Raw genomic sequence first — 69,364 nt, forward strand, 5'->3', positions numbered from 1 at the left:
CAAAAACAAAAACATTTCTTGCTGTTAGTTGAGTTAGTGCTGTGCTGGTCCATGAGGCCAACTGTGAATATGGTGAGCAGTGAGAACCACTGCTCGTTGCCACCATGGACATACCAGTTCCAATCCTCCTGCTTCCCCTTTCCCACCTCTTGGCTGTTGCATGTGGCAAGCCAGTATTTCCACGTGAAACCTGAATCCTTTTCATTTTCCTCAAGTCACCATTTTCCAGTCTAAACACTGCTGTAGAGTCCATGTGTGCACTCCGAACCCTGGCCTCAGCTGAGGGCTTGGAAATGAATCCTGCTGACCTCAGGCTTCAGTTGGCCCCTCTGGCAAGTTGAGAACACCTGTAAAAGGAAAACTTTTCCATCAAGCATTTGGTGGAAGTTAGCATTCCCTCTATTTGTTCTGGCATGCCAGGTAAAGGGAGGGGCCCCAAAATAGTTATGCCCAAGGGATTGTTCATCTTGCTTGCAATTGTCCCAGATTTGATCTCTAGCATCCCATATAACCCCAAGAGAGATCTGTGAGTGCAGAGATAGGAGTAAGCCATGAGCACTACTGGGAATGACTCAAAAACAAAACAAAAGAACTCAAAAAACCAGCAACAAAAATACAAACCCAAGATGGAGAGATAGCACAGTGGTAGGGCGTTTGCCTTGCACACAGCCAACTCAGGACGGACATTAATTTGAATCCTGGCATCCCATATAGTCCCCCATGCCTGCCAGGAGCGATTTCTGAGCACATAGTCAGGAGTAATCCCTGAGCACTGCCGGGTGTGACCCAAAAAACAAACAACAAAAAATACAAACCCACAGTTATGCCCACACGGTCACCCCAGAAATCCAGGTACTTGACTTCTGAGCAGTAAGGCTAATCCAGCCTCTGCTCACAACCCCTAACTGCTCCTGGTATGCCCCAGCTTGTGAACTCTGGTTCTAACCTGGCCTCATTGTGGTCCATCCCTCCCCTGAGCTCTTCCTGCTTCTCCTGCCTCAGGGTTCTCTCAGCTTCTTAGATCCTGTGGCATCTCCCTTCCTTCCCAATCAGGTTGCCCCTTCCTGGACCACTGCACACCCCATCAGTCCCTAGAAACGACACCATGGACTCCTCATTAGGTGTAGCCAATAAAGCTTCCATGTCTAGACTGGGTTCCAGGAGAAAAATTGGGTCTACCTTCCTTAATACCACCCCCACAGCAGGGAGGTTTGACTGAAAGAGTAAAAGAAAGGCTAGTGTCCCCCTCCTGCACCACAGGAACACTAGATACTAGGTTGCTTTGGTAGCTCCAAGTAGGTAAAATAATTCACCAGAACCAGAACTTCTGAACAAGAGGAAAGTTTGAGAACTTTCCAAAGTTTTTTTGAGATCCAAAGTCACACTAGAAGCATTTGGGGACTAATCTCAAAGATACACCAAAACACTGAATCATCCCTGGTAGATAAGTCTCCACGTTGAGAACTCTGAGGTCTTCTTAGGATGGGAATGGACAGCCTCTCCTCATTACCCAGTTGGTTCTGCTGGAAACCCAGCAGGCTCACCCACTCCTGATATCCCCCAACATAGAAATAAATAGCCCTGATCCACAGCCTCACTACTAATCCTGAAGAGACACTAAGTCGATGAATTTTCCTAGTTCTACAGCAGCCATGTGATACCTCCAAATCTCACAATACTGATGGCCTAGTAGATTAGAGAATTAAATGGGAAAGTTGCATAGAAGCTCACTATTGAGTAAATACAATAACAGAAGACTCAACTAGCATCAAAAAGCTAAGTAAATCTTCAGATAATGATTTTAGTAACACCACTGTGAGATTTAAAAAAAAATAGTTCCTGGGGCCAGATAGATAGCATAATGATAGGGCATTTGCCTTGAACACGCTGACCCAGAATGGACCTGGGTTCAATTCCCAGCATCATTTATGTTCCCCCAAGCCTGCCAGGATTGATTTCTGAGCATAGAGCCAGGCATAAACCCTGAGCCCTGCCGAGTATGGCCCAACCCCCCCCTGAAAAAGTTCCTTAAAAGAAAATTTGTGAAGATTGTTATATCTCATTTTGTTGTATCAAGCAATAAAATGATCTTGTGTCTGCTCAGGAGGCAGACTTGAAGGGTGAGTGGGAAACTGGGAACACTGGTGAAAGGAAGGCCACACTGATGATGGGATACAGTTGGAATATTGAATGCTTAAAACAACTCTAGATGAAAAATTTGTAAGTTAAGGGTTTTTGATTGTTTGCTTTGGGGCCACAGCCAGAGGTGCTCAGGGGTTACTCCTGGCTCAGCTCCCAGAAATCGCTCCTGGCAGACTTGGGGAACCATAAGGGACGCCGGGGATTGAACCTGGCAAAGCAAATGCCCTACCTGCTGTGCTATCACAACCCTCCATCCCAAGGTGTTTAAATAGTTTTAAACATTAAGAAAAGAGGGGCCGGGCGGTGGCGCTAAAGGTAAGGTGCCTGCCTTACCTGCGCTAGCCTAGGATGGACCGCGGTTCGATCCCCCAGCGTCCCATATGGTCCCCCAAGCCAGGAGCGACTTCTGAGCACATAGCCAGGAGTAACCCCTGAGCGTCACCAGGTGTGGCCCAAAAACCAAAAAAAAAAAAAAAAAAAAAAACATTAAGAAAAGAATAGAAGCCTTGGAGTTGTGCAGCGTTTGAGGATGTTCCTTCATTCGTGGAGATAGTGAGCACTTCCCTCAGCATCTGCCACAGTCAAGTACTGACTGGGGAGGGGCCAAGTCCTCACTTTTGGTAAATTTGGACTACAGGGCAGCAGACATGGACAAGGTGACCCCATCTGCAGGACAAGTGTGATGGTCAGAACAGGAGGGAGGAAGAGCTTCGATGGTGGTCCCAGTACAGTAATCAAGTGCTTGACTTCAAGTCTCACAATAATGCACTACACATTCAATTTCACTTTCCATTATAATGGAATTTTGCAAGGTTTATTGTATTGTATTCTGCATATTCACTGAAGCAGATAGTCCAATATTTCATGAGCTTCTCTTAAAAATTAAATTAATGGGTTGGAGTGAGAGCACAGTGGTAGGGTGTTTGCCTTGTATGCTGCTGACCCAGGACAGACTCTGGTTTGATCCCCAGCATCCCATATGGTCCCCCGAGCTTGCTAGGAGTGATTTCTGCGTGCAGAGCCAGGAGTAACCCCTGAGCGCCACCAAGTATGGCCCAAAAACAAACAAAAATATTAAATTCTGATTCGGTCCTGGACAGGGGGGCACAAGGCTAAGAGTTGCCCCAACTTCTGCTGATTCATTCTCTCCTCCCCACCCAGGTCCCTGATAAATGTAGGTGGGCCATGGCACCACAGGTGCTTGTGGCGACCTCCAGGTGATTCTTGAGTACAGCATGACTACTAGCCAGAGATGAGTCCCAGCGATCAATACTAACCTGGTGGTGGAAGTTTGGGATCTGCTCCCTGAGGAATGCCTTTGAGATGGCAAATGCATAGGTGACAGTTCATGAAATTGTCCAGCAGCTTTTGACATGTGAAGAGACCTCCCTGATGATGGATTTTGCTAATGTAAAGGAAGATGACCTTTGTGCCTGGAAATGTGGGTAATGGAACAATACCACTCAAATAGCTGTAAATTGTTTTCAAACAGGTAATTAAATCCAAGACTCGAATAAAATACTTTGAGAGAAAAAAAACAAAAATATTAAATTAATGGGGCTAGAGAGATAATACAGTAGGTAGGGCATTTGCTTTGAAAGCAGCTGACCCAGGTTCCTTCCCCAGCATCCCATATGGTCTCCCGAGTCCACCAACAGTGACTTCTAACCTCAGAGCCAGAAGTAACCCCTGAGCACCACTGGGTGTGGCACCAAAACAAATTTTATTTTGGTTTTTGTGCCACACCCGGTGACATTCAGGGGTTACTTCTGGCTATGTGCTCAGAAATTGCTCCTGGCTTGGGGGACTATATGGGACGCTGGGGGAATGGAATCACGGTCCGTCCAAGGTTTGCTCACACAAGGCACCCTGTGCCATCATTCCGGCCTCAAAAACAAAAAAATTAATTTAAATTTACTTAAAAGATGAGGTCTCCTGAGATATAGCATGGAGGTAAGGCATTAACCTTGCATGCAGAAGGATGGTGGTTTAAATCCTGGCGTCCCATCTGGTCACCCAAGCCTGCCGGGGGCAATTTCTGAGCTTAGAGCCATGAGTTACCCCTGAGTGCTGCCTGGTGTGACGCCCCTCCCAAAAAAAAAAAGAAAAGATGAGGTCTCCTGCGAGTCCATTTTTGGGCTATTCCAATCTCACCAGGGTTGTGGGCTCTTAGCAGTGAGTGACACAGCCTTGAGGGTTGTGCTGCTGGCTGGGCCCAAACCAATAAGTCTTTGTTTTCTGGATCCCAGATACTCATGGCTCTGTGTCTATGGCTGTGTCTTACTAACTTGCAAGTGGTGTCAGATCCTGGTGCGTGCATCATCGGTAGTGGCCAGTGAACTGTACAAAGCCCTGAGAACAGTCCAGGAATGCATGGATACTGGGCAGAAAGAGATAGGGCAGGGGCTGAGATGATGGGAGGCTGAGGGCATGGAGGCAGAGACTCTGCTCTCTGAGTTAGCAATGCCACCCTTCCTGCACAACAAGTGGAATGAATAAACTGAGGTGGGGTGGCCCAGGACAACAATGAATGCCAGAGTCCTGTTCCAGGTGAAAGGGTCTGAAGCACAGTCCTGTGAGGATCAAGAAAACAAGACAGACACTAGAGAGAAAGCATGAGGGTCAGGAGACTAACTGCCTAGTGGGCAGAGAGCCCCAACTGTCCTCTCCATTGGATATTTATTGTTCAGCAATCATTGGGCATTAAAGGAAGAGTAGATAACATATTTTTTGTACTTATTAAATCTGAGGAGGGTTAAAACTTCAATAAAGAAATTGAGGAATGAAGAGGTTTTAGGTAATAATTTCTGGGGATTGCCTTCCTCCGGGGAAGGTTAACAGATAGGAGACTATATACAAGGACTCCCCTACCCTAGGACATTCCCCGAATGGTGTTAGCATTCTCATAACTTGTGTTGAGTCCTTCAATTTATTATCTGTACCTCTTCTAGGAATCCTTGACCTCTAAAGGTTTGAAGTTTTTTCACTACTTATATTTCTAACATGTAGCTTCCTACTACAGATGAGGTCAAGCCAGTGCAGCCTTGAGACGTTGTTTAACGAAGAGAGTGGGAATCTGCGAGGCATTTCTCAACATCCTGCCTGGTTGTGAAACTGTGTGGGCACCTCTCTCTGGTGCCTCGTGAGAAGTTAGAGGAAGTTTATTTCTGGGGTCCAGACTTGGGAGGATGACTCCACTGACTGTCCTTGCTGTCACCCCAGGAGCAGAGAGGAGGCTGCGGCTATGGGAGATGGGGGACATAGCTGTGCTAGACGCTGTCCCTGGGCCCACAGGAGCTGCTGGCATGAGAGATGAAGGAAGTAACCCACCCATGGGTGGCCGTGCAGAGAAGTCACTGGCTCCATTCCTGAACCTTCTGCCCATAGCCTGCTGAGAAGCAACCAGTCCTATGTCTATGGCCAAAGAGAGACAGAACAGAGTCACATTATTCTTAAATTCAGAGAGATAAGTGGTCAGCAGATTTATAAGGGGTGCACAGTTTCCAGGGGTTCAGGCACAGAGAGAAGGATCCAAAGGCTCTCTCTCTCAAGGTGAACCAGTCTGGAGGAAAGCAGGAGTGGTCATGCTCATTCCTGGGAATTTTACTGCAGCCTACAAAGACCCTTCCCCAATAAGTATGTCTATACATAGCCCTCCAGACTGCAAGGCTTTCTTTTGGGGGGGCTGGGGAGAAAAGGCAGCATGTAGTATAGTAAGTGGTGCTAGCCTTATACACCTGGCTGACTCAACTTTGATCCCCAATACTACGTATAGACCACCCTCCCCAAGCACCACCAGGAGTGAGCCCTGCACATCACCAGAAGTGGCCTTCCCTTTAAAAAAAAAAAAAAAAAAAGATTGGGCCCGGAGAGATAGCACAGCGGCGTTTGCCTTGCAAGCAGCCGATCCAGGACCAAAGGTGGTTGGTTCAAATCCCGGTGTCCCATATGGTCCCCCGTGCCTACCAGGAGCTATTTCTGAGCAGACAGCCAGGAGTAATCCCTGAGCACCGCCGGGTGTGACCCAAAAAAAAAAAAAGATTTTCATTTTTATTATTAGACTTTATTTGAGGTAACATGGTTCCAATAATGGTGATGCATTAGGGTACAAAGTTACTACTGTACCTTACCTTCATCACCAGCAAAGAGTCAGAGACCCTCCACCACTGTCCTTATTTTCTTTCCCAGAGTTCAAGGGTTCCTTATCCATAGGTCCCCCCCACTTTTTTTATTTTTGGCGTTTTAGGTCACACCCAGCAGAGCTCAGGGGTTACTCCTGGCTCTTCGCTCAGAAATTGCTCCTGGCAGGCTCGGGGGACCATATGGGATGCCAGGATTGGAACCACCATCCTCCTGCATGCAAGACAAATGCCTTACCTCCATGCTATCTCTCCAGCCCCCATAGGTCCCTTTCTCTCCCTTGCTGATTCTTTCCACATCACATGTAGGTGACAGCACCTTGCTTTATCCTCCTCCCTCTGAGGTGTTTTGTTTTCATATAGGTCCACCCATGTCATAGCCAAAGGCATGGTTCCACCTTTCCTTAGAGCTGCCTAGTTCCCTGCTAAGTACTGCAGTTACATCTGCCATGGGATGTTTGGGCTGTTTCTGGATATGGATCCTGGCTTCTATTCTCAGCACTGCAGCACACCCAGGTGCAAATGCGGCTTCCTCTGCACCACACCAGTCTTGCCAATATTGTTGTTTCTAGCCTTGTCATAATACCATTCCCATGAATGTGAGATGCTGTCCCATTGTCACTTTGAGTTGCATTTCCTTAACAGTCAGAGACAATGAGCTCATTCTTCTAAGTGAAGCCTTCTATCTTCCTCTATGCAGTGTTTGCTTTGCAACTCTGAATTTTTTCACGGGGCGTTTTAGTTTAGTTGTGGAATTTTGTCTCACTCACTCTAACTGGCCTTCCAAGAAGGAAGCAGAGTGCCAGCCAAGCCAGGGGAATTCCCTACTCCCATATCTTGATTTTTTCCCCTGGAGAATCAATCAGCTGGGATTGTATAGGGACTTCTCCTGGCTCTTAGAGGAAATAATAAGAAGGAAGGTGTCTGAGATCAGAGTGGAGGGCTACCGACTTGAGGAGAAGATACCAACCATATTTGGGGCTTTGCTTTAGCTGTGTTCCCTTTCAACCTGGCCAAGGGCCTGGAGGAAGGTAGAAGCTGCCAGAAGCACTGCGAAACCATTGTCAAGAGAAGCCAGTGGCTACAGAAAGCAAATGGGGAATGTGTGGTGGAAAGAGGCTGGGCCTCTCTGCCCGGAAGGCCCCAGACCAGGTCCTAATGGGCTTTCTGCTGCCAAGTGCTGCCTGAAGTCCTGGACCTACTTTCAAAACTCTCCAGAATTTCTCAATGTGCCTCTGCACCACCCACCCCCACCCCACTTCTCCCTGACACACCCCAGTCAACTGGTTCCTTCACTGGCACACAGTTCCTCAAACAGGCGGGCTCTTTGGATCAGAGAAGTATAAAGATGAGTAGCTTGGGTGGGTCCTGCTAAGGCCTGAGCACCGGAGTTCAGGCACGGAGAGAACAGGCAGGATGGTGCTGAAGATGGGTCTCACAGGTCATTGGGTGGCCATGGAGGGCAGAGGGGCCAGGCTGGGAGCCCTAGTCAACTGAACTTTGATATGAGGGCCCCAGAGCCCCTACCTGCTAGAGGGCATCATAGGGGCTGGGAAAGTCAAGTCAGGAAGGGAGGAGGGAGACTGGACTCCCCTGGTTTGCCTGGACCCCTTGGGAGGAAGCAGGGAGTCCCCCCACCTCACCCTGGCTTTTTCCACAGGCTTTGCCATCCTAGTGCTGCTCCAGAGCTGTAAGTAACCCCAAATCAGGGTTTGAGAAGGCCGGGGCAGGGGGCCCTGGACCCTGGAAAGCCCAGAAAAATTTCCTCTGTTTTCAAATATGTGTAGATTCAGGACTCTTCTCCCTGCTTTTCTGTCTTCAAGATTTTTTTTTTTTTTTTTAGTTTTTGGGTTACACCCGGCAGTGCTCAGGGGTTACTCCTGGCTCTATGCTCAGAAATCGCTCCAGGCAGTCTTGGGGGACCATATGGGATGCCGGGATTCGAACCACCGACCTGCATGCAAGGCAAATGCCTTACCTTCATGCTATCTCTCCAGCCCCTGTCTTCAAGTTTTTTTGTTTTGTTTTGTTTTGTTCTTTGGTCTTCAAGTTTTTAAAATAAAAAATCCTCAGGTTCAATGATGCTTCAGGGCTTTAGGGGCCCCTGGAGGGACTGGAACAGATCAGTGAGACCTGGTGGGGCAGGACCCATTCTCTCAGCAGCAGTGAGAGGATCTGGGGGTTGGGTGGCTGAGCCTGCAGAGAAACAGTTTAGTGACATGGGCAAGAGATGCAAGTTTGGGACTCTCCCATCAGAGTGATAGGTCTGAGCCTCTCAGATAGATTCTCCACCACTCTCCAATCAGGTCAAGTTCTATTGACCCTGGTTCCCTCAGACCAGGTCCTTCCCCTCAAAGCCACTACCTCCAGGTAGCCCTCTTTACTTGTAACAAGTCCCGTTCACCGGTTCCCCCACCCCACTGCAGTGCTCTGTTCTTGATCTGCAGTGATTGGTCACTGCATTTGGTCTCTGTTAAGCATTTCCCAGTCCCTTTCCTTCCCTACGAGCTCTGTAGAATTTGGATTTTGGGGGGCCGGGCGGTGGCGCTGGAGGTAAGGTGCCTGCCTTGCCTGCGCTAGCCTAGGACGGACCGCGGTTCGATCCCCCGGCGTCCCATATGGTCCCCCAAGAAGCCAGGAGCAACTTCTGAGCGCATAGCCAGGAGTAACCCCTGAGCGTCACAGGGTGTGGCCCAAAAACCAAAAAAAAAAAAAAAAAAAAAAAAGAATTTGGATTTTGGTTCTGGGGATCGAACTCAGGGCCAAGAACATGCAAAGCATGATTCAGACATTGACCCCAAGCCTGGCCCCTGATTGCCCTGGTGCTTTTTGAATATTGATGGGGTTGGAGAGTGGGGAGCACACTTGCCAGGCTGTGCTGGCTTGCTGGAGGTGCTGCTTCTTTTCAGCTAGGTGCTTGCTTGTCAGATCCCTGACAACAGGACTGGAGGGTCTCATCCAGCACATGTAAGGTAGCACCTGGGATTGAACTCATAACCTCATGCTTGCAAGGTGCCATGTGAGCTACTGAACCATCTGGCCCAGCTGTCTGTTTCCATAAGATGGAACTCCAGAACAGATGAGCTAAAGGCAGGCTTTCAAGGGTTTCTACCTCTGCTCTTTATGCCCTGCCCCATGATGCATAGTTTAGGGCTCAGCCAGAGGGTGGCTGGCCCAGTTTTGGCCTAGGCCCAATCCCAACTTCTCCCTCAGGCTCTGCATACAAATTGGTCTGCTACTACACCAGCTGGTCCCAGTACCGGCCAGGAGAGGGCAGCTGCCTCCCAAACGCCATCGAACCCTCGCTCTGCACTCATGTCATCTATAGCTTTGCCAACGTCTCCAATAATAAGATCGACATTTGGGAGTGGAATGATGAGATGATGTATGAGCATCTCAACGGGCTCAAGAAAAGGTGAAGGGCAGGAGGAGGGCAGCGGAAAGGGGCACTCACTTGGGACAGAACACAAGGGGCTGAGGAGGGCCATGCTAGCAGAATGTTGGTTGACAGCAGAATCCACTATGGAAGGTATAGCTGTGCTCCCCAGGAAAGGAAAGTGGGGACCACACCATCCCCCAAAGGGTATCTTGGAGCAAGGAAGATGCCCCTGCCTCCAATGTCACCCCTCCACCTCAGGGAGCCCACAGGGAGATGCCTCAAAGGAATCCAGAACTGACACAGACCCCAGAATCAACGGAGACCCAGAACCAACACAGACCTAGAACCGACACAGACCCTAGAACAGTCTCAGAATCAATAATTTCTTAGAGTTGAAGCTCTCAGGTTCCAAAGGATCCAATCCACCCCTCCCTCCCCTAACAACTGGGGCTGTCATAGCATCATGTTGGGCAACCCAGCATTACAGCCTCACTCCAACTCTGCCCTCCTGCCTCCTGTACCCCATAGGAACCCCAACCTGAAGACCCTCCTATCTGTTGGCGGATGGAGCTTTTCATATCAAAGGTAGGACCTGACTTCCAGGGGTCTACAGAGGGTGATGGGTAAAAGGCTCTGTCTCCCCTTCCTCTATGTAGGTTTCAGGGATGCTGGGTTGGAGTGAGGAGGCACTGTCTTACCCCTGCTGTATGGGAGAGCTGGGGGCACAAGGTCTAGGCTGTATCAGGGATCACTCTTGCACGCCCTGAGACTCAGAGTCATATAGCAGGTACTCTAAGATGCCTGTGGGGGCTGTGCCCACCAGCACCCCAAATCTCCAGCGCTAAATGGGGTCAGGCTTCCTGTTCCACCACCCAGTGTACCTGAGCTGAGGATCCTGGGGTGAGTGTGTGTGTGTGAGAGTTGTATGTCTATGCGTGTATGTAAGTTTGAGGGTATGTGTGTGTAAAGCACTAATATGTGCTGTGTGTATATGGTATATATGGTGGAGAGTGTGTGTGTTGTGTTGCTACATGTGTGTATACATGTGTGGAGTTTGTTGTATGCTAATGTATATTGCCTGTGTGTTGTCTGTGTGGATTGTGTGTATATGTGGGGGATGTGTAATTTTTTTGTTTGTTTGGTTTTGTGGTCACACCCGGCAGTACTCAGGGGTAAGTTACTCGTGGCTCTGTGTTCAGAAATCGCTCTTGGCTTGGGGGACCATTGGAATGCCAGAGATCTAACCCCATCTGTCCTGGGTCAGCTGCATGCAAGGCAAACACCCTACCACTGTACTACCACTCCGGCCCTGGGGATGTGTGCTGTATATGTATATAAATATGGAGTGTGTGTTGTGTGTGGAGTATATATTTTATAAGTGTGGAGTGTGGGTGTGTACAGGAATATTATGTGTGTATGAGTGAGGAATGTGTACATGTATGGAATATGTGTATATGAGTGGAGCGTGCATATGCGTGTATGAAATGTGTGTGTATGTGTGAAGTGCCTATGGGTTCAGACCCAGAGCCTCACACCTGCAGGCCTTGCCCTACCTCTGGCCCCTCCCCCAGATTCTTCGAACTTGCCTCGAACCCAGAGAACCGCCAGACATTTGTCCGTTCAGTGCCACCCTTCCTGCGCCTCCATGGCTTTGATGGGCTGGATATCTCCTGGGTTCGGCCACAGCGGAGAGACAAGCAGCCACTCACCACCCTGATCAAGGTATGGGGGTATCCTGCTAAGGAGTGTGTGTGTGGGGGGGGAGAGAGGCTACAGGTAGTGCAGAAGGAAAAGGTCCTGAAAGCAGGAGGTCACGAAGCAGAGACCTCTTCGTGGAGCTTCACTGACACTGTCTGGTGCCCAAGAGACACCCAATATGACTTCCCTCATTTACCCTGGCCTCAGCCCATTTCCAGATCAAGATAATTCAATTTCATAGCTTCCTGCACCAGCTAAAAAACACAGCCCAAAAGGGTCAGCTGAGAGCAGGAATTGAGTGGGGGTGTGTGGGCACGAACAGGGTTCCCGAAGACAGGGCACAGTGACTACAGATGGGAAGGTGTGGGGTACCCAGACCTTGCTCATCCCTCTCCCTGCTTAGGAGATGAAGGAGGAGTTTTCCAGAGAAGCTGGCTCTGAGCCAAACCAGCAGCAGCTCCTGCTGAGTGCTGCCCTGTCGGCGGGGAAGGTGGCCATCACCAGCGGCTATGACATCCCCCAGATAGCCCCGTGAGTGCCCTGCCTGACCCACACTGCACTTTCCCTCTCCCTTCCCAGACCATCGTGCCTCGGTTTACCCATCTGTGGGAGTCATAATCCCTCTCCACTCAGAGGCTTTGTTGGCTCATGCAAAGTGGCTCTTCCTGAGTCTACAGAAGAGGGGTAGGACAGTGACACCAGCCAAGCAGGGTTTCCTGCGGGGCAGTTCCCTGAGGGCATTGCTTTCCTTTCTGGAGTGTGGGGAAGTAGAAGTGGAAGCCTCCAGGTGCTTCCATACACTGAACCTCCTACCAATGGACCCTATAAGCCTGATGTCTCAGGGAGACACATCTACTTTGGGCTACCCTCACCTGGGGACACAGCAATTTCACTGTGGCTCTAGAACTCTCTGCAGTATTCTATTTCTGCTGTAAACTGGCCTTGGGGTGCCACTTCATGTGGAGTGTGGCACATCCCTCGTGGGTCTGCTCTGCTCCCCACCATAGTGTGACGCTACTCTCTACCCCAAACCCGTCTTTCCAGACACCTGGACTTCATTAGCCTTCTCACCTATGACTTCCACGGGTCTTGGGATTCGGTCACAGGCCACCACAGCCCTATATCCCGGGTCCAGAAGGACCCACGCTCTGACCGGTTCAGCAATGCTGTGAGTGTACTTGCCCCTGGCACCCACCTCCTGGGGGTCCTACAGACAGGCTTTGGGGCAAGGGAGCAGAACCCCACCATCTGCTTCCACATGGTCGGGAAGTGGGGGAGACCCCTTGAGGGTCCAGACACCAGTGAAAGCCATGTGAGAGGACGTGAGAAGATAGGACGGACAGGTGCCGGTGGGAGAGGAGTAACCCTGGGGCTCACCGATACCTCCTCCCCTCAGGAATAAAACTCCCAGACTAACTTGGGGGTTCCCTGAAGGAAAATCTAGAGGGGCCTCCCTGATCTTTGTCTCCCCTGCCAGGACTATGCCCTGAGTTATGTGCTGAGGCTGGGAGCACCCGCCCACAAGCTGCTCATGGGGATCCCCATCTATGGGAAGTCCTTCACTCTGTCCTCCTCCAACTCGGATGTGGGTGCCCCAGTTTCTGGGTCCGGAGAGGCAGGCCCCTTCACCAAAGAGCCAGGGATGTTGGCCTACTATGAGGTATGCACTGTGGGAAGGTGGGTTGGTAGGGACCCTCCAAGTCCACCCAGGGCCCAGGCCCCACAATCTGCTCCTTTGGGAATGAAAAGCTGACCTGGTGCCCAGTGAGACTGGTTCCAGGACAGTAGCACCCAGCTGCCAGGGGCCCCACTCGCCACCAACTGGGTTCCTTTCTGGGATAACACAATGGCCCGTGGGAAAGTCTGAGTCAGGCTCGTTGTAGCCTCATGCCACTCATCCTCACAGTCCAGGTGTCCCTCACATCCCCAGGGAAGGCACTGCAGAGCGGTGAACTGGGCATTGGTGCATCTCATGCACTGCAACATTCTGCCCACTCCAGGGGCCCAATGTCCAGGAAGCCAGTAGGGGGAGAGTGGGGCAGTGGCACCGCCCATCTAAGCACCGAGTCCCTCTCCCCAGATCTGCGGCTTTCTCCGAGGGGCCACTGTCCACAGAATTGACCAGCAGGTGCCCTATGCCACCAAGGGCAACCAGTGGGTGGGCTACGATGACCAAGAAAGCGTCCAGAAGAAGGTAGGACATCCCCAGGCCTGGCAAAAGGGAGAATGAAGGCCTGTGCCCAGTTGGGGACGACAGGGTTGTTGGTAGGGCACAGAAGTCACAGGTGGCCTGGGAGGGGAGGTGGTTGGAAGGGGAGGTGGCCGGGAACTCAACCCTGCCTCCCACCCCCAGGTGCAGTACCTGAAAGCTAAGCAGCTGGGGGGCGCCTCCGTATGGGCGCTGGACTTGGATGACTTCAGGGGACAATTCTGCGGCAAGGGGAACTTTCCCCTCATTGGCACCATTAAAGATGCACTGGCTGCCTCGTAGCTCAGCCTCCGGACCAGCCACTCGGCCTCGCTGCCCTGTAATGCTTGCAGGACTGCTAGCTTTCTCAAGTCCCCCGCTGAGTCTTAGTGCTCCTCCCAGATTTAGTCCCAAGAAGACTCCAAGGCTGGGTGGGACCGTGGGGACAGGGAGAAGCTGGAACCAGCACGAGTTCGAGAGTCAAGACACACCTACAGTCACACACCGAGAGTCAAGACACACCTATGCAGTGACCAGGTCTGCACATAAGGGGTTTCTGCAGCCCCTCCCCCCACAGACCCCACCCAGCTGCCCCACTGACCACAGGTCAGTGCAGAGCTACTTCTTGTAGAGCATAGGAGGTTTCCACCCAGCCCAGATGTTCAATAAAGTGCCACTTGCTTTAGTCTGACTCAGATCACCATCCTCGTCTGCTCTAGGTCCTTCTCATCAGATGTGAGGGCCTGACCTATGAAACAGAGCCCACCATCTGTTGGGGCCCCAATAGCATCCTGGGGAGGCCAGCACCCTCCGTCCTCTCTTCGGTGGATAGACCTGGCCCAGGTCTGGTGGACCCTGTCTGGATCCTATCCTCCCCAAACTTTCAGCTGCTAGAAGCCCTTTTCCCACTATTTGTCACCTTGCCTGTGGTGCAGGCTAAAGATGCTGTCTCTGTCACTGTGTGACACTTCAGCCTTCGTCACCTTAGTCAGGTGTTTGTATGGTTTTGGGGAAATACCCCACAATGCGCAGGGCTTACTCCTGGCTTGGAGCTCAGAAATAACTCCTGGCAGTGCTTGGGGGGAACAAAAGGAATGTTGGAATCAAATCTGGTTGTCTGCATGCAAGGCAAGTGCCCTACACACTGTGCCAACTCTACAACTCCATCCCAGTTAGTTTGGGGAACTACCGAGATTAGAATCTGACCATGAACTCTGAGGGGAAGGAATATTGATGTCCAGGACACCCCGAAGGCACAGGGACTGACCCTCAATTTGTCTGTCCCTCAGGGCACTCCTCTGGCACAGAAAAAAGCACCTTCAAGTTCGACCTGCTAGGCTCACCCCCTGGGGCCACTGTTCTGGGCTAACCTCCTGGGGCCACTCCCTGGGGTCAACCCCTGGGGTCACTCACTATTCACCCAGGCACAGATGGAGGTGCCTCTACCTATGCCCAGGCTGTCTAGGGCTCAGAACCTCAGAGAGCTGGGAGGTGGAGACCCCTACTCTGAATCACAGGGCCACGCCTGTGGGCAGCCTCCCCGTCCACAGGTAATTCATTTTGTGAACTCCTCTGAATGTGACCTGTGACCTGGTGGTGTCAACTCTGGTCAGAGGTGTAGAGAGGAAACTGGCTACCCAGAAATCTGAGCTAGAGCAGGTGCAATTGATCCCAAGGTCAAGGCCTGCTGAAGGCAAGGTCGGTGCTTGGCCCTGAGCTCCAGGTACAGGGCACATTCCACTCTTCCACACCTCCTCTCTGTACCTTAGGAGCTGTTATAGAGTCTGAAACAAGAAGCACCTGGACCCCGCACCCCTCCCCCCAGCCCAGGGCAGTTCTCAGGCTGAGTCAAGGCCTGGGGTTAGTCATATTCAGTAATAGCTGCAGGCTCAGAGGGACGAACTGGGGCTCTGGACCAGGTGTCTGAGTCACAGGGCTCAAAGCACAGGCCCCGCTGGCCCTGAGGCTCCTCAATATGAAAGCTGGGGTGAGGGGCCCTGGACCTACCAGTGCTAAATGCTCCGGTGACAGCACAGCTCCAAGCACCTTGTAGCACCACGGTCACCTCCATCCCTGTCCCTCCACCCACAGGCCCCTGTCTTGGCACTGGTGGCACTCTGCCACCCTTTGGGCTCTTGCCATCCCGAGCTGGCTTACCGTCAGGAAGAAGCTCTGGGCTGTGTGGGGGCCTGAGGGTCCTGAATGAGACATCTCACCCACACACATTTCTGCCTCTCTCTGTATGAGATAACCAGCACCCTTCCTGACTGGGCTTTGATCTCTTTCCTGAGTGTCTCTTGGTGAGAGTTTTTAGGGCTGTTTCCTTGGGTCCCAGATCATATGCCGTTTCACCCCAGTGAGATTTAGCCTCATGTCTATCAGAACGATGGCTCAAATATTCCTGTGCCCCCAGCAGCAAGCTTCTGGGGCCCCCTCTTCCCTGACATGTGGGGGTCTCAAGCCTAGTGCGCCATTACCAACCTTCAAGGCTTAGAGAACAGATGAAGAAATGTCTAGAAATGTACTTGCAGCAATTTTGTCCCCACAACTTTCCATATCCATCACACCCTTATAAGCATCTAGAAGAGACTAGAAGAGTCTAGAAGAACTTAAGAGTCTAGGGTACTGACTTTCTCTAGGCTTGAAAAGTTCAAGACCAGACTGACCAGTTTACCCCACCCCCAGTGCTAGGACCACCAACCTAGCACTATCTATATTAGATGCAGAAACTGAGGCTTAAGCGAAGGAATGGGTCCTGGCCCATCTCCCAAACACAGACAATGACTTGGGGTCACATTCCTGAGGGTGCTCCTCCTCCCTCCATGGCCACCCCAGTTCTCCCCTTTCCAGCCTCTCACAGCCACAAGGGGTGCCCAGGAATTTGGGGCCCAGGGGCATATGGTTCCCAAGCTTGCATTTCTGGCACCTGGGCCTCAGCACTGAGGCTGAGAAGAAGCTTCACAGCTTCAGAGCCAGCTTTTGCTCACCATGGCAGTGCTCCTGCCATCGACCTGCCCCCTGGCACAGGCTGCTGGCACCAGCCCGTCTCGCCCATCTGTGCCCTTGCCCCATCCAGACAGCAGCACCCAGGCTGTTGGGATCCAATCAGGTGGTGGACAAGGTAGTGTTCTTCTTGGGACCCTGAGGTCCCTCCCCTAGAGCTATTCCTGGACTGGGCGCCTCCCCGCCCCTGGTCCCCCAGCCTGGCCTGACCTCACAGCTGGGAGCTGGGGGTGGGGCGGCCACACTATATAAGCCTGGTCCCAGGTGCCGCTGGCACCCCACAGCGCGGACACTGTGCACTCCAGCCCAGCGATGACAGGGGAAACCACTCCAGAGGGTCCCGTCCCTGGGCAAGAGGAGACTCCAGCGGAGGCTGCCATGAAGCCCAGCCTAGAGCCCTCTGGAGAAGGGGCAGCCTCGGAGGCCAGCCAGGAAGAGCAGGCTCCCAAGCCAGAGGAACCAGAGGTGCCAGAGGACCCAGCCCCGCAGGCACCTGTTGCAGAGGCCCCCGAAGCCCCTACGGCCCCCAAGGCTCCAGCAGCCTCTCAGCCGGCACCTCAGAATGAAGGTGACAGTGGGCAGGTGAGGGCAGGTCTGCAGAGTAGTGCTGGGCTGAGCCATCCCTGACCCTCAGCCTTGCCTGCCCTCAGATATCCCTAGTGCCCCGCTGCTGCTGGCCGTGGAGGATGTGAGTGACAGCTCTGTGACCGTGAGCTGGGAGCCTCCCGAGACGCTTGGGAGACTGGGGATCCGGGGCTACGTCCTGGAGCTCTGCCAAGTGGGAGGTGAGCCAACTGAAAGTGCAGGGGTGGCAGGAGTCTCAGGGACCCCAAGACCCTGCAGCTGAGAGAATCCCCCAACCCACTCCCACCCCTTTTTGCTTGGTCTGGGAAGCTCAGAAGACTGGGTTATCCCCATGAGGAGGCCCCGTGGCATGGGTGGAGCAGATAGGAAGGGAAGAAGCACTATCTGGAGTGGATGGGAAGGGAAGGAGCACTGTCCAGTGAAGGACTACTGTTCAGGGAAGGAGCACTATCTGGGAAGAGAGCACTGTCTGGAGCTGATGGGAAGAAAAGGAGCACTGTTCAGGGAAAAAGCACTGTCGGGGGAAGGAGCATTTCTGGGGAAGGAGCAATGTCTGGGCAGATAGGTGAATGAGCAGGATAGCAGTTCTCGATAAGCCTTGCTGTGGCCCTGTGACCTCCCCCAGGGCAGCCAGGTTTAGCCTGGACCTTTCACCCCCTTGGCTGTGTGAGTTGGCAAAGGTGTGTTCCCTTCTCTGGGCATCAGCAGTCCCATCTATGGCTGCCTCTGCAGGCCTGATGTCCCAGTATAGATGGCATGAAGGCCACATAGGCAGGGGCTATGGGAATGGAAAATCCCATCCTGGGAGGACGGGGAGTCCCTGGGTGTCAACTTATGCACGCATGGGTTGCAGAGAGGACATCTTACCAGAGCCCACTTGGCATCCTCTCCATACCCCTAGCCTCTGAGTGGGTCCCTGTGAATGCACGGCCCATGATGGTGACCCAACAGACGCTGCGGAACCTAGCATTGGGTGATGCCTTCTTCCTGCGTGTGAGTGCTGTGAGCTCCGCAGGTGCTGGCCCGCCTGCCACACTGGACCAACCCATCCGCATCCAGGCCACCATCGGTAAGAACTGCCATCTTTCCTGCCCCTTGTGCCCCAGGGCCAGGTATATGAGAGGAGAAAATAGCACCTCGCCTCCCCCACTCTCACCTGCCCTCACCATCCCGCCACAGCAAAGACCTCTAGAGGTCAAAGAGCCATTTCTCTGAGCTGCCCAGACTCCCATTTGTGGCCTCCAGAGATGATAGCCCCAGCTCCCAGCTCTGCCTTGGGGTTCCCATGCTGAAGATCTCATCCTACCCCCACCTGAATAAGGAGATGGGGCAAGGTTTTGTAGCCTTTCTTCCACCAGGGTCCCTGTGGGGGCCATATGGGGGCAGGGCTTCTCTGTCTCAGGCCCGCACTGTGCTGGGGTCCTGGGCCCAGCTGCTGTCCTCTTGCTAATATTTCTATTTGCAGGGTGCAGCCGGCTTCTGCCCCGATCCTGGTGCTGATCAGGTTTCAGTCTGTTAATGGCACTGAGTCATTTAGTCTGATCTGAGGTCTCTAGGGACAGCCCAGGGCCCCAGGGTGAAGAGAGACACAGGCCGGCAGGTGGCCATGCCACCCTTCCCAGGGACAGAGGCTGGAGCAGAACCCCAGCCTTCAGAGAGCGGCCTGCTAGGCTTCAAGGAAATGCAGCTCAACTCCAAGGCGTGAGAGACAGGGAGCCAGAGGGCTTAGAGCTACGGATTGGGGAATGGTGTACAGGCGCAGCAGGCAGGGCACTCACCTTGCACGTGGCCAACCCAGATTTAATCACACAGGATCCCATATGGTCCCCTGAGCCCACCAGGAGTGATTTGTGAGTGCAGAACCAAGAGTAAACCCTGAGAATCGCTGAGTGTGAACACCCTCCACGCCAAAAAGTAATTATAGTCATCACTGGTCCCTCCCAGCCAAGACACACCCAGGGTCCAGGGTGACCGCTCAACCCCCAGACTGCTCTCACCCAGACTCTGTGCCCATCGAGGACAGGGACCTTTCTCGTGGCTTTCAATATCCCGAGCTTAGCCTAAATCTGGAGTCTGGGAGAGAGAGAGGTGTCACACTAACGCCAATCTGGATGTTGGATCTTCTGATCTGTAGTCAGACACATTATCCATTGCACCACTGGCCCCTTAAGACTGGATGTTGGAAGGCTCCTTGTCCTGCCCAGAGCCCCAGGTTGCCCAATGCTGGGACATGGCGGAGACCCTTGGCTTTTGGCATAGAGGACAATGGCTACGGGTCCCACGAAACCCCCTCCAGGAGAGGGCATTTCCTGGAGAGAAGAGGGGGAGGCAGCCGTGAACAAGTGGGGAACAGGGCTGGGTGGGGACTGGCTTCTCAGCTGTCCCTCCGTGGCCACCTGGAGCTGCCAAGCATTCCTGGCCCCTGCAGCTGGCTGGGGAGCCAAGTGCCTGTGTGGCTAATCCTCGGAGACACCGTGTTCCTTCTCCAGCCCTCCCTCTCCCCTGCGTGCCCCTGACCAACTGCGGCCACCTGTTTGCTGCGGAGGCATCTCTCCCCGTTCCACCGTTCTACCGGACTGCAATGCAGGGATCGCCAGTCTCCGTGGAATGCCCAGGCTTGGGGGTGGCACCAGGCGAGGTGTGGCCAAGAATGTGGCCTGGAATGCCACAGAGGGAGCTCAAGTCGGAGTGCAGGAGGCCTGATCCCTGGAAGAAAAGGGATGGGGTAGATGGAGGAAGGGTCATTTGCAGCACCTCATTTGGAAGGGGCAACTAATTATCTGTTCTGGGGACAGAACAGCAGGTCCAGGGCTATTGGGGGGACAGACTCTAGAGCTGAGGGAGGCGACTGCGGAGGCTGCACATGTTCCCCACCAGGGAGCGCCAGAGAGCCGGCAGGGGCCCATCTGGAGGCCGGGAATGCCTGGACCGAGGGCAAATCCCAGCCTGGCAGGGCCTGGGAGCCAAGGAAGTGCCCGAGATGCTTACCAGTTCACGCCATGGGAGTCCTGCCTCCCTGAGTCGCTGGCGCTCAGATCCCCAAGGATTGCATGGACCTCAGGCCCTGGGAGTCTGGAGAGCGGACTCAGCTCTAGACTTCACCCAGGAGCACCTCACCCCGTCTACTCCCCACCGCCGGGGGACCCCAGGAAGCGGTCCCACCTCACGCTGAACCCCAACTCTCACCTTGACGCAGAGCCCCCCAAGATCCGTGTCCCCCGACACCTTCGTCAGACCTACATCCGCCGCGTGGGAGAGTCAGTCAACTTGCAAATCCCCTTCCAGGTGGGTGGCAACGGGGGTCCCCTCCAACCCAGGAATCGCCCCCTGTTTGGGGGTCTGGCGAAGTCCCCTAAGCCTCCCTTGCCCCCCTAAGTTTCCATGTGCAGAGCCAGGGAGCCAGGCTGCCCCTCAGGAAAAGCCTGACTGTCTTGTCCAGGCTCTAGGGCCCTGCAGTGGGGTCCTTGCTCCTTCTGCACCCACCCTGATTGCTCCTTCCTCCAGGGGAACCCCAAGCCTCAGGCCTCATGGACCCACAATGGCCATGCCCTGGACAGCCAGCGGGTGAGCGTACGCTCTGGGGACCAGGACTCCATCCTCTTCATCCGCTCGGCCCAGCGAGCAGACTCCGGCTGTTACGAGCTCACTGTGCGACTGGAGGGCCTGGAGGCCAAAGCCGCCATCCACATCCTGGTGATCGGTAAGGAGAGCTGCCCTGCAGGGGCCAGGGCCCCTGGGGAGTGTGAAGGAGGGAGGGGGCAAAAAAGCCCCGCCCTCACAGGTGACCCCCCCCTTACAATGCAGAGAACCCTGGGCCCCCCAGCAGCATCAAACTACTGGACGTCTGGGGTTGCAATGCTGCCCTGGAGTGGTCACCACCCCAGGACACAGGCAACACAGAGCTTCTGGGCTACACTGTGCAGAAGGCGGACAAGAAGACAGGGGTGAGATGGGGCAGGGCAGACAGGGGTGAGGTGGGGTGGGAAGCATTGCAGAAGAGGTGAGACAGGGCAGGGAGAGGAAGGGGAGAGGAAGAAGAGGTGAGTTAGGGCAGGGAAGAGGAGGGAATAGTGAGGGAAGGAAGGGGTAAAGTGGAAAGAGTGGGAGGCTAGGGTTGAGGTAGAAGAGCAGGGTCACACAGGAGAAAGGTGAGGTGGGACAAAGAGGGAAGGGTGAAGTGGAGCAATAGGAAGGCAGGCAGAGCAGAGCAAGTGAGGCAGGGCAGGAAGTGATCAGGATGGCTGGCAGGTGTGAGGCCCCTAGGAGCCCAGGACTGAATTCTAGACTGTTGACCACCAAGCGACTCTCTTGTGGCCTCAGCTTCTTCAAGATGTAAGGGGGTAGGGATAGGGCTGGAAGGCTCTGGGAGGCCTTTAGAGCTGTGCTTCGGGGAATGTCTTGCACACTTCTCTCAGGAGAGCGTGCTAGGAGGCAGGCATGCTCCCCACTAGATGGTTACCCAGACCTTGGCCAAGCTGGAATTACTTCTGAGGAGCTCCAGGCACATTGGCTTTGCAGTCCAAACACTGAGATAGCAAGGCTCTTGTTTCTCAGAGGCCACCCAAAGAAGCCCCTTCCCCATGGCTTATACCCAGAGCTGTCACATGAGTTTCTCAAGGCTAGGGGCATGAAAGGACCAGGGCCAGTGAGGCAGAAGGAACTCACAGCTCCCACTTGCAGCAATGGTTCACGGTGCTGGAACGTTATCACCCCACCACCTGCACCATCTCCAACCTCATCGTGGGCAACTCCTACTCCTTCCGGGTCTTCTCCGAGAACCTGTGTGGGCTCAGCGCCTCAGCCGCGGCCACCAAGGAGCTCGCCCACATCCAGAAGGCAGGTGCGTGTGGGCAACACCAAATGGCACCCTGACCCTCCTTTCCTATCTCTGCCCCTGTCCCCTAGACACATGAAAATGTATCTAGCTCCCCCACCCAGCCTTCACAGGCCCAGAAGACAAGGACACCCCAAGGTGCAGTGCAGGCATCCTGGGTTCACAGGAGGTGTTGGCAGTCTCCACACTATGAGCCACCTGACCCTCTGGCATCCCATGTGAAATTCCAGCCTGCCCCACCCACCATTCCTGGCCCTGGCCCAGGCAGGAACATGTGGGTCCAAAGGCGCATGTGAACACCAGCTGGAACGGCCGGATTTCAGGAGGTTTTTTAAGACAGAGCTGGCAGCCAAGCCTGTGGTGTCTTGTTTTGTTCCTCACTCTGGTTTTCAGGCCCCTCTTGTCCTTCCTAGGCCTGACCTCTGCTTCCTCTGGGAGATTGTTCCCATGAGAACGTGCCTGGGGTCCTGTAACGAGGGATCAGCAGGAAGCAAATGGCACCCACCTGGTGACCCCAGCCCTGTGCAGTCTGGGGGTGGTCCCTGTGCCTGCAGGTCCACCTGCAGAGGGAGCCTCAGAAGACAGAGCCTCATTACACCTCACTCTCCTCTGGTGCAGATATTGTCGCCAAACCCAAAGGGTTTGTTGAGCGAGACTTCTTAGAGCCCCCCAAGTTCACACAGCCCCTGGCCGACCACACCTCCACTCCCGGCTACAGCACACAGCTCTTCTGCAGCGTCCGAGCGTCCCCCAAGGTGAGGGACCCCATGTCCTGGGCTAGCGCCGGGCCCACCCGAAAGGCTCCTCCCCATGAGGGTCCCCACCAAGCTTTTGTTCTCATTCTCAAACTAGCCCAAGATCATCTGGATGAAAAATAAGATGGATCTGCAGGGCGACCCCAAATATCGTGCAGTTTCTGAGCAGGGTGTCTGCACCCTGGAGATTCGGAAGCCCAGTCCCTTTGACTCTGGGGTCTACACCTGCAAGGCTGTCAACATGCTGGGGGAGGCATCGGTGGACTGCCGGCTGGAGGTCAAAGGTGAGGCAAAGAATCGGGCCATGAGCTTGGCCACAGAGCGATGGTGCCCAGTGGTAGACACCCTTTCTGTCCCTTGCCCCTGGGTGATCTCTGACCCTCAGCATCTCTTCCAGCCTCAGCCACACACTGAAACAGTAGGAAGACAACAGAGACAGAGTAAGGTAAGGGCTGTACTCTGTAGTGCCCTGTAGGAGATGGGGGGTTGGGACTGCACATGGGGGCCTGGAACCACACAGAGCACATGGCCTCAGTCCAGCTTTGGTGCCCAGGGCTTCCCTTTGGCCCTTGCCTCACTTTCAGCCACACCCATCTGCCCCCCTCAGGACTAAAGCTCTGGGAAAGTGACAAACCCTGCTTCCCTCTTCTGCTGACTTCCAGAAGCTCATAGGCTATTTTCATCCAGGTGCTGGGGTCCCAGGAATTTGCCTGGCACTGCAGCCTGACTCCAATGCTCCTGGTGGCAGTGAGGGTTTGTCCCTGGTCCCTAACCCCATCCAGACTGGAGTTGGAAGCCAAGCAGGCCCGGGTTCAGCTTGCTGACCACAATACCCCCACCCCCGGTGCCAAGGGGAGTGCACTGCAGCTCAGATTGTGCTCAAATAAAGGTGTATGGTGTGACCAGCAAGGGGCTCTGGAGTGTGTGGAATGGGCAGGGAGGGGCCCCTGGGGACAGTAGGTAAGGGATCCTGAATAGATTTCCTAGTTCAAATTTGCAGAAAGTTCCCCAGTAGCCCTTAGGTCCCACCCAGCCGCACACACCCCCTCCCTGTGGCGTGGACAGTTCTCAGTGTCCAGATGTTCAGTCTTTTATTCATCACCGCCCTTCTGGGAGCAAGATCCCTCCACAAAGGGAAGGACTCAGAATAGAGCTGGAGTTGCTCATGGCCCTGGGACCCCATCCCACCTCACCCTACCCTCCCAGCTGGAGCTCCGGACTTGGCAGGGGTCAGGTGCTTTGATGCCAGACTCTACCCCAAAACGCCAGGATCCCTGGAAAGTGCTACATGCAGGGGAAGTGGGGCATCTCCCAGCCAGGGGAGCCGTGTCCTTCCTCCTGTTCCCCAAAATGGCCCCCATCAGTTCCCTTCCCTGGCAAACGGAATGTGCTTCAGAGCAGAGGGCACTGGGAGGGTCCAGCTCAGACATTGATGTAGCTGCAGGAGGATCTGGACACAAAGGGCCAGTCTGCGCTCGTCACTGCCCCCTGGCGGCCACCTGCAGCCCGGCCCTACCTCTTCACTAAGGCCTTCAGGGGCTGGTGGACAATAAAGCGATGCTGGAAATGACTCTGGACCTAGTCTTTCTGCTTCTCCCCAGTGTAATCCCTGCTTTCCAGTTGGCACCACAGCACCCAGCATGACTGGAGCACAGGGGGTTGGCAAATCCGGGGGAGCAGCACAGGGGCATGACTGGTAACCCCTGATTCCTGTGCCTCAACTGCTCTGGCCACTCTTTCCTACACCCAGGGGAGAAAGAAGTGTTAGGATATCTCCATTCTCACCTCCCGCTTGGAGGGACCCTCTCCTCCTGCTGTATCTCCACCTCGGGCAGTCACCACCCTGCCAGGGTAGGCCCCGAGCTCAATCGGCCAGCCTCATCCTGCTGTGGACACGAGGTGCTCAGGCAGCTGGAGGGGGCGCTGGGTTCCTTCCCCACAGGTGACCCTCCCACACCTCTGCCAGGACGCACAGGTGCAGGCGTCTGCAGAACACAGCCTAGACAGGGAGGGTTCCGGTGGGGGTCGGAGGGACCAGTTGGACAGAGGAACATGTGGATGGGCTGAAAGCCCGGGTGTGGGCAACTGGGGTGGGGAATGGGATCTAGTCATCAGGCCTCTCCTCAGGGTCCTCATCCACGGGCGGTGTGGGCCGGCAGCGGAAATGGTCATTCCAGATCTTGAGGAAGGTGACCTGGAACTTCTGGATACGGAAAGCATAGACGATGGGGTTCATGGCGGAGTTGCCATGCGTGAGGAAGATGGCGATGTAGATAAGGATGCTGGGCTTGTGACAGGAAGGGCAGAAGAGGGTAATGCAGTTCAGGATATGCAGGGGCAGCCAGCTCAGGGCAAAAAGGAAGAGGATGAGGGCCAGAGACTTGGCGATCTTCAGCTCCTTGCCGTAGTACTTCTGCGGGTCCCCCGAGGAGGCGCCCACCTTCTTGCTCAGCTGCTTGCGGATCAGGTAGAAGACCTCCAGGTAGATGAGGACCATGAGAAGCAGTGGGGGCAGCACCCAGACGAAGAAGTTGAAGTAGACCATGTACTCCATGCTGATGACCTTCTCAAACTCACACTTGATCACTGGCTCGCCCGTGCTGCCATTGGCCTTCCAGGTCCTCTCCACCTCCTGCAAGTTGTTCCAGCCAAACATGGGTGTCAGCCCCACCACAAAGGAGAGGATCCAGCAAATGGCAATGGCCACCGCAGCCCGTCGGGGCGTCACCACCGTCTTGTACCTGCGCAGGGAAGAGGGCAGAGTGAGGGCCCCTTCCTGGCTCATCCAGACCAGGGGCACCCCAAGTGGTGGGAAGGAGGCAGGGATAAAAACTGCAGGGCATAGGTCTCCTGAGGGGGTAACAGGCCAGGGTAAGAAAGAACAGTGAGGGTTCTGGAGTGTTAGAAACCCACAGAGCTAAGGGAAGAGAAAGTGAAACGGTCATATACACATGCTAACACAAGCATACACATATGCACTGGCACACACATGCACACATGTATACACAAGCATACATACAGTTGCTGCTTCCATCATCATCTGGTTTCAAGATAGCTGCTTGGGAAGGGGGCAGGAAGATGCTGGCAGAATGAGGGCCCATGGGACAGATGAGGACAGAGACTCACAGCGGCCATGTGGCCTGCTCCTGGTCACATGTGCTTCCTGATATGTCCACACTGATGATACAGCTTGTCACTTAAGTAATTAACAAGCCAGCAGACACACCCCAAACAGCATTTTCATCTCCTGCTCAGTCCCAAACTCGCCCACTGGGGCCAACTCCAACCTTCACTTTCCTTGCTTTCCCTTTTTTTGTTTTTGTTTTTGTTTTGGGGGGATCACACCCGGCAGAGCTCAGGGGTTACTCCTGGCTCTACGCTCAGAAATCGCTCCTGGCAGGCTCAGTGGACCATATGGGATGCCCGGGATTCGAACCAATGACCCTCTGCATGAAAGACAAGCGCCTTACCTCCCTGCTATCTCTTTGGCCCTCCCCTTGCTTTCTACCCAAGGCCTTGGTCCCAAGCACCTGTTCTACCAGCAGCCCATACAAATGGGGAATCCTTCTCAGGAGAGAAAGCTACTGTCCCCTGAACAGTACAAAAAAGGACTGTGTGTTGCATATGTTCACAAATCTATTCATACATGTTGTATATGTCCACTCATGTGTGTTGCATATGTTCATACATCATCCTCTCCACCCCAGGCCCTCAGCAGCTAAGATAAAGGAGTGCCCGCTTCTCTGCAGCTTGTATTTGGGGTGAAGGAAGTACAGAAAGAAGAGATGGCATGCAGAGCCATTCTGGAGACAGGGCCAGAGCTTCCAGGCTACAGCAGAGAAGAACATGTGGGTGACAGTCCGCTTTGCTCACAGAGGCTGTGGCTGCCAGTTCTCCAGGCCCGTACTCAGCCTGCAGCGTGCCTGTCCACACGCCAGGCCCCAGACGGCCCGGCTCCTTGCCCAGGCTGGCGCAGCACAGCCGCCTGCCCAGTTGTGATTTTCCAATGCAGCGTTTGAGCCGAGAGCACAGTTCTCCGCACTGCCAGCATCATCTATCCAGCCCGTGGGGTGCAGGGGGTGCCTCGCTCTGCTTGCTGCAGCCTCTGGCTTTCTCCCTTATTCGATGACATTTAAGGCCCCACAGTGCCCATTTTCCAGCCACCAAAGCCCACTTCTCTCCATAAAGCAGGGAGGGTGAAAGTCAGTGGAGAGGGAAGCAAGCACAGGAAGGAACCTTAATTCTCTTAATTCCAATGGGGGAGTGCGTGGGGCTCCTACATACCCCAAATCATTAAGGGCTATAAAGTACCCCAGTGCCCACCCTGGGTTCTCTCTATGACCCTATGTCTCGATGTTCATTTTCCTTTCTGCCTCCCCAGCAGGCCAGCCAGGCAGATGCACACCCTGCAAGCTAAGCCCACAATCTGCTAGATTTAGTCTGTAAGAGGGGACCCCCATGCCTCAGGCAAGAGGCGAAGGTTGCAGCACCCTATCACCTGCCTTCATCCCTTCTCCTGCATAGCCCCACACCCAGGTTCTCAACATTTGACACCAAGCAATGGTCTGCACATGGGCTCAGAGCCAGTTCCTCAGAGACCTGCCCCAGTGAGAGCAAGGACTGAGTCTTGGGGGCTTTGAGGGTGGTGAGGGAATGAAAGGTGAAGGGGAGGCTGAAGGGCTCAGAGCCCCCACTCTTACTGCCCCCTCCCTGTACAGCATAAATCGGTGTTCTCTGGTTCATGTCCACAGACATTCACTCTAATCAAGTATCGGCCAAACAGCCCCAGATGTCTCACTAGCTGAAAATTGCCGTTTTATAACACTGGGTTTAACAAATAAAGAGCTAAAGCACCATCCACATTAGCTATGGTTTCTGCCTCAGCGTCTGGCGTCCAGCGGGTTCACGAATCCTTCTCCCACCCCTGCTCCAATCCTTCTTCCCAACCCCTGAGGCTGGTGTAAATCACATTTACACTGTGATACTCTGGGATAGTGATAGGGCAGAGGGACCCCTCTCCTCAATTAGGAATTCCAGAATTGGGTCACTTGCCCTGCTCTGTGGGGGTGGGAGGTGAGGCAAGGATCTACCTCCTCATAGCTGTTAATGGAAAACAAAGTGGGCGGGGGGCACTCAGAGGGTGGACCTCGATGCTGTCAACTTGAGCACCAGTTGGAGACACCCCACATCCAAACTGGACAACAAAGGGACTCAGGGGAGAGGGAGGAAGCAGCCTGGAGCCAGAGGGGCGCCAAGCCTGCCCCCATCATGTGCTGAGAGCCGAGGGCTGTAGCTTTTCAGGGGCCCTGCAGGTCAGTCCCAGCAGCCCAGTGCCGAGGTTATCAGTCCTGTCTGTTGTTCTTGCTATTTTCTCTGGATGGGAAAGGGCTGGATGAAGGACCCTGGGGGTGGGGTGGGGGAGCCAGGTTCTCACAGACTGGATGTCCCCTGGGTCCAGGGAGCCACCCACCTCTCTCTGCACGTGGGAAAAAGAGCCAGAACACATATGGGGGTACATACGGAAGGGAGCATGTTGACTGTGTCACCAGTGCTTGAGGATGTCTCTCCTAAATCAGAGTTCAAGACTCCCCACTCGGGGCCAGAAAGATAGCATAGCGGTAGGGTGTTTGCCTTGCATGTGGTTGACCTGGAATGGACCCTTGGTTCGATTCCCAGCATCCCATATGGTCCCCCCTGAGCCTGCCAGGAGTGATTTCTCTTTTGTTTGTTTGTTTTTGTTTTGGGGTCATATCTGACAGTGCTCAGGGGTTACTCCTGGCTCTATGCTCAGAAATCGCTCCTGGCAGGCTCAGGGGACCATATGGGATGCCGGGATTCGAACCACCAACATTCTGAATGCAAGGCAAAAGCCTTACCTCCATGCTATCTCTCTGGCCACATGCCAGGAGTGATTTCTAAGTGCAGAGTCAGGAGTAACTCGAGCACCACCGCCAGGTGTAGCCTAAAAACAAACAAACAAACAAACAAAGGCACCCCCCTTAGGGGCTGAGAGATAACACAGCAGGTAGGACATTTACCTTGCACACAGCCAATCTGGGACCATTCCCCATCATTCTATATGGTCCAGAGCACTTCTAGGAGTGATTTCTGAATGCAGAGCCAGGAATAAGCCCTGAGCATTGCCAAGTGTGGCCAAATCAAAAATAAAAAGGCATCCTAGCCCCAGAACTATGCCGGAAATACCTGGGCTGTTTCTGGAGTGGGGCTTAGCAGAGTAGAGGCGTCGTGTGGGATCCTGAGCCATGTGGGGTATAGCAGGGCAGGAAACTCCACTGAGCCCTCACTATCATGGACATGCCCTCTAGGGGCCAACTACACTGGTGCCTGACATTTCCCAGATTCGTGGGGTGCAGGCACTGTGTGGGGTGGAGAGAGGAGCAGTTTGGGACATGGGGTGGGGCAAAGTGCCAGCTGTGGTCTGAGACTGACCAGCTGCATGAACAGGAGTCACTCACAGAGCAGGAAGGGACAGTGTCCATATAGTGATACCCAGCAGCCTGGTAGGGCTTCTGGAGAGCAGGGAGGAAGCCTGCTCACCCATTAAACCATCACTCACCAAAGTCTGCAGTGAGAGCTAAACACTGGGTCCAGCCCAGGAGATCGCTCAGAGACTGCATATTGGATTCCTCAGGGTCCCCCAAACACTGCCAGGAATGGTCCCCAAATAACAATGATGAGGACAAAAACGAGCTGCTAGGCTGATGCTGTGTGGATGCACTGGACACATTCACCTCTGGGCCTGGCATTTCGATGGCCGCTGGAGAAGATTCTTACAAAACCTTCCTCAGAGACCACCCTTGGCAGAATTGCCGATTCTCCCAATAGGCACCTACATTTCATGCCACCACTGGATGTGGCCTATGTCCTGTGGGGCGCCCCTCTGCTACCCTGGACTTAGGTTAGAGCTTACTAGTGAGGTGTTAATGGGATAAATAAATCCACAAGGGATCTATGAGTCCCTCCACCCTGAAGTCAATCATGGATGATTTACTTGGTGATAAATAAAATGATTCCATAAAAAATAAAAATGATTTATCAGTCATTTAGGATTGATTGAGTCCAACACCAGAGCAGAGAAGCAACGAGCTGGCTAAAGGGAAAGTGCTCCATTAGAGACCATTAGTGGCAGACAGCTGGAGAAATCAGGACAAGGCCTGGGTGAGAAGTCAGCTGGGTCAGCTGGGGCACTGGGGGCTGTAGGCTTACTGCTGACTCGCATCATCTCAGTGCCCATGCCATGGCCATGGTGCCTCCCACAGTCACCTCTAGGGAGATAGGAGCAAGCCACCAGGTTATCACTGACCTCTAACACACTGAGCATGACCCAAGCCTGTGAGACCAGCAGAGGCTCTCGAGCCAGCCCCCAGAACCTGCAGCCTAGAGACACCAGGTCTCCCATAGTCTTGGATTGGAGGGGGTGATTTTTGATGTTTGGGGGCCATACCTAGCAGTGCTCAGGGGTTACTTACTCCTGGCTCTGCACTCAGGAATTATTCCTTGCAGTACTCAGTAGACAACATAAAATGCTGAGGATAGAACCAGTTTGGTCATATGCAAGGCAAAAGCCCTTCCCACTGTGCCCAGGCCCCACCAGCCGGGGTGTCATGCCCAGGAACATCATCTGCCTGCCAGCCTGTGGCTCCTCTGCTTCATGAATAGGCCTTTTTCAGGGCTGAGATCACTGCTCTAAGGCCCTGTGCCCAGAGGGGGCCTCTGCTTGCTGCCAGCCCAAGGAGGGGGGCACCCTGGCTGTGCTCATTTTCTCAGCTGACTAAGAACAATAAGTGGCTGAACAGAAGGAGCTAAGAGTGCCAGCGGGGGATGCAGAGACCAAGGAGAGAGGTGGAGAAAAGAGAAGGAAAAGGCCTGGAGGAGCCAGACCAGGCAGCTGCAGCCTGCGGGCTGAGTTGTGGCCTGGCCTCCCCTCTGCAGAGGCCTGCTCAACACCACCAGGTGGCAGCTGTGATGGATCCTCTGGGCTCTCCCTCCTGCCTCAGAGTACAGTCAGCACTAGACCAGTAGACCAGGACTGTGACACCCACCCACTGCCTCCTCCTGCAGCTCGGTGTCATTGCTCCACCAGAGCCGCCCTCCTGGCCAGCTAGCTTCCCACATGGCCCCTCCCTTGGATGGCCCTCACTCACACAGCATTAAAGGGCCTCTTGTCTGCAGCACTTGAATGAGTCCTGACTTCCCCATCTAGAGGCTCAGCAAAGCCTTGGTGTGAGGTCCCTGGGCCCTGCCAGAGAAATGATTAGAGGCTTCATAAAAATGAAATGTGGGGCCAGGCAGTACAGTGGGGAGTACGCTTGCCTCGCACACAGCTGACCTGGGTTCGATCTCCAGCATACTATACGGTTCTCTAGAGCCCACCAGAAATGATCCCTGACACAGAAACAGGAGTAAGCCCTGAGCAACACCAAGTGTGTCTCTCCAATGCCCCCCAAAATTAAGGATGGTCTCAGGTAGACACATCTGGTCAGCTGTGCAGTCCCCAGGGGACCACAAACAGGTGTGCATGTGAGATCCCTAGTGACTACAGCAAGAATAATAAAGGGAAGGAAAAATAAAGACAAATAACTAAATAGTGGGAAAGCATATTGACACAGAAGATGAGAACCTATAAGGGGCTGCAAAGGTGAAAGATAATGTTCACATGATGGTGTGTGTGTGTGTGTGTGTGTGTGTGTGTGTGTGTGTGTGTGTGTGTGTGTGTGTGTGTGTGTGGTGATCCTCTTGATGGTGTGTCTGAGTATATAATCCTGTTTGTATATAGAGAATGTGTGACCGTGTTGATGGTGGAATAGGGTGGATCTGAGACCTGACATACCTTTCAGCTATTGTCCTGTGCTGCTGCCTCCTTGCATGTGGACAGGGTCCCCACTCCTTGCCGGGGCTTCGGGGAAGAAGCCTGTCTCAGACCTCTAGCCCCCTCCTTTCTGCCTCTCCTCTTATCAATCATCTCAACCACTTGTAACTGGAAACTTGGATTTCAGGGCCAGGGAAGTGAGGCTTTCAGACTATTAAACTGCTTCCTGTAGAGAAATTCTTCCTCCCAGAGGAGAACAGGAAACCAGATAGCATCAGAGGTGCTGGGCACACTCCAGGGGGTAAAGATCTCACAAGAAGGTGCCCAGGGGAGTCTGAATGGGACTAGGGGGCTCCATGTCTGCACTCCATCATCCTCCCTCCAGTCCTGCTGTTTCAGCCCTGTAGCACCCCTTCCCCCTGGAGACCAGGACCACCGTCACACTGGGTCCCAGGTACAGGCCTGCAGGGCCACCACCAGCTGCTCCTAACTGACCTATCCTGGGTGTCCTGGCTGGCAAACAGTGGCCACTGCTGCTGCTGAGGAATCCACACCCAGGAGGTGATCTGGGGTCCACATGAGTTTCGGGGGGCCCTGTCTAGGACAGCAACAGTCCCTACTATTTGTCCCTTCCTAGGATCTTCGAAGAGCAGCTAAAGCAGAGTCCCCCCACCTGAGAAGATGACCCCAAGTGAGTGTCACCCCTGAACAAAGGGACCTCACTGAAATGTGCAAGCTCTGAACCACACCAGGCCTGGATTCGTGAGCTCTGTTGGCACTGAGCCCCTCTGAGTGCCTCAGTCAGCCTGACAACACCAGGCTTTGTCTGTCTAGATGCTCAGCTTCAAAGGGGCTCGAAGCATAGTATAAAAGGTCGAACCTTTAGTGCATGTCCTAGTCCCATTGTCCCCACATGCCCTGGTGCCCACTGAGATTTCAGGCATTGCAGCCTCTTCCACCCCCAAAGGGGCACCAGAGCCAGGCACAGTTCCCCTATGGCAGAGTGGGACACCACAGAAGGACTTGAGAAGGAAACCTTGGAGCTCAGCATTTCTTCCCAACTGGGCCAAGGCTTCTCTCCTGCTATCGGAAAGACCCCACCTGCTCAGGTGAGGCAACAAAACTACCAAGCCGCCACCCAGGTGCCTGAGAGGCTAATGGCCCGTGACGGCAGCACCGAGAGACCTCACTTGGGCTGTGACACAGCACAGAAGGTCACATTCCTCATCCGACCAAGCAGAAAGTCCTGACATTGGGGGTAAGGAGGCCTCACAGATGGGGGCAGAAGGCCAGACAGCCTGGCTCGGACACAGAGGGTAGCACGGGGCACTGACTGGAATGTCAGAGGGCACAGAGGGGTGCCAAAAAGGCAATGACATCAACACCCCCAGAGAGGGGCCCTCTTGGGCTGAGAAAGGCCGTCCTGAGGATTGTCCTGATGCCCTGAGGGCCATCTTCTTTGCTACCCAGCACAGAGAAGGCAAGGCAGGGCGAAAGAGCACCAGTGAAATTAAAAGCAAATGAATGAACATCTACAGTGGGCTCAGATGTTGGTTCCAGTGTAGAAACCAAGAGATCTACAGGGGTATGGTACTTGCTTTGCATATGATTGACCTTGGTTCTATCACCAGGTCTGACCCACTCCATGTAGTCTTCTGAGCCCCACCAGGAGGAACCCTTGAGGACAGAGCTGAGAGTAACCATTGGGCACTGCTGAATGAGACTCAATCCTTCTTCAACCTAAAAAAAAAAAAAAAAAAAAAACAAAAAAAAAAACCACTTTCAAACAGTGGCTCTAGGTAGCAGCTTGTGGCCTTGAGCAGGCAACAGTTGCCAGAGTCTGGCTTAGGTCCCAGAAGGCTCCTGTGACCAGAGGGGCAGCCAGGAGCTAATCTTGGCTCCCGTGAGCTCAGCCCACAGGGCCATTGTTATCACACTGAGGAGTAGCCGGGTCAGCTTGAAAAGACTGTAGTCCTCCAGGAGAGACAGCAACGTGATGGGGCCATCCAGAAACAAGAAGCTGCCTGGCAGGAAAGACACCTCATTGGAGATTCGCTTTCTAGGCTGCAGCCTGCATCCCACCTCGCTCCTTCTGGGCACTGAGGCTGGGTGCCTGCATTTGAGAATGTGGCTGTGTCTGGCCAGCACTGACCCTGCATGGAGTATGCCGCCCTACTGGGCTGTCCTCAGAGGTGCCAGTGTAGAATGAGGCTAGGAGTGAGACACGAGCATCCATCTGTCTTTATTCGGGCTGTATTCCAACCCAAGGGGCTCCTGGGTAAGCAGGGAACTAAGGAAGCAGATCTGATCCACAGCATCATGAGAACCTCCCAGATTTTCTGGGAGACCAGACTGTGAGCCCAGAGGAGTCCAGTGCCCCCCACCCGAGCCTCTCCATCTTCAGCCGGGTGTTCCTTCCCATTCATGGGCTCAAGGTTTCTGCTCTTTTGTTGTTTGTTTGTTATGTTTGTTTGTTTTGTTTTGTTTTTTGGGCCACACCCGGCTGCACTCAAGGGTTACTCCTGGCTCTGTGCTCAGAAATCGTCCCTGGCAGGCATGGGGACCATACGGGATGCCGAAGATCAAACCTGGGTCCATCCTGGGTGCAAGGCAAATGCCCTACTATTGTGCTGATTCGGCCCCTAGGTCTCTGCTCTAGAGAAACTCCATGGTGGCACAGAGGAGGCCACAAGCCCCTCTCTGCTTGGACTACATCCCCACATTGACTCTCATGCTGGAAGATCCCCCCTAGGGTGTCCATCCAGACAGCGGGGTTTGGAGCCTGAAGAACAGAGTTAGAAAATAGCCATTTCCTCTGCTGTGGGGGTTCTGGCCCTGCTTCCTCGGCTGTGGGCCCTCACATGCATCATTATTGAGCCAGGCACAGCAGAGGTGAACAGGTACCAGGAGTCCTGCCCCCACATACTCCAATGCTTGCCCTAATCCTCTGCTCTTACCCTCCCCCCAAGCCCAGGGATCTGGGAGATGCTCTGGGAGGTGGAGGTGTCCCCAGGCTGACTCACGAGGGTACAGTGGTAGGGGCATGGGGATAGGAGGGATGTTTATTTCCTCCCATATTCCTGAACTGCAAATTCCCCAGGGACAGTGGGGGCAGGGTTAGTGCTGGGGGCCTCCCTGGCATAGCACCCAGCACCCTCTCTCCAAGCGCCCAGTTCCAAGTAAGGAAAGAAGATGAATTCACAGAAAATGCAAGAGCAGGAGAAAGCAGAGGAGGGCAGGCACAGGCGGCCTGTCCTGGGTTGGCTGTGATGGCAGCGCCATCATTAAGTCCTCTGATGAGGTGGGGAGAAGGGGGACAGAAAGCCAGCGAAGGCCTCCAACTTATTCCCTGCAGCATCCCTTCAGCAGACCCTCTGCCAGCCACAATGGCAGAGCTTCCGTGGGCTGCCAAGCCAAGCTTGGACCCAGCCTGTCACCAGCCCGGCTTGAAGCTTCTGCAAGCCACTTAATTAGCTGCTTCAAGCATGAGGCTCACCACACCTGCTTCTACTGCCAGGCCAGCCCAGCTCTTCATGGCAGCCTGCGTGGAGGTGAGGAACAGACTTCTCCACCGTGGGTGCTGGCGGCGCCTGCTCCTCTCCCTGGCACCCAGAGGAGGCTCTGGCAGCATCCAGAGCAGAACCTGGCACATCCTCTCCAGGCCGACCCATCACCTCCTTCCCAGCCACTTCTCCCACATGATGCTGGCTGGGGACGGGGGAAAAAGAGGGTTGCCTAGATCCAAACATTCCCCCACCCAGTCAGCACCACCATATTGGGAAACTTCAAAGTGCTCAGAGTTGTAGACAGATGTTGGCTGCTGGTGCCTTGATGCCCTACCATCACCTGCAGTACAGGAAGGGTGAGAGAGCCCTCCCCCAGGTGTGGTCTTCCTGCTCCATCAGACAGATGAGCTGCCATGGACTCTGAAGAGCCCAGTCAAGTGTTCACATCCCCTCATTCCCATCCTTTCTTTTCTGCTTTGTTTTTGGGCCACACCTGACAGTGCTCAGAGCTTACTCCTGGCTCCATGCTCAGGAATCATTCCTGGCAGTACTCAGAGTAACTTACAGGATACCAGGGATCAATCCAAGGTCAGTCATTTGAAAAGCAAGAGTCCTACCCACTGTACCATCTCCTTGGCCTTCCCTCCACTTTCAAGGTTCATGATGGCTGAACTAGCCTCATTTTTCCCTCTGTCCCCCAGAGCCAATGCCTGCTGTCTCCAATAGGGACTCGCTAGTTGGCAGGGGAAAAAAGAGGCTCAGGGCAACTGAACATTGGCAGGCATGGGAGGGCTGGGCTTGAAGCAGACCGGAACCTGCCTCGCTGGCAAATCCCAGCATCGCTTGGATTCTTTCTTCCTAGGCTAGGCCTGACACTTACATTCTCCCAACACTTCCGCCTCTCCTTGGGGCACTGAATTGCACTTCCTCCTGACCTGGCCCCTTTCACCAGCACCCCAGGAGAAAGAGGGTGGCAGCCTGAGGTCAAGCTATTCTTGGCTGAACTTGCACTGAAGAACTACAGCTTAGGTGGACCACAATGAAAATCCAGAAGAGGGCGGGGAGCAGTCCCACTGCACCCACTCCATGCCCAATTCCTCAGACTATCATGGGCACAAAGGGCAAGGCCCACGGGCACTTGGATCACACCTAGTCTTGTGAATCTCCACCTTGTTTGTGGAGGCAGCTGACGGAGGAGCCCGGAGGACAGGATGGTCATTGTCTGAGATGCCGCAGACAACAGGAGCCTAAGTCCCCAGCAGAGCAGCCGGAAATCCACTCAGAGGGACCTATTTCTCCTGACAGTCACAGCCACAGGCCAGGATCTAGCCTGGGGGGTGGGGGGCAAGGCAAGAGCACCACCTCTCACGCCCTGTTAACTGTGATGAAGACAGGTTCCTGCACCAGTCACTGAGTCCTGCCCAGGGCTGGGCGGCTCTGGCCTTTGTGCAGATATATATCAGGCCCAGGGTACAAGGCAGACTGCAGCCTACCAGTGGGTGATCCCTGGGCTCTCAAGGTGCCTAGGCCTGGACCCGGTCCTGCCCCCAGGTTGCCTCCACAGCCCAGCCCCTTTGTGGCCTCTGTGGTATTGCATCTGCTGCCTGTGTAGTGCCAGTAACACCTCCTAATTTAGCCTCCCTGCCCCCGGGCTTTGGGAGCAAAGAGCACTAACCGGCCCTGGAGCCCAAGTGAAGCAGGCAGGGCCTAAAGGACATGGGAGTGTGGGGGAATAGGGGGTAGGAGGAGGCAAGGCCTACCTAGTGGACACCACACCATGCGGGCAGGTCAGGCAGGGCTCACCAACCGAACAGAAGTTTTGGCGTGAGTTCAGCCTCGGTTATCATCAAAACTTTGTGTTCTGGACTGAAGCGATAGTATATAGCTGGTCAGGCACTTATCTTGCATATAGTCTAGTTGGGTTCAATTCCTAACATCCCATATAGTCCCCTGGGCATTGCCAGGTATAGGTCCAAAACTAAAAAACAAAACAAAATTAAAAACAAGCTGGGGAGATAGCACAGCGGAAGGGCATTTGCCTTGCAAGCAGCCGTTCCAGGATGGACCTGGATTCGATTCCTGGCATCCCATATGGGCCTGTCAGGAGCGATTTCTGAGCACAGAGCCAAGAGTAACCCCTGAGCAATGCTGGATGTGACCCAAAAACAAACAAACAAAAAAAACACAAAACAAAACAAAAAAAAACTTAAAAACAAACTTAGTGTTTTATCTGCCTGGCCCAGAAGCCCCCCAGGAATGGGGGCAGTGATTACTTCAAGTTGAAGGATCAGGGGCTCCTAAAACAGTAGGAAGCCTCATGGAGGTTGGCAGGCACCAGCTCCAACCTATTTGATACTTTTCAGCTGAGCCTTTGCTTTTCAGTTAATTGCCAACTCTTTGGTTCTTGGTTCTTTATTTGATTTTTGGCTTGGTTTTGGTTTCGGGGTCACCCAGTGGTATTTAGGAGTTACTCCCGGCTCTGTGCTCAAAGGTCACTCCTCGTGGGGTTTGGGGGACAATATGGGATGCTGCAGATCAAACTGTGCAAAGTCAGTACCCTTCCCATCTCTCTCTCTCTCTCTCTCTCTCTCTCTCTCTCTCTCTCTCTCTCTCTCTCTCTCTCTCTCTCTCACACACACACACACACACACACACACACAACACTCTTACATGGAGACCCTTTGGTTCCCAGCAGCCATCTAGGCCAGGAAGGAACTTGTATCAGGTACGTGACACATGGAAGGTCAAGAACAGCCCTGCTGTGCAGAGAACTTCCTTTGCCCCCCCTACCCCCCCTCTGGACTCATCTGCTTCCCCAAAGCCAAGGTCACCAACCCAAGGCTTAGACATGTGAATGAGCCACACTGGAAGCAATTGCATGCACCCCACTATGGAGGCTGCCGGTTGCGTGCATGCCACCCCTTGTCATCTCTGTGCATCGGCAATGAGAAACAAGCCTGGGGACCCAATGCTGTGGGATTCACCTTCATGCACAATCCTCCACAAACCTGTTTCCTGAAGAAGCCTCAGTTTTCCCTACATGCTGCTATGAGCAGTCCCATTAAAAAATAATTTGGGGGGCCGGGTGGTGGCGCTGGAGGTAAGGTGTCTGCCTTGCCTGAGCTAGCCTAGGACGGACCGCGGTTCGATCCCCCGGCGTCCCATATGGTCCCCCAAGAAGCCAGGAGCAACTTCTGAGTGCATAGCCAGGAGTAACCCCTGAGCGTCACAGGGTGTGGCCCAAAAACCAAAAAAAAAAAAATAATAATTTGGGGGGGGGGGCAGAGAGGTAGCACCACGGTAAAGCGTTTGCCTTGTATGCGACAGACCCAGGACGGACCTGGGTTCAATCCCTTGCATCATATATGGTCCCCAGGCCTGCCAGGAGTGATCTGAGGGCAGAGTCAGGAGTAACCCCTGAGCACTGCCAGCTGTGGTCCCCCTCAAAAATAATAATTTTTTTTTGGTCTTTGGCCACCCCTGGAGATACCCATGGGTTATTCTTGGCTCTGTACTCAGGAATTACTCCTGGCAAATTCAGGGGACTATAAGGGATGCCAGGGATTGGACCCTGGTTGGTCACATGCAAGACAAATACCCTCCTCTGGCTGCAGCTGTCTGATGTTGGACTACCCCCTTTTTAGTATACCTGCAAATTCCTGGGCTCTTTCCCATGAAAGGGAAGTAAATAATTCCCCAAGATCATGGATTCTACTCCAGGGACTAAAAGATGATGAATTATACCTAAGGCCAAAGGCCATCAGATACCAAAACACACATTCTTGTCTCTAGATAAGTAGCACAAAGACCCATTTTCCTCTAAAAGACCCACAAAATGAACCATAATTAATTTAATCCAATATTGAGTTCCTCCCTGCTGGAGGTTTGTTTCCTTTCCTTAAAAACAAAAACCAACTTTATTGATTGATTGGTTTTTGGGTTACACCTGGTGGCACTCAGGGGTTCCTCCTGGCTCTGCACTCAGAAATCACCCCTGGCAGGCTGGGGGACCATATGGCATGCTGGGAATCAAACTGGGTTTCTCCAGGGTTGTAGCATGCAAGGCAAACACAGTACAGCTCTATGTGCTATCTCTCCAGTCCTCTTTTCTTTTCCTTTCTATGTTTCAATAAATCTATCTTTGTTATTGAGTATTTTAATAATTTTATTTATTTATTTTGGTTTTGGGGCCACACCCAGTGGTGCTCAGAGGCTACTCCTGGCTCTGCATTCAGAAATCGCCCTTGGCAGGCTCGTGGGAATCAGGAGATACTCGAGAATGAACCGGGTCCATCTCAGGTTGGCTGCATGCAAGGCAAATGCCCTTCTGCTAACACTCTGGCCCAGTATTTTCATTCTTGAAGTGACAGAAGAACTTGGGACCTGCGGGCCAATAAAGACCTGCTGTCACAGCTCCTGCAGTCACTCCACTGTGAAGAGGGATTAAGCTCTACTTGACAGATGGAGACTGGGACAGAGATGGGCCAAGGCCTCAGAAGCAAGGCCAACACAAACCCCCAGAGCACCTCAGTGTGACCCCTCCAAGGCCCCGTCCTTTGTGTACTGGGGACCCATCACACCCCCTAATCCCCAGTGGACCCAAGCTCAGCTCTGAGAAGGCAGGTGGGGTCTGAGGTCCTTCAACCAGGCTGGAAGTCCAGTTTCCTGATTCACTGCTCCTCACTGATTTGCTCTCTCGCTGCTTTTGCAGTGCCCGGGAATGGCTATTGTTCATGGTCTTGGGCCACATTCTGAGGGGCCAATGGGGTCCCCTCATGTCCTCAAGGTGTGGCGACTAAGGGCTAACTAAGGGAGACATAATGAAGGTCTGGAGAGACAATGGGGGGGGGCTTTGCTTTGCAAATGGCCAACCCAAGTTTGATCCCCAGCACCCCATATGGTCCCCTGAGCCCCTCCTGGAGGGATTTCTGTATGCAGAGCCAAGACTAAGCACTGCAGGGTGTGGCATTACAAAAAATTGAGGGGGCTGGAGTGATAGCAAAGCAATAGGGTGTTTGCTTTGCACACTGCCAACCCGGGATGAACCCAGGTTCTATCCCCGGCACTCATATGGTCCCCCAAGTTTGCCAAGAGTGAATTCTAAGAGCAGAGCCAGGAGTAACCCCTGAGCACTGCCGGGTGTGGCCCAAAAAAACAAAAGAGAGAATGGGCAGAAAACAGGAATCTTGGTGCTAATATAGTAAATCACTGACGCAAGGCTATAATGCTGACCTGTTTTTCCTCAAAAAATGATCTCTTTAGACAAGCCCACAACAAAGATGTTTGTCCCAATACATAAGTCCCTCTGCTATGTAAATAGTTTTATCTCTGGGAGATTGAGGTAATCAAGCTCATAATCCAAGAATGTTCTCCTCCCCCTAATGATTCTTAAATCAAATAGTGAATGTGAAGGAGAGGAGTCAGGCTCTCAGCTCACCATGCTCTTAGCCCCACCCACCCCCTCTTATTTGTCTTTTTTTTTTGGGGGGGTCACACCCGGCAGCGCTCAGGGGTTACTGTCTCATTTTTTTAACTCTCTGCAGCCCCACCGCTTTGACCCTGATTACCAGGGCTGGTCCCCTTCATATGAGAATCCTCCTGAGTAGGCCCTGTGGTCCAGAGCCATGTAAAACCCAGCACCCAACTGCAATCACTGAAGTGGATGGGGTAGGGGGTGAGGATGAAACCCGGGGGGACCCAGACAGGGGCAGCCCCCCTGGTGCTGGCTCCAATATGACCACCACACCAAGAGCCTAGAAAGCAGGAGGTGACATCACTGGCCTTGGGTACTCCACCAGGACAAAGGCTGCCGGCAGCAGCAGCAACTAGAGGAAATGCAGCCGCAGCAGTAGCTGCAGACACAACCACAGGCCCTGTCATATCTGCCACAGTGTGGGGGGGATCTCAGATCTCCCCAAGTCACACTCCATAGCCCTTATCAGCTATGTCTGCCATGTCCAGACCACTCAGGTGAGCCGCTAGAACAGAGGGTCACTGATGAGACCAGAAGGCTCTCTCCTTCTTCCCCTCACACCTCCACAGCCAGAGAGGAAGCCATGTTCATTCCTGTTCTATCACTGTCTCAACAGCTCTGAAGCAGGGAATGGGCACGCCCATTTTACATGTGTTGAAACTGAGCTCCTAGGAGAGCACCCAACAGGGAGCGTGGAAAGGTCCAAATGCACACTTCAGTCATCCTAGTGCCTGTTCACTCCCAAATTCTGATTACATAGAGAGGCAAACAACTGTCCTTGAGTTATTTAGGCCCCCAGAGCGTCACCTTTCTCAGATGTGTGGGAGAGAAGCCCAAAGAGAAGGGAAATAGAAACTGCAGCAGGAGTTGGAGAGGACGTCAGGGAAGGTGCTTGCCTTGCACCTAGCGCAATCTCAGCACTGCACATGGTCCCCTGAGCATTACCAGGAATGAGCATGTGTCAAGAGTAAGCCCAGAGCATAGCCATGTGCAGCCCAAGTTTTACCCCAGCCCATAAAAAAGGGGAAACACCATTCTGCTTTGTGAGATGCAGTCTAAATACCAAATGCCAGTTTATTTATCTTCAGCCTCTCGGGAAGGTGAGGAAGTGACTGGGGGTGTGGTGGGGGTGGGGTGAGTTTATATCTCAGGGGATCAGCAGTGTGGGGCTATTCTTCTGACCTGGGGTGGCTCCATGTAGCCAGGCCTGCTCAGGTGCCCCCTGTGAGGCTGTGCGCCCGAGGCCAGGACTTGGCCGGAAAAACAGCGGATTAGAAGGGCACCAGCCTTTCACACAGCAGGCCCAGGTTCCATCCCCAGCATTCCATTATGGTCCCTAAACACCACCAAGAGCTATTCCTGAGTTCCTGACTGCAAAGTCAGGAGTCGGCCCTAAGCACCACCCAGTGTGGCTTAAAAGCAAAGTGAAAAAACAATAAAAATACTTGCTGACAAGAGCAGGACCACTGTGCTCCTGGGGGTGGGGATGGGGACACGGGAGGACAGGAAAGGTTTGGAGTGTGTGGGCCTCTCGTCTGGGGTATGGGAGGTTCTGAAGGCCAAGTCATGGGGCGAGGCTGAGTATGAGGCAGAACTGAATGAAAAGCTGAAAAGCTGGGGTGTTAGTTCTGACTTGTTAAACAAAAAGCAAAAGCTCTAACTGCCCACACATTAGCACACATGTCAACATGTAACAACCCTTCCCCCCTGGTGCTCTAGGGAATACCTTCCCTGTTTTCTCTGATTCCTGCAGTGTTTGTATTTCTCCTGTCCTTGGGCCTCTCTCCCACACATCTGAGGAAGCTGACACTCTGGGGGCCTCCCTTTGGGAGTGAAGGTGCTGGGGGAACATTTTCCTTCACACCTGGGCACCCTGGGCATCAGCCTATGGCTGTGGATTCCTAGCCTGCTGGGCCTGACCACCAGGCAGCTCGGGCCAATATTTACCCTGCACAGAGCCGGCACACTTGGTCCCCAGACACAAACACTCTCCTCCCCAAAGAGGATTCATGGGCCCCTGGGGAGCCCTTGCTGCATTCCTCAATCCAGGAACTAGGCCCAAGAAGGTGCCTGAGGAAGAGGGAACGCTTGGGTGAAGCGTTTCCCCCATTCTGACCTCTCCAGAACATACCCTCGAAACAGCCTTCAGTCTCAGACCTGCCTCTGCCCTAGGTAGCAAATCTGTTCATTCAAGGCACCACCAATGGTCCTTCCTCCTTCTAGACCTCCCCTGTAATCCCTCACGGCCAACAAAGTGCCAGCCACCAGAATGGGTCCTGGAATGCTCAGCCCAGCACAGCCTCTGTCCACCCTGAAGGGCCTGTAACTCAGGCTGACCCAGACCTGTATTCCTTGGAGTTTGTCCCATGCAGGGACAGGACAGTCCCAGCTTGTCATGGCCCCATGGGACCCCCATGCTCTGCCTCCCCACCCCTGGCAGCATGCTTTTTGAAGCTGGTTTTGCAGAAGGGGAAGTGGGAACTCAGAAAGGGTCAGAACTACCTCAGAATGCACAGCCTTGGTGCCTGTACTGGGAAGTGCCTGCCCAGAGGAGTGGGCAGTCGAGATGACAGAGACCTTGGCATGGCTTCAATCACACCTATCCTGCCCAGTTTTGCGCATCACAACCTGCCACCAGGTGGATCCTCGAAGCCTCCCACTGACTGAACAATCTCTGATTCATTTCCTGAAAGGCTGGAAGAGGACCCCTGGTGGGGGATCTAGGACAGGATACCATGCAGGACAGGATACCACCAGGGTGCCATTAGAGTGAGGGGCATGTGAGGCTGTGTAAGTAGGAATAGAACTTGCCCCAGGGTGGCTGAGGATAGATGAGACCAATGCTCTTGGCTCTGCCAGAGGCCACTATGTCCTGTTCTGCAGGAAGGCAAGACCGACCTTGCCTCTGTCCCCTCCAGGAGCCGAAGCCACTGTTCTTGCTGGACTTGCAGAGACGGAGCAGCCACTGCAGCTTGGCCCTTCTCTGGAGGCAGGAAGAGACATAGGCTGGGGACAGAGACAGGATCTGAGTGGTCTGCGTTCACCACTGACTCTTTAGAACCCCCAATCTCTCCTCATCCCTTCCTCCTCCACTCCCTTGCCACAGCATCACAGGACTCCCCTGAATTTCTTTTCCCACCTCACACATCCAGTTCACACCTAGGAGGTGCAAATGTGAGCATACACACCTGAAACTTTACAATTCTTCCCTCTCCCACGCAAGCAGCCCAGCCCAGCCACCACCCCCTACCCACTCCTCCCAGGGGCCTCACACCAATGATGGAGTTGATCTTCTAACAAAAAAAGAAAAAAAGAAAAAGAAAGAAAAAAAAAAAAACACCCTGGACCATGAAAGCCAATTTGTTGTGCACTCTCATTCTTTTTGTTAGCGCTGAATTGGATGACACTGCATTTACTTAAGACTTTCGACCCTTTAAAAAGGTAATTTGTATTTTGCCCTACATAAAGAAGACAGGCTGCATAGCACATTTCGAATAAAATCTGACTCTTCTCTTTTTGAGGGAGGGTGATCTTGGACCACACCCAGCAGCAGAGCTCAGGATTTACTCCTAGTTTGTGATTCTCATGGGTTTCCTGGATCTGCTTCCAGCAATCATTCCTGACAGTACTCTGAAGACTTCATGGGATGCTATGTGTAGAGCAAGAGCCCTACCCGCTGTACTATCTCTCCAGCCCCCTCGAAGGCATCTGGAACCACTAATCTCTCCTTCTCACCTACAGTCTCTCTATCTCTGTCTCTCTCTCTCTGTCTCTCTCTGTCTCTCTCTGTCTCTCTCTCTCTCTCTCTCTCTCTCTCTCTCTCTTTGGATATCTCTCCCTTTCTCTCTGGATATCTCTCTCTCCCCATCTCTCTCTCCACCTCTCTCTCTCTCTCTGGATATCTCTCTCCCCATCTCTCTCTCTCTCTCTCTCTCTCTCTCTCTCTCTCTCTCTCTCTTTCTCTCTCCTCCAGGGTTTCTGGCTATCCCTGACCCTCTGAGAATATTCTCAGTCTTGTTGACTGGGGCCTGATCTCTTGCTCAGATGCTGGTTGATGACTCTGTCTCTCAGTCTCTCGATCCAGTCTTCCTTAAATGCCTCCTGTTTGTCAATGGTGCTTGGCAGCTCCAGCCCCACTTACTCTTTTGCAGTCTTCTGGGAATCTAACGGCCTGCTCCACACACCAAAGAGGTTCTTGATAAACACCACACACTCAACAGAACCAAATCTGAACTCCTTTGACTGCCCCCAAACACACAGCTCCTCAAGAAACTCAACTCCATCCTTCCAGTTACAACAGGAAATCTAGCCATATTTGCCCCTTCTTTCTCTCACAACTATACCCAGTCTATAAGCAAATCCTTGGCTCTTCCTTCAAAATCCATCCAGAATGAAACAAGTCATGATAAATGTCTAATAGCAAGGAAGGAAAGAAAGCAATCAAGCCCTAAGCCCTACTGGTTCACTCAATACTGACACTTGGAGTGACACTTGGAGTACCTACCTGTTAAGTTTTAGAAACCAAGTACCAACTCATCGTGGAAAACTCTAGAACAGGGGCCATACAGAGAGTACATCCCATATGATTCCAGTCAGCCTGTCAAGTGTGAAGCCTGAGTATAGAGTTAGGAGTTATCCCTGAGCACCACTGGATATGGCTCAAAAAGGGGGGGGGCACTTGCCTAGCAAATAGCCGACCCCAACACGGGATATGGTCCCTCCTGAGCAGAGCCAGGAGTACGCCTTGAGCACTGCTTTGTGTGGCTCAAACTGCAGTACTCTAACTGATGCCTTCAAGTAGCAAGGCAGACCTTAAACCGTAAATCAAGCCATATTGCTCTTTTTCCTAAACCAGGGGTCCAAACCCCAGGTCCATGGGTATAAACAGATGGAAAACCATGCCCCTCGCTGCAATGATGGCCCCCATTCCCCTCAGTGTACAGGCTGTGTTCCCAAAACACTACAGGCGAGATAGCTCTATACTTCTTTTTTTTTTCCTTGGTTTTTGGGTCACACCCGGCAGTGCTCAGGAGTTACTCTTTCCTGGTTCTATGCTCAGAAATCACTCCTGGCACGCTCGGGGGATCATAAGGAATGCAGGGATGCGAACCACTGTCCTTCTGCATGCAAGGCAAATACCTTACCTCCATGCTATCTCTCTGGCCCCAGCTCTGTACTCCTGGTACATTGTTGATCCTCTCCTCCAGTGGCCCACCCCAATACACAGATGTCCTATGTGCCATATACTTGCTGGGACAGCCTGCCTAGGTGCTCATTATTTCTCCTGCAGGGAATGTTCTTCAAACACCTGCAGAGCTCACATGACCCTGTGTCCAGGAAGCCACACTCATCTGGGAGAGCTGACCAGATTTAATCCCTGGCACCAGAACAGCCAGGAATGATCCCTGAACACAGAGCCAGAAACCCCCAAACCCCCAAAAAATTAATTAACAAAAGTGAACCCTTGGGGGGCCCAGCGAGGTGGCGCTAGAGGTAAGGTGCCTGCCTTGCAAGCACTAGCCAAGGAAAGATCTCGACCGTGGTTCCATCCCCCGGCGTCCCATATGGTCCCCCCAGCCAGGGGTAATTTCTGAGCGCTTAGCCAGGAGTAACCCCTGAGCATCAAATGGGTGTGGCCTAAAAACAAAAAAAAAGGGCCCGGAGAGATAGCACAGCGGCATTTGCCTTGCAAGCAGCCGATCCAGGACCAAAGGTGGTTGGTTCAAATCCCAGTGTCCCATATGGTCCCCCGTGCCTGCCAGGAGCTATTTCTGAGCAGACAGCCAGGAGTAACCCCTGAGTACTGCCGGGTGTGGCCCAAAAACTAAAAAAAAAAAAAATAAAAAGAACCCTTGGGAGCCAAACAGCTCAAGTGGTAGAGCACATCCAAGTCCATGAGAGGTTCTAAGCTCATCATGGCACCCATGAGGCCCCAGCAATGCCAGATATAACTCTAGAGGCTCTCAACCACCACTGGGTGTGTCTCCTCTTTAAAATTTATATTTAAACAAGTGCTTTGAATCTAGACATGTGGCTCCATGGCAGAACATATGCAGAACATATATGAGTTCAGTTCCTGGCACCAAACAAAAACAAGAAACTGAGACCTTTCCTCCTAGCCCTGCTCCAGCAATCTTGATGCTGCTCTCTCCACCATTCTCAAGGGCACAGTTTACTAGCACCACACACTGGGCACTAGATTGATGGTTTAGCTTCTGTCCTCCAACCCATTAGCACTTGGGTCTCTGAGGATCGATTTTGTTAATCAATGTGTTCCCAGTATCCTTAATGATGTTTACATAGATCGTGTCCTCAAAACCTATTTGTTGAATGAATGAATAAATGAACAAACCAATGTGTATTCAGACCCCTGTTAAGGTACAGGCCAGAATGACCAGTTGCCCTTCCTTCTTCCAGGGCATAGGAATTCCAAAGGCAGGTGGTGGAAGTGCACAAGTGTCTCCTCCCCCACTATCTGGACTGCATAGTTGGGATGCACCAGGGTCCAGCTGCCCAGTCCAAGTGTCCTAGTATCAGGTACTGTCTTCTGCCACACCTGACCCCACACCACAGCCAGTTGGGAGTTTCTCTGTGGCCACCTGGGTCTTTGGGAACCAGCCTCAACAGTGCTAAGAGCTCCCAGATGGCAGAGAGCAGCGGGGCCTGGCATGGATCATTTTTATGATGGCAGAATGGTCATTAGCTTCCTAACCCAGAGTGCCCCACACTTAGTGAGGTAAGACAGCAGCAGAGTGAGGATCAGTGTAAGAGAAGACCCCTTTTCTTCTCTCCGTTGAATCCAGGGACACTACTAGCAGCTCCCCCAATATCTCAGTCCAACCTTAAGCTAGTATATGTAAGAGGGCAGGATGCCCAGGCCCTGCAGTCTACTTCCCCTCCATCCCCAGGAGGAGCAGCCCAAGCTTTGTTCCTCAGCGGCGGGGGGTGACTCTTGGTGCTGGAAATTAAGGAAGCTGGGATTGAATGGGGTGATTCATGCCGCCCCAAAAGCTCTATGTCCTGCTTCTTCTCTGAATGAATGTCTAGCCAACCTGGTCAATCAGCATGCAGTGCACTCAGGGCCCCTGAGTGTTCGACTGGCCTTGGCACCATGGAAGGATACAGTGGGCAGGCGATGAGAACAGACCCAGGTTCCAGGCCTGTCCGCCTCCTTCACCCACAAGGGCCAAAGGACAGAGGAAATGCCAGATGCACCCCTGGGACCTGCAATTTCCCTGGAATTGAGCAGGAGGAGCAGAGAGCACTAGAGTAAAGGGAGTTGAGAAATATTTTGGCTCCTGAGGAAATTCTTAGAGGATTTGACAAAAGATAGGAATCGTGGGTGTCTCTTCAGTGTTATATATGGTAATAAGCAAATCATGAAGAGACAAAAACTGAACTTGAGTAAATAAATAAATAGGATAGATGTGCTGGACAACATTCATGGCCTGGCTCCTCGGAGCATGAATTATGATCTAGTCATGAGCGTGACCAGATGTGGACCTCATCCCCTTCTGGTGCTTTCCAAACCCAGAAAGAGTCCTGGACCATGAATGATGGGAAGAAGTACCCCACTGAGCACCCAGCAGAGGGATTGGCCACCCCAAGGGAGAGGGTGTTCTACTTGAGAATTCATAGAAAGATATTCCAATATCATTTTAAAAAAAAAAACCTTATGCTATAAAAATCCTTACAAGATCGTTTTATTGCGATAGGGAAATGCTTCTCATATAACATAAGATGAAGGGAAAGGGACATAAAACCAGAGACATTCTCAGCTATGTAAAAATAATATATCTATATATATACGTGTGGAAATTTTTTTCTGGAACACCAAAATGTTAAGATTAATCTGTAGGTGGTAGAATTACTGGTGATTTTATCTTCTTCATTTTATCATCTTTCTCTATTTTTCATAATGTTACCAATAAACAGGGATGGGGTTTGTGCTCAGAAATAAATAGCAAATGTTGCGGGTCAGCCTACATCATGCCCTGACTTTAGAAGACAATGGGGGAGGGTGACCCAGAAAGTCTCTTTCTTGGCCATTGTCCTCCTTCCACACAGCACCAAGGACCAGGCAGTGGCTCTAGAAGCACTTTCTGAAAGCCAGTCCAGGGCCACCATGGCAAAAAAAAAAACTTGTCCCTCCCACCAAAGCAAGCCCCTCTCCCCTCACCCAATTGTCTTTTTTTTTTTTTTTTTTTTGGTTTTCGGGTCACACCCGGCTGTGCTCAGGGGTTAGTTACTCTTGGCTCTATGCTCAGAAATCACTCCTAGAAGGCTCGGGGGACCATATGGAATGCCAGGATTTGAACCATGGACCTTCTGCATGCAAGGCAAACACCTTACCTCTGTGCCCCATACCTCCAGCCCCCTAATCGCCTTTTCATACCCACCTGAATCCAAGTCCAGAATTACCATGTTTTTGGGGGGTTGTTTTGTTTGTTTGTTTGTTTGTTTGGGTCACACCCGGCAGCGCTCAGGGGTTACTCCTGGCTCTGTGCTCAGAAATCACCCCTGGCAGGCTCGGGTGACCATATGGGATGCCGGGATTTGAACTGTCAGTACATTCTGTTTTGCTTTGTTTTTAGTTTTGGGGCTACACCTGGTGGTGCTCAGAGAGATTTGGGGATGCTGGGGATAGAACCCAGGTCAGCCACATACAAGGCAAGCACCCAATGTTTCTGACCCTGAGAAATGAGCTTTTAAATCACAAAACTATGTCTGCTTCTCTTGCCGCTCTAGTCCGTACCTAATTTGCTACCAGACCATAGAGGCCAGACCTCCTTCTGTTTCTAGGGGATGGGTGACCTGTGAACCCAAGGCTGGAGAGCAAGAGGTGAGATTGGGGGGGGGGGGGAAGAGTTCCAGACTGAGGAAGCCTAAATACCAGGGAGCTCAGGACCCTGAGGGAGCTTGGGGGCTCTGTGTGGCTCCTCAGACACTCAGCCTATGACTAATGCATCCTGAGACCATCTGTAGACTCAGTCGTCTTCCTCTCCTCCAAGCAGGAGGACAACTAGACAGTAACTCTCAGAGGCCCAAGGTCACAGACAGCTGCCCACCAGGGCACCAACAACACCAACCAGGTCCCTAGGTGGCCCAGAGAGGACCTGACCTGCCTGCCTGGGAAAGGTGCAGACACCCTCATATATCTAACTTCTTCTCAGCCTCTACTGACCCACCCCACTGCCTGCTGGCTCCCTCTGGGCAGGCTTCCAGTTGCGGACAGAGGTGGAGCTGCCAGGTGTTCAAGTTCTACTGCAGCAAGGTGGGAAGGGAGGGGAGGGGCCACTGGGGGGAGGGGCATTGTATTATAGACCGGGGAAGAAGAATCCCCGAGGCCAGCCTGGAGGAACACCCCACAATTTTAAAACTTCCCGAAGAAGGTTCAAGAGGTTCCTGGACTCACTGGAAAATGCCAACTATAGAGTCTGTTGGGCAGAGTTCAGAGGGCTGGAATATGTATTTTAACTGTAACTGAGGTCCTGGACTCAATTTCTGAATGCCACATAGCCCTCCAGTGCTTGGTCTGGCCCCCTAGAGCCTAGAATCTACCAGACAGTATCATAAACAAATAAGGATGACCAACTGTCTGCAGATTAGGGCAGGCCTACAGACATTTCCTGTCAGTCTGTGAAAACCTTATTGTCCCTTAAAAATGGAAGTTTTAAAAAACCAGTTGGGCAGCCAGCAGGTAGGAGCAGCTGAAGATCATGGGGTGAGGGGTGGGTAGGGTGGATGATCTGGGTCCTGCCCTAGCTCTGGGACCAATATGATGCTCATGCAGGCAGAAACATAACTGCCCTTAGCTGTCCACTTCAGCCCATCCACAAAATGAGGGTAGCAACCATTGGTCCAGTGAGAGCCCATCTGAATGTAATAAAGTGAAAAACAAAACAAAACAAAACAAAAACAACAAAAACCTCAGCACTGGATTGAGCTCATACCTGCTGAGAACTCAGCATAGCCTGGATCTCAGTGCCCAGGAGTCAGGGCACGGAGGAATCATGGGAAAGAAGAAAGGAGCCCCAGAGAATCCAATTTGGCCCCTCACATGACAGACAATGGGAAGAAATGGCTGAGAGAGAGAGGTCCAGTCATTGCCCAACAATATACAGCTATGAGCTACAAAGCAAGGCCCAACTCTGGTCCTTCCAATGCCCAAACACCCACCTTCCTGTCACCAGCCTCCCATCTTGGGGCTTCTGCTCCGACCTGGGTGGTTTCCCATGACTCCTCCTGGGGAAGCACAGCTACTCCGGAGGGTCACTGAACAAACACACTGGGGTAAGAACAGAGCAGGGTGAAACAGGAGAGTTCCTAGGTGCTGAGTTAGAGATGGGAGTGTGTGAGGCAGAGGCCCAAGGGCAAGGAAATAAGCAGTTACTGATGAATCAGTGACTTGTGCTCTTCTGGATCTGGTCATTGGAGACCAAACTACCTGTTTACTCTCTTGATCTTCTACCAACTAGAAGGAAGTGAGTTTGTGGCTGAGTGACCAAAGTGCTTGACAAGGTGAGGACCCAGTTGCCAGTGCTTGGCAGTTTTAAACCCAGGGCCCAGGGTCACATGTACTTTAACTTGTTTGTCAGAGCAGAGCCAGGGTGTGAAACTTCTGGCTGTGGGGGAGAGGGCCAGCCTCCTGACCTACACTGCCTGTTAGAGAACTGTCTTCCTGTGGGGACCTGGGCAGTGACAGGCCTACCCTCTGCTTCGGGATTCCTGCAGCCCTTCTCTCCTGGGAAAAGACTTCTCAGATGGGCAGGACGCCTCCACCACAGCTGGGCTGCAGAAGCAAGATTAGCAGCATGATAACTGGAAGGTTCTGGAAACTTCTCCAACATGTGCTGTTTCCTCTGTGCCAGAATCGTGCTGGGAAGCTGTGCTGGCACATTTTCTGGGACAGATTAGATGTGGTCGTGGTCAGATCACTGCCCACCTACTGACACCCCACCAAGAAAGGAGACTTGTAGGTACAGAGAATGCAGCAGGGCACACATGCGTGTGCGTGCACACACACACACAGGAGTAAGCATGTACACATGTTGATGTGCAAATGCTTCAATTAAGAGCTTAAGTGTGTGTGTGAGGGTCTGGGAATGTGAAGAGGAAGGTCAATCTGAAGCTAGTGTCAACAATGGTGGTGAAACAATAAAACATAAATCTGACTTCCTACAGTTTACGAGCATGATGTCAGTTCCAAATTCGTTATTCATTTATCTTTGGGTTGGAGGACACATTCTACAGTGTTCAAGGGCTGCTACCAGGTTAGTGCTCAGGGGTCACTCCTGTAGGTGCTCCAGAAGACCATGTGGTATTAGGGACAGAAGCCAGGTCTCTGACATGCAAAGTTCCTACAAAACCCCAGGTGCTTTAAGGGTAGGAATTTATCCTCATCCTCCTTCACAGGAAACCAAACTTCAGCAGGGGGCTTGTAAGCGAGTGAGAGCCTTGCCAAGGTCCCTGGCTAGGAAGGTACAGCAAGGACTTGCTCCCAGGCTGGTCTTCCCAGGCTCTCAGTCTGCTCTGGTCTTGGCCTCCTCCACAAACAGAGCTGGAGCCAGAGCAGTGAGGATGGGAATGTAGGATGGGCTTGTGATTCCTGCCAGCACTGCCCTCACTGGCAGCCTGGAGTAGAAAGGGCCACTGGACAGCCCATGGCCTCTGCCACATCGGGAGCAGCCTTGGGTTTGCTTCACTTGGCACTTGCTGAACCTGGCTTTTCCGCAGCCTTTCTACATCTGCCTATCTGGAGAGTATTCCAATGGAGCCAACGGCCACTCCAGCACTAATCATGCCCAAGGCCCCGCCTACCAGACTAGGCGGAGCCCTGCTTGAACAGCACATGGTCCCAACCTTTGTACTGGGGGCCAAGGGGTGATGATCCTAACTGCTCTCTCTGAGCAGCAGCCTTCAAGGTAAACGTGGGTATTCTGAAGGAAATTGACAGGAGATGGATTGACACTGCTCCCCAGAAGAGGGTGGACTCAGCACCCCACCCTCCTCCCCATAACCAGCTCGTCCTCCACCTGACAGAGCCAGAGGGAGCACAGGAGTACAGGGTGCATGGAGATCAATGCCAAAAAGCTGTGGGTGCCAGGCCTGCCCAGGCTCGTTGCCACGTAAGGCAGAAGCCTCATGTCCGGGTGTGGAAGCTACTTTGGGGATCAGGTGGCAGCCCAGGAGCTGCCCAGTGCTCCCCAGAAGAAGAATCTGTGAGGGGCAAAATGTAAGGAGGGACAAGCACGTCTGCAAATGTCCCAGCAGCCCTGACCCTGGCATGAAGCCCAGGCATTTGCTGGCACTTACTGGCCCCGGCACTGGCTGGTGACAAGATTATGACCTGGCAGGCCTGGTTTGTAAAGGAGTAAGGAGTCCCAGTCTGGGCTGGACCCCACTTGAGGGCAGATGCCCCTCCCCATCACCCTCCTACAGTGCAGTGTGGATACAGCATAAGTGCCTCTGCGGGACCAGCCGGCAGACACGCGGGGCTCCAGCAGGCTCAGATGCCACCCACATTTCTCAGTCTCCTGCCTGCACCTGAGCCCCTCGTGGGTGGGGGTATGGGCAGATGGCCCGAGGTCCCCATGATAGTCCTGAGCTTGGGGGCATCTGGCACCTTTATACACAGAGAACAAGTTGTCTTCAGAAAACCTGGGGGATAGGGCCAGGAATACTCACACCTCGATAGGGTGGGGGACTCCGCTCACCCCACACCCACACATACCAGAGACCCCACGGACCAAGCACTCATTCTGCCTGTCAGGGGTCCCCCTCTCAGACCCCAGGTTCAGAAGGTCCCCATTCCTCCAGCCTCTCCTTCCCTGCAGAGCTCAGTGTGAGGGGGCGCCCGGCTTCCCCCACTTGCGCTCTACCTTTCATCTCCTGCAACTCTGCCACACCTCTACCATTGCCAGGCAGGCAGGCACTCACCTGAGCGGGATCTTGACCCGTAGGTAGCGGTCCACGGCGATGGCCAGCAGGGCCAGGATGGAGCTCTGGGTTAGGATAAGGACAGGGCAGGCGACCATGAGGCAGGTGTGAAAGTAGGTCCGCGGCCCGATGTTGATGAGGATGGCGAGGGGGATGACCAGGGCGCCCACCGCCACGTCAGCTACCGCCAGCGACACGATGAAGCAGAAGGTGGCATCGCGCAGCGCCTGGTTCACCTTCACTGCCCAGATCACCAGCACGTTCCCGGGCACGGAGACCAGGGCGATGAGCACCTCGATGCCGATGTAGGCGGCCTGGAAGGCCGAGATGGAAGGCGACATGGCGAGCACAGGCCGGGCACATCAGCGGACGGGCACCGAGGGGCACGAGGCTGGCACCTGTGGTCATGGAAACCTTGGTAGGAAGGCCGGCCGGGCACGGGAAGGAGAGCCCGGGGTGGCGCTGGAAGTCCGGGGCTGCCTTTGGAGCTCTGCCCCGCTTGGCACTGGGTACACATGCCCGGCTGGGCTGGCACCGCACCAACCGGCCCCCTTCCTCCTCCTGATCTGTCCCCTCCCCTTATCCCATTCAGTCACTTAAAATAGCAGAGCCAGCTCCTCCAGCGGCTGCTTATCAGGTGTGAGGCAGCTCCCGGCGCGCGCGTCTGCACAACACCCCGAGGGGTCCCCCATGCCAGCCTCTGCCCACCCGGAGCAAAGTGCGGGGAGCTCACCGTCCTGCCGGCTGGCCGCCAGCGGGGTCCCAGAGCAGGTGCCCAAAGTTCAGGGCGCCTGGGAGCGCCGGGCGGCCGCTCCGGGCAAGGCTGGGCTGGGCTCCGGGCAGCCGGCAGCCGGCGGCGGCTCCGGCTCATGGTCCCCCGGCTCCCGCCGCAGCGCTCGGCCCGGCCTTTCCAGCAATCACATGGTGCCGCCCGGCTCGGCCCCCGGCGCTTTTAAAGAGGTAGCGCCTGGTTTCGCACCTGGGACCGGGCAGCGCCGACGCGGTGCGGGGGGCCGCGCTGGCCGCACCCCAAGCCCCTTGGCCGGCTGCCCTGCGCCCCAGCCCAGCGCCCACCCCTAGACGCCCGGGAGGACTCTGCAATGCTCCACCGGGACCCTGAAGGGTTCTTTTTTTTTTTTTTTTTTTTTTCAGCACACCCATGCGTCCCCTTGGAAGAACCCCGAGGCGATCAGAGGCACAGACTTACCCAAGGTCACCCAGCTGCCCGGACACCCACGGAGCCCTCCCCAGCTCGACGCGCCCCGCAGGGCCCGGTGCGGGCACCCCGGGGGAGTGCGTGAACGGCGCGCGTGCTGGCCCGGAGGCTGCTCCCGGCGCGGGAGCCGAGTGACAGTCGGGCTCGACACCCTGCTCAGGGGCGGGGGCGCTGGTACCGGCATCGGGGCCCCTCCTCTCTCCTGCGCCCCTTCCCCCCACGCCCTCCTCCAGACAAAGGAAGTGAATCTGGGTGAGAACCGCACCGGTCGGTGTATGGATCCCGCGTCCTCGGGGGCTCTCATCCTCCGGCTCGGACCGGCACTGGCCCGGAGCCCCCGATCCCGAGCTGCCGGCCGGACCTCCCGTCCCCCTCCAACGTCGCAGAGCAGCGGCGGGCGCACACTCTCCTTGCCGCCGGGCTGTCCCTGCACCCTGGGAGACCGGCCTCTCTGTACCTAGCAAGGCGCCTGCCTCCCCCACTCCTGCTCCCCCTCCTCCCTTTCCTCCTCCTCCTCCACCGCAGGCTCCATCCTGAGTCATTCTCCAGAGCCGCCTCGGGGTCGATTCCCATTTCCATTTTACAGATGAGGACACTGAGGTGCACAGGCTGGCACCGTCACCTGTGTCGGTGATCGCCCCCTCCTGCCCATTTTCTTCTTCTCCCTCCCTCTCTCTCTCTTCCTTGCAGGGCCCCTCGGCCATCGGGGATCTCTCCCCCGATGTTACACACCCCGAAGCACAGATTCAAGAGATGGACAGCGTGTGCCCAGATCTTAGCCTGGCTCCTGGCTTCGGGCACCATCACCCTTGACCCCGAGTCCCACCCGATTCCGCTCCTCCTGCCTCCTGCAGAGGCTTCCGAGGGACTGGCTCGAGTCAGCCTGAGCAGGTGCCCGCGGGGATCTGCACCCCGGAAAAATGGGCAGGCGAGCTGGGACGGCAAAAGAGGGCGACGGCACTCCGGGCTGCCTGTGCACGCCCAGCGCCAAGGGCTCTGCCCACTAGTTGGCCTCAGCTGGGCCCAGAGAAGGTTCTGCGCAGAAAGGAGTTAGCGCAAAAGGCGAGGTCCTCCGGAGGCTCTGCACCCCTGCGGTGATGAGCTGAGGGTGGAGCGGGAACCTGAGGAACCAGCAAAAGGGTGAGATCAAGCCCGGAGAAGAAAGGCTGCGACCTGGGGAGAGATAACTTCCATTTCTGCCTTCAGGGAAGCAACCAGTCTGCTCCCGGGCTGCCAGATTGCAGCGCTGGTGTAGGATTGGAGAAAGTAGGAAGTGTGAATGCTCTTGCTCTGGGCCCCACTTCCCCTGCAGACAGCTCCATGCCTCCCAGGCATGCTCGGTGTTTCCCACTTCCCCGCCCTCCAGCCCCCCAGAGTTCCCAGTCTTAGCATCCCGGAAGCATTGCCCCAGCTCCAGTCCTTTGGTGAGGGGAACTTTCTCTCCTAATCTTGTTTTTGTTGTTGTTTTGTTTTGGGGCTACACCTGGTGGCGCTCAGGGGCTACTCCTTGTTCTGCTCTCAGGAAACATTACTGGCAGGCTCAAGAGACCATCTAGGATGCAGGGGATCGAACCCAGGTTGGCCACACATGCTAGGTTAACGCACTACTTATTGTGCATATCGCTCTAGCCCCCAAACTCACTCTTGAAGCGCCCAGAAAACTCTGCAGACTCAGGAATACTCCAGTTTGGGTCTGGGGGTCCACAATCACCAGGGTCATCCTACCTTATTCTCCAGCAGCATCTTCAATTCTGGGGCCCATGAGATACATCACCCCATATTCTTGTTTAGGGTTTTGGTTTGGGGCCATCCCAGTGGTTCTTAGGGTTTAATCTTGCTCTGCACTCAGGAACCACTCCCGGTGGTGACCATATGGGATCCCCGGATTGAACCCAGGTCAGCCATGTGCAAGACAAATGTGCTACCTTGTCTACTATCTCTCTGGACCCCCATATTCTTTTTTTGTTTTGATTTGTTTTTTGTTTTTGGGCCACACCCGGCGGCACTCAGGGATTACTCCTGGCTCTGTGTTCAGAAATCGCTCCTGGCTGGCATGGGGGACCATATAAAATATATGAAATGCCAGGATTCAAACCACTGTTGATCCTCTGTCAGCTGCTTGCAAGGCAAAAGCCCTACCGGCTGTGCTATCTCTCTGACCCCTGACCCCCTATATTCTTACCACCGCAACATGTTGTTGACATGCAGTCGAAGCATTTGCATAATACCTAATTTGTTGGTGATTTGTTTATTCCTGTGTTTTGGATGAAATCAACTTAAACAAACCTTTCACAGTCCACTAGCCTGGCTCTGTCACCATCACCACCACCACCACCACCACCCACCGTTCTGGGGGCCAGGCCTCTGGGGTAGGGGGTAGAGGTGGAAGGCACATTTTGAGAACAGAATTGACTAAGGTAGGGATTACTTCAAACAGCTTGTAGCAGTGGGGGGGGGGGCACACACCAGCTGGTCAGACCAAGGTGTGGTGAGGAAAGGGTACACAGCTCTCCCGGGTCCTCTAGTTTCAGGGAAAGAGCACTTGTCCAGAGTGAGAAGAACCTGAAGCTGAGTTCTTACCGACAGGATGACCCAGGCCTCAGTTTACCCATCTGCCAAGGTAGACAAGTTGTCTTTCTCCCCTGTCTTCACTAATAGCTTCAAATCCATTCCCAGGTGGTAGGGTCAGGATGGGAAATGGGCAGGGGTTGGGGGGGGGGGGAAACACTGGAATTTTCCACTAGAAGCCACCTTGTCCCAGATACATGCTGGGAAAAGGGAAGGGTGGAGTGCCAGGGGTCTGTAGTGAGGATATGGCTATGTGGGAAGGTGTGAAAGGAACAGAGGAAACCAAGGAGTCCTGACCCCATGACCATTAACCAGTAACCACTCCCAGACCCCCAGCTTACAGGTTGGATCAAGGATCTCCAGCACAGCCTGATGGGGCCTCCATGGCATCTTAAGAACCTGGCAAGTGCCTGGACCCCGCAGGGAGTTGTGGTGCTTATATAGGATTCTGGGCATTCACATACACGTATAGGCTCGGATCCCACAAGAACCAGGCTAAGGTGCCCTGAAAGGTGCCTAGACAGGAGCTCCCATTTTGCAGGTGGCTAAGCCCAAATCTCTCCCCAACTCACCTCATCTCTTCTTCCCCTCTCACTCCTAAATGCTGATCCTTTCTGTGCCCCAAACCCAGCCCTCGGGTTCTCAGCTGTGTCGCACCCTTGCAGCCTGTGCTCTGAGGGTGCAGGGTGGGAGGGGTAAGGACAGAGTGGGAGCAATCCTGGCAGCCTCCCGAGATATGAACTCACCGACCTGAGTCCCTGGAGGGGCTCAGATTCCAAGATCTGGGCATATAGCGAGAGTCAGCCAGGGCGGGAGGAGGAGGCATGTGAGTTTCTGATGTTTCCCCTTCCTTTCAGGAGGGAGGTTATTTTGGTCCTGGTCTCCTTTCCTCTGCTCTGATCTGGGCAGTGTGTGGGAGGAGCAGGAGGGGCCAGCAGGGCCAGGCAGGTGGGAAGGGAACAATTCCAGTTCATGTCCATGTCTGGTGGCTGGGGCTCACCCCCATGTTCGGTGGCCCGGCAGCGCTTCAGCTTCACAGAGCTCCGGCCTCCCCGTGTCCCTCCACCTGCTCCAGCTCCCAATTTGGAATCTAGGTCTCTGCCTCCTGCTCCAGCCTCCTCTCTCTCCCCCTCCAGGGCCAAGCTGCTGGGATGTTGGGACTGTGAAAAGAAGCAGTGCCCCATATGTACCTGAGTATGGGAAGGTTTGGGGAGGCACAGAATTGGGGGTAAGGGGAGAGACCAAACCCTCTAGACTGGACAGGACAGCTTCAGGATCCTGAAAGAAAACCTGCATTTCTCTGTCTCATGCTCTTTTCTTTACTCCTCAGCACTTCCTGAACCCCTTTTGTCTATCAATGAGAGCCAGCAGTAGAAGGCCACAGTCCCTATAATAGGGAGACCACTATTGACCCCCAAGAAGCATCTCTCTAACCCCCTCCCCACCACAGAAAATCCACTTTTTCTTTACCTTCCAGCCTCCATGGAGAAGGGCTCGTGCAGCCACAAAACTCACCAGTGAGCTCACACAGAGACCCTTAGGGCCTCAGGACACCCAAGGCCAGGAATGAGGGTCTCAGGGTCCTGAGAGTTGCCCCCTCATCAGTTTGAGCTTTGGCTAATTTCATGTTGGGGTCCTGTTAGATTCCTCATGGATATTAGATTTAATAAATCCTTGACTGGAAAGTATCAGACCCCCGAGTTTCAGCTCAACCCAGGTACAGTACAGGAAAGGAAGCTGAAGTCAAGACCCAGACAGGCAGTGGGCGGTTCCCAGAGTCACTCAGGCACTGGGGGCAGAGCTGGTCTGGGAGACACCCAGAGTGAGGTGAGCCCCTGGCCTGGCCCTGACCATGCTTGGGGAGCCCTGCAGCCCCAATCTTTGTACTCATTTATGTGCATATCGGGAGCTTTTGGTCCCCCATGTACAGGTGAGGGGGAAATTGGCATTTTTGTCATATGCTCTGTAGCAGGGCATCAGGGGGCACAGATTTGGGGTTCATGAGGACACTCAGACTCCTCATGCCCACATTCAATTTCACACTCATCAGACATGCATCAGGGACAAAGTAGCTCTGACAGGGTCATCTGGCTTGAGTTGACAGCCACGAGGTAGAGGGTATAACTCAAGAAAGGTGAGGAGAGGGCCATGCCCGGAGGTGACATGCAGCCTTTTTGCTCTCAGGGTTAAATGGGGAACTGAGGCAAAGAGAGGCCCACAAGAGGTTGAGGTGGCCCTGAGCGAGGTATGTTAAGGAGAGTTCTGGGGTGAGGGCATCTCTAAGGAGAGTCACCCTAGCAGCCGGGCCCATTTGCCAGCATTCATTGAGGGCCTCTGAGGAGGGCTCAGGTCAGGGCTAGCTCCGGACAGGGACTTCCATGTGTCAGAGCCAAGGGGGACCATGCCAGTATGGTGAGGAGGACACTGGAGTGGGGTCTGGAAGTCCCAAGATTCTTGGTCAGGAAGCTTTCAGAGTGGCTCTTTGGAGGCTTGTGGGCTGAGGGTATGAACACCTGCCTGAGCCAAGAACACTGAGAAGATCAAAGAGGCAGAGCCCCTTGACCCAGCTCCAGAGGCAGCTGCCCTCTACCACTGGGTGAAGCCCAGCCACTCACCCCATCCCATGGGCCTCACCTCTTTCCTCTACAGACCAAGAACTAGAGGCCAGAAAAATGGCACAGTGGGTAGGGCATTTTTCTTGCACATAGCTTAGTTGGGCTCCATCCCTGGCACCCATCTGGTCCTCTGAGCCCTGTCAGAAATAATCCCTGAGCACAGAGCCATGAGTAAACTATGAGCTCTGTAGTTTTGGCACCAAACAAAAAAAGAAGAATCACACTCCTGTTAGCTTCATTTCCAAGGGTTTTTCACAGGAGGTCACTGCTTTCTGCTGGTCTGAGGTGAGGTGGTGTGGATGTGAGGGAACCTTGGAGTTTCTTGGGGAGAAAGAATTTTGTGCCCAGTGCAGGGCTCAGAGGCCCAGTGGACAGCAGCTGATTTGGTGAGAGGATTTAGATAGAGGAGGGATGAGGAAGTGTTGACCTTGATGAGGTGAAGCAAGGGCTGGCCTTCAAGGGTGGGCAGAGTGGGGACAACAGCACAGAGACTAAAGGACTGAGGAGGGCTGCATAGGGTGAGAAGGTCACATGGGTACTTGGGATGGGCCTAGAATGAGGGAAAAATTGCCATGGGGGTACATTAGGGGACAAAGGAGCTCTGACTGGGTCTCCTGGCTTGAGGTGGCAGCCAGGGGACAAAGGGTGCAGCTCAAGGAGGCTGAGGAGGGGGCCATGCCCAGAGCACAGCTGGAGGGGGCAAGCAGGTAGGTGTTTTCAGAACAGGGGGACTCTGCAGGGTTTGGTAATGAGAGGGGGCTGGAGTACCTCTTCACAGGTTACCGCTGGGGCAGGTAGGGACAGGGGCGTGTGGGTGCTGAGGGGGTTCTGGAGAGTGGCAGGAGATGGGGGGGTCAGGAAGAGGTTGGTTTGCTGAAGCACAGATTCACGCATGCTCGGAGCCTAATGGTGGGAAGAGAGGCGCCAGAAGTGTGAGTCAGAGGGAAGAGGCTGAGACAGACCCCCACTTACCTTGGTGCTAGGGTTCCTGAACAGCTGTCTGGGCACAAACCCCAACACTTATGGTCCCAAAACTAGCTAGCTCTGCCCTGCAAGTTTACACAGGCTTCAACCCTCCAAACCGGTCCATATCTAGCACCCCCAAACTCTCCACACCCCACCCCATATCCTACTCCCATCAACACAGGAGCTGATCCACTGTGACCCACTTCATCCCTGACTCCCGACCCCTGCACGGGGTGCCAACAGCAGCTGCCTTGGCTTCTCTTGTCTGCAGTCACAGGGGTGCCCCATAGGCAGCCCTTCTACTGCCCATTACTGCCAGAAAGGCCTAATCTTGGCTTCCCCATATCTCACTCAGAGCAGCCCACCTCAGCTTCACCTTCCCAGACTCTTTCAGGCCTGTGTGAGCAAAGGGGCAGCTGAGACCAAAACTATGCTTCTGTGTGGGCAAATTGGCATCTAGGGGCTCCCTGAAGCCCACAAACGATAGTGCCCCAGCCCCAACAAAAATGGCTCTACCTGTGTTTCAGTGTATTCTGGTCAAGGGAGAAGACTGTGGTGATGCAAGAACAGAAAGAAAAACACAGAAGGTGGGGGCAGAGAGGACAGGGTTTAAGGCACTTGCCTTCCATGCTGAGGACCCTGATTTGATCTCCAGAACCCCTGAGCACAGATTCAGGAGTCAGAAGTAAGCCTTGAGCACCATTGGGCATGACCCAATGCTCATAACCTAAAAACAACAACAATAGCAACAACAAGGAGGAGAATTGACAGGTCAAATTCAAGACACTCACTCATGCATTAACCGTTTATTGAGAATCATAAATCACTTCCATACCATAGTTTCCCCATTAAAAGTGCAGTTTCCCAGAAAAACCGCTCAACACTGTCAGGATATTTACTGAATAGGTAAGTCACCAAATTGGACTTTAGAACATTTAGAACATTTCCTCACATACATCACCCCCCCAAAAAAACCATCTCTGGCACAGAGAAGCAATTATCTGGCAGTCCACTCAGCCCTGGGTTCGGCAACGCTAATTCCTGTATTTATGGAGCTTCCTGCTGGGCAAGTTTTTTTTTTTTTTTTTTTTTTTTTTTTGGTTTTTGGGCCACACCCGGTAACGCTCAGGGGTTACTCCTGGCTATGCGCTCAGAAGTTGCTCCTGGCTTGGGGGACCATATGGGACACCGGGGGATCGAACCGCGGTCCGTCCAAGGCTAGCGCAGGCAAGGCAGGCACCTTACCTTTAGCGCCACCGCCCGGCCCCACTGGGCAAGTTTTAACCTCGATAGAACCAAATAGCATAGGGCCCAGGACAAGCTCCAATATCCGTGCAAACTCCCAGAACCCACTGGTCTACCGTCTGTCAGCATTTTGTCTTGAGACTTCACAGTCCTGCCTGGATCCTCAGCTCTGGGCCTCTCTGTGTTTCTGTTTCAACCATTCTGAATGGTGCTGTTGTGACCATTTCTGTTCAAGTTCCTGTGTGAACATGTATTTCTGCTTTCTGCAGTACAGAGGGAAAACTCAGCCTGTTTTTTCTCACATGGATTTAATGGATGGGTCATCCTACTGTAGGTTGAGGATCAACCTATTAGAGGATCATCTCGACAGGTATAAATGCCAAGAGAGAAGGGGCCTGGTAGTATGTGGCAGAAACCCCAGCTCGGGTCCTTGATTCCAGTGCAGGGTTCTGCAGAGGACACCCCTGTGTGTCCTCTTTAAGGCATTTCTCATGAAGGAAATGGGACTTATGGAATGGGAGGGCAGGAGGCAGCTTAGGGGTAGAGTTTACTTTGCATGGATCAGGCTCTGGTTCCATCCCCAGCAACAAACTACCTATCATATGGCCCCCAAAGACAGAATTCTAAAAGCAACAAAGTCAACAGAAGGAGAAGACAAAAAGTCCTCCCATGGTACCCAATGACCCTGGGAACTCATAAGTGTCACCCATTGAAGTCCCACCCCAGCCTCACTGAACACTAAAGTTCACCATCAAAGCATGTGCCCCAGCCATCTCTCTAAATAAATAAATAAATAAATAAATAAATAAATAAATAAATAAATAAATAAGTTTTTTTTTTTTTTTGGTTTTTGGGCCACACCCGGTGACGCTCAGGGGTTACTCCTGGCTATGCGCTCAGAAATCACTCCTGGCTTGGGGAACCATATGGGATGCCGGGGGATCGAACCTCGGTCCATCCTAGGCTATCGTAGGCAAGGCAGGCACCTTACCTCTAGCGCCACCGCCCAGCCCCAAATAAATAAGTTTTAATTATTTACTCACCATGAAATATACAATCACAAAGTTTTTTGTGATTGAGTTTTAGTTGTACCATGTTAAAGTTCCCTCCCTTCATCTCTGTCCATTTCCCACCATCAATGCCCCTTCTATCCTCCAGATGTGCCTCTATGGCAGACACTTTTCTTTTTTCTTTTTCCTCTTAGGCACTGTGGTTTACTGATATGCATCATGTATATCACTTTCCCTCCTTTCAGCACCCACTGTCCAGAGCAGCCAGTTCCCACTATCATTGTCCTAGTAGTCTGTTCTCTGACCTTGTGGCAAGTTTCCTTCCCTGGACCCTGGTAGAGTCCTCCTGGGCCTTGCTTCTATTGTCTCCCAAGAAGAATTTTTTTTTCCTTTTTGGTTTTTGGGTCACACCCGGCAGCGCTCAGGGTTACTCCTGGCTCTATGCTCAGAAATCACTCCTGGCAGGCTCGGGGAATCCTATGGGATGCCGGGATTCAAACCACCGTCCTTCTGCATGCAAGGCAAATGCCTTACCTCCATGCTATCTCTCTGGCCCCTCCAAAGAAGAATTTTAAGGGGCTGTAGTAATAGCACAGTGGGGAAGACATTTGCCTTGCATGTGGCAGACCCAGGTTCATTCCCTAGCATCCCATATGGTCCTCAGAGCCTGCCAAGAGTAATTTCTGAGTGCAGAGCCAGTAATAACCCCTGAGCACCCGCTGGTGTGGCCCCCAAACAAACAAACAAAAATTTTTATTTAGTTATGTTGGTTTTGAGGCCACACCCAGCTGTGCTCAGGGTTTACTTCTGGCTCTACACTCAGAAATCACTCCTGGAAGGCTTGGGGAACCATATGAGATGCCAGGAATCAAACCCGGGTTCGTCCTGAGTTGGCCACATACAAGGCAAACGCCCTACTGCTGTGTGCTATCTCTCCAGTCCCTAAAAGAATTTTAAACATGGACTGGCTTCCTTCTCATCTAGTCCACCCTCCTATCATGAACCCCAACTGACCCCATCAACGTTTTATTGAACTCAGGGTGGAAAGGGATCCTTAACACCTCAAAGTATCAGGTCTAAGCCAGAGGAACAAACAGTAGCTTCCTAGAGGTGAAAGCTTTAGTTCTTTCGGTTAAAAACCACCACACTAGGTGAGACCAGGATGGTGGGAGACAAAGAGGATCCTTCCTGTTTACTGGACACAGGCCCTGGCCCAAGAGTCAGACCAGCTTTATCCCAGGCTTAAAATAGCTCCTGGTGCAAGGAGGCTGGAGAAACATGTAATGAACGCTGAGAATTCAGAATGACATGGGCCCAGAAAACAACGACAAGGAGGATTTCTAGCAATCTGCTACTGTGTAGAACTCGGAGTGTATCTATTGCTGGTAAAGTTAGTGAAGCTGGTTTCCCATTTCTCAGAGCCTTTGGCTGAGGCTAGGCAGGTATTTGAGTGCTGAGCCCAGGAAGCGGCCCGCTAAAAGCCGTTGTCTGTGTCGCGGGCGCCCCCTGCCGGTCCGATGAACGCCTGTACGTGGGGCGAGGAGCTTTAAGCTTCTGATCCAGGCAGGCACTTGCCATTCTTAGCACTGAGCAGCTGGGGCCAAAAGGAGACATGGGTGAAGCGACCCACTTCCCCATGAAACCAGGGTGTATGACACCTGGTTTCAGAGAGATGTTTGCCACCTCGAAGGACAGAGTAAAAAGGAGACAGACCATGGTAAAATGCTTGATGAATTCTGCAGAAATTCCCAGGGGAAAGGAGAGCCCCAAACCCAAGTGCTTTCACCTCCTTCCAGGCAGTCTCCAGCAGCAGCTCCCAGTGCCAGGAAGGATCAGTATATGAAGTCTCTGCTGCTGCTTTCTCTCCCTCCTTCCCTGTGTTCCTCCAGGGTGGGGATGCCCCCTACCCGGCCACATCAGGTTCCTCAAAATTGACCAATTGAGGGGTGTGTTTTGTTCATTTGGCCTCAAAGGGAGTGTCTCTAGCATTTTGTTATTGTTTTGCTTTGTTTTTGTTTTTGGATCACACCCTGTGGCACTCAGGGACTACTCCTGGCTCTGTGCTCAGGAATAGCTCCTGGCAGGCTCGGAGGACCATATGGGTGCCGGGATTCAAACCACCATCCATCCCAGGTCGGTCTCTTACAAGGCAAACGCCCTACTGCTGTGCTATCTTTCGGTCTTAAGTACCCGCACATCTGTTCTCACTATCTGACTCAAAGCACATTCTAACCCTGATGCCTCATTTTGTATGCAGAATGGCCCTCTAATGGCTGAGGAGTATTTTATTTCATAGTGTTCCAGAAGGGGATTGGCAGATCAGGGTACGGGGCAGAAGGGGGCAGGCCCTGATCAGTGTCCAGATACCTGGGGCAGCTTCTCCTGTGCTTGCTTTCTCTCACCTGGTCTGCTAGGCGCATGTTGGCAGCTGCCTTCCTGCTGCCAGCCCCTGACCCAGCCCAAGGACTGGCACAGCTGCTGGAGTGGCCCAAATGCCTTGGGTTTAGGGATGGAGGACAGCTGGGGAGGAGTGGGGAGGGCATGGAGAGGGGCTGCCCTCCATGTGCCCATTCAGCCGACTGTTTTCTTGCCTTCGGGCAGTCTCTGGCCACAGTCCTGCCTGGTCCAGTTGAGGGTCAGAGGCGACTCCCCTCCTCCCTCAGTCCCCCTCTACCCTAGCCCTCCTCCCCAGTCTGGGCCTTGCCAGCCTGCCGACCCCTCCCAGACACCCGTGCTCCCTCCCCCGCCCATATGCTACCCAGCTGTCCCTGGCTCTGTGCTGGGCACCCCGCCTGCCCGCTGCACTCGTGAATCACCAGCATTCACACCCTGGCCCCAGAGCCCCACCTGTTCCCCTCGGTCTGAGGAATGGGGCCGCGTGGCCCCATCTGTTGCCCTCCATCCAGGACCCAGCACTTCAAACACCCCAACTTCCACCTGCCACTAGAGGGTGGGCAGGATTGGTGAGAGGCAGCTCTGAGCCGGGCCACCTCGTGCCCTGTCAGCCCAGGCCTATTCCTTGGCTTAGGGCCAGTAGAGCAACACCTGCTTCTGGGGTGAACTAGAAGAAGCCACCTCCCCTACACCACTGTACCCCAGCTTCTTCTCTTCTGAAAACTCGGAGCCCACAGACCATTCTGTGGACAGAGAACAGGAAGAATGTAGGTGCCACCTGTTTAAATTCATCTTCCCTGTCTGCAGCCAACCTGATCCAGTCCCCAACATGCCATGGGCCCCTCCACACTACCCAGAAGCCCCATACCCTCAGGCCTTGGCACAGAACCACAGGCCTAGTTGGCCCAAGAGAATTCTTGGGAACTCTCTTGCTCATTCTGAACACTGCCTGGGCAACATCCAAAATAAATATATCCCATTATCAAACAATGTACAAATTCACTTTACTTGGTTAAAAATAAAAAAGGGGGCAGAGCAATGGTGCAGTGGTAGGGCTTTTGCCTTGCAGATGGCTGATCCAGAATAGACCTCGATTGGATCCCCTGGTGTCCCATATGGCCCCCCCAGGCCAGGAGCGATTTCTGAGCACTTAGTCAGGAGTAACACCTGAGCATCACGGGGCCCAAATCCAAAAAATAAATTATTTAATTAATTAAAATTAAATTTATTTTTTAAAAATAGCAACTGCCATTCAGCTATTCTTTTAGGCAAACTTCCCTGTTTTGGGAAGTTTGATTGAGGATTTCCCAACCTGGCCAGCCAGGCCCTGCATCCCACCCTTCACACGTTATTTTATTTATTTATTTATTTATTTATTTATTTATTTATTTATTTTTGGTTTTTCGGGCCACACCCGTTTGATGCTCAGGGGTTACTGCTGGTTAAGAGCTCAGAAATTGCCCCTGGCTTGGGGGGACCATATGGGACACCGGGGGGTCGAACTGCAGTCCTTCCTTGGCTAGCGCTTGCAAGGCAGATACCTTACCTCTAGCGCCACCTTGCCAGCCCCACATTATTATTTTTTTTAACTTTATTTATTTATTTATTGGTTGGTTGTTGGGCCACAATCAATGGTGCTCAGAGGTTACTCCTGGCACTGCACTCAGAAATCACCCCTGGCAGGCTGGGGACTATATGGGATGCCAGGAATCAAACCAGATCCTCCCGAGTCTGCTGCATGCTAGGCACTGCTGCACTATCTCTCTGGTTACATTATTTTTTTCCTTTCAGTTTTGTGGGGGGTCACACCCAGCAGTTCTCAAGATTTACTCCTAGCTCTGTGCTTAGAAATTACTCCTGGCAGGCTCAAGAGACCATATGGGATATTGGGGATCAAACCTGAGTCCATCCCAGGTCAGCCGCATGCAAGGCAAAAACCCTACTGCTGTGCTATCTCTCTGGCCCTTCACACGATTTTATTTATTTTTTATATTCAGGGGTTATTCCCTACTCTGTGCTCAGAGATAACTCTTAACAGTACTTAAGGTACCATATGGGGTGCCAGGGATTGAACCTGGGTCAGCCATGGGCAAGATAAATGCCCATACACTGTACTATTTCTCTGGCCTACTGACACTTTGTTTTGTTTTGTTTTATTGCTTGTTGGGTCACATCTGGTAATGTTCAGGGTTACTCCTCGCCCTGTACTTAGGAATTACTCCTGGCCAACCTGAGGACCATATGGGATACTGGAGATGAAACCCAGGTAGACAAGTGCTCTACTTGCTGTACTTTCAGTCTGGCTCCAAAATGTCATTGTATTTACAGAGACAAAAATAGCCAAATTGTCCTGAGGAACAAATATTTTGTCCTCCCTGCCTCCCACCCATAAAAGTCTCATAAAAAGTGATTCACTTTTTATGCAAAAGTGAGCTTTTGGGTCTCATAAAAGTGACTTAGATATCTACTTGGGAGTCTATTACTGCTTCCTGTGACCAGTAAAGAAGAAAGAGAGATGAAGAGTAAAGAGAAAAAGAAAATGATAGGAATGTAAAGAGGAAGGAACAGAAAAAGGCAAATGTCAGATGCTCAGTTGGGGGCTGGAGCAATAGTACTGCTTTGAGAACATTTGCCTTGCTTGGGGCCTACCCAGGTTTGATCCTAGCCATCCCATATGGTTCCCCTGAGCCTACAGGAGTAACTCCTGAGTGCAGAGCCAGGAGTACCCTTGAGCACTACTACCAGCAACTAACTAAATAAATAATTGTTTTGTTTTGTTTTTTGGGGTCACACCCAGCAGCCCTCAGGGGTTACTCCTGGCTCTACACTCAGAAATCGCTTCTGGCAGACTTGGGGGACCATATGGGATGCTGGGATTCGAACCACCATCCTCTCCATAAAAGACAAATACCCTATCTCCCATACTATCTCTCCAGCCCCAAAAAATAATACTAAATTCCACCCGTGCACCAGGGACCAACTTGCCCTGCCCAGTAGAAAAAAAAAAAACAGTTAAGTCAAACTCAGACAATTCAGACAGTCGAGTATTATGCAGCCATCAAAGTAATAATTATGTAGATTGTATAGGCACATGGACAATTCTTCTGCTATTAGGTTAAAAAGTGAATTACCAAATTAAAACTACATTATGATGACAACTGAGCAGATGATGTGGGTGGATGAGGATGGCCAGGAAAGCTGGATGAATGAAAGCAATCTGACATCATGGTATCAGACTTGTAATAACACACTATTATTATTGCATCTCCCACTAATATTGTTCTAGCATTACTTGTGTAATGCCAAAGTCAGATATCAAGGGAAGAGAAAAGAAAAGGAAATGAAAGAAAAAAAGATAAAATTGGAGTATGGGAGGGAAAAAAAGGCAGCAGGAGAAAGAAGAAAGAATTGTGAGGGTCTCAAGCATGGCCTGACAAGAACCCTGGGAGAACCCCTCATCCTCTTGGACTTATTATCACTACTTGGACTTCAGGATATTGAGCTGAGGATTTGGAGGGACATAGGCTAGAGGCAGAAGGAGACTGGGACAGGACAGGGACAGGGGGCTGTGAGCAGACTTTCACCATCAATGACAAGGATCTAACTGAGCTCTGAGTTTCTTAAGATGAAGGTCAAAGGGTCCCGGGAGGCTTCCTGAGCAAGGTTTCAAAGGCTGAGCAGGAACCTATTATACATGTGCATGAGCATACATACATGCACGTGCAGCTGCCCCTCAGTGTACCTACACATGGGACTCAAGAGGAACAGAGGCAAGACAAGTTTTTGAATAGATTCTCAAGGGCAACAAGAAACATGAAAAGTTTGGAGGTCTCGGAGAGGCACCTTGGGGGCATTCAAAATTCTAACCAAGAACATAAT

The 69,364-nt window shown here is 53.1% G+C and overlaps 3 protein-coding genes across 6 annotated transcripts; 2 read left to right on the forward strand and 1 right to left on the reverse strand.

Annotated features, from left to right (window-relative positions):
• The first annotated feature begins 7,657 nt into the window (after positions 1-7,657).
• On the forward strand, positions 7,658-14,034 carry CHI3L1 (chitinase 3 like 1). The gene is made up of 10 exons (XM_049770656.1): positions 7,658-7,722; positions 7,942-7,971; positions 9,495-9,696; positions 10,189-10,245; positions 11,232-11,382; positions 11,762-11,889; positions 12,403-12,526; positions 12,836-13,018; positions 13,439-13,552; positions 13,712-14,034. The coding sequence occupies exons 1-10, from the start codon at positions 7,698-7,700 to the stop codon at positions 13,847-13,849; spliced, it is 1,152 nt and encodes a 383-aa protein (XP_049626613.1). The 5' UTR covers positions 7,658-7,697; the 3' UTR covers positions 13,850-14,034.
• A 2,827-nt stretch (positions 14,035-16,861) lies between these two features.
• MYBPH (myosin binding protein H) lies at positions 16,862-23,395 on the forward strand. Its single transcript, XM_049770793.1, has 10 exons — positions 16,862-17,117; positions 17,200-17,334; positions 18,036-18,203; positions 20,331-20,419; positions 20,639-20,834; positions 20,939-21,078; positions 21,815-21,974; positions 22,587-22,723; positions 22,821-23,007; positions 23,331-23,395. Exons 1-10 carry the CDS (start codon positions 16,862-16,864, stop codon positions 23,393-23,395), a joined length of 1,533 nt encoding a protein of 510 aa, XP_049626750.1.
• Positions 23,396-23,797: 402 nt separating this feature from the next.
• ADORA1 (adenosine A1 receptor) lies at positions 23,798-55,586 on the reverse strand. 4 transcript variants are annotated; one of them, XM_049770672.1, is made up of 3 exons: positions 55,420-55,586; positions 53,472-53,869; positions 23,798-25,464 (listed from the first exon to the last, which is right to left on the reverse strand). In XM_049770672.1, the coding sequence occupies exons 2-3, from the start codon at positions 53,810-53,812 to the stop codon at positions 24,828-24,830; spliced, it is 978 nt and encodes a 325-aa protein (XP_049626629.1). In that variant the 5' UTR covers positions 53,813-53,869; positions 55,420-55,586; the 3' UTR covers positions 23,798-24,827. The 4 variants fall into 4 exon arrangements, with proteins under 4 accessions (XP_049626629.1, XP_049626627.1, XP_049626625.1 ...); XM_049770670.1 differs by lacking the exon at positions 55,420-55,586 and adding an exon at positions 54,953-55,026; XM_049770668.1 differs by lacking the exon at positions 55,420-55,586 and adding an exon at positions 54,679-54,934.
• Positions 55,587-69,364: the final 13,778 nt, after the last annotated feature.

The sequence above is a fragment of the Suncus etruscus genome, chromosome 3, assembly GCF_024139225.1.
Source record: "Suncus etruscus isolate mSunEtr1 chromosome 3, mSunEtr1.pri.cur, whole genome shotgun sequence".
Taxonomy (NCBI): Eukaryota; Metazoa; Chordata; class Mammalia; order Eulipotyphla; family Soricidae; genus Suncus; species Suncus etruscus.

Excerpts from the sequence above, each read along its gene's own strand:
- ADORA1 (XM_049770672.1), bottom strand. The coding sequence starts at position 53,812 with ATGTCGCCTTCCATCTCGGCCTTCCAGGCCGCCTACATCGGCATCGAG. Across the intron at positions 25,465-53,471 it reads CGGGTCAAGATCCCGCTCAG|GTACAAGACGGTGGTGACGC; the intron begins GTGAGTGCCTGC and ends TTCCCTGCGCAG.
- CHI3L1 (XM_049770656.1), top strand. The coding sequence starts at position 7,698 with ATGGTGCTGAAGATGGGTCTCACAG. Across the intron at positions 9,697-10,188 it reads CTCAACGGGCTCAAGAAAAG|GAACCCCAACCTGAAGACCC; the intron begins GTGAAGGGCAGG and ends TGTACCCCATAG. Across the intron at positions 13,019-13,438 it reads GGATGTTGGCCTACTATGAG|ATCTGCGGCTTTCTCCGAGG; the intron begins GTATGCACTGTG and ends CCCTCTCCCCAG.
- MYBPH (XM_049770793.1), top strand. The coding sequence starts at position 16,862 with ATGACAGGGGAAACCACTCCAGAGGGTCCCGTCCCTGGGCAAGAGGAG. Across the intron at positions 20,835-20,938 it reads CATCCACATCCTGGTGATCG|AGAACCCTGGGCCCCCCAGC; the intron begins GTAAGGAGAGCT and ends CTTACAATGCAG. Across the intron at positions 22,724-22,820 it reads GCGTCCGAGCGTCCCCCAAG|CCCAAGATCATCTGGATGAA; the intron begins GTGAGGGACCCC and ends TTCTCAAACTAG.